The following is a 72089-nucleotide window of genomic DNA, read 5'->3' on the forward strand; positions in this document are numbered from 1 at the left end:
TTTCCAGTGCTTCCACATCCTTCCTATAGTGAGGCGACCAGAACTGGACACAAATACAGGATAACACGTTCCCCGTCACATTTGGCAAAAACTGTGGGTATTGGAAAATGTCTGAGCTGCCCGCAGTGGGAATAATGCTTCCATCTCTCCTCTCACAATGTCTGCAGAGACTCCCTTTAAGTAATTATCAATGCAACAAACTACCCCTAACAAGAGAAAATCTGCAGATGCTGGAAATCCGAGCAACACACACAAAATTCTGGACGAACTCAGCAGGCCAGGCAGCTTCTATGGAAAGAAGTACACGTTTTGGGCCGAAACCCTTCGGTCTATCCTTGTTTGTAGTGAGACTATTCCATGACAATTCTGAGTTGCACCATTAAACTTAAGTTTATTTTGTTCAGAGTAAAATAAGTACTGCATGAAAAGCAACATCATTAGATGTTTATCATATGACAAAGATGTGTCAGGTGCACTCATGTGAACAGTGCATCAAAGTTCAAAGTAAATTTATATGTCACTGTAAACTACCCGAAGATTCATTTTCTTGCAGGCAATCAATGTGCAAAAGAAGACAATATCCACGTAAATCAATCAATAATACTGAGAATATGAGTTGTAGTTTGGGATGGAAATACTGGTCCAATTTCATGATGGGTGCAATTTATTAGGAAATATCGCTGGCCGACTCTGCTTTAGATTAAAGCAATGTTTACCCAATCTGAGTTTAATGAGATGGATGTTAAAGAGTCCTGGCAAGAATGTGCTAATGAGATTTGATCCAAGATGCAAGTGATAGGCGCTCAGCTTTCTTCCAGCCAGGCTTTGCTCCGTGCAGCAATTTATCTCCGAAGCAATGCCATTCTTGTAGAGTGTGACCTTGCGCGGGGGGAAGATTCATGACACAGTCAAGCCCCTGTCAGTAGCAGGAAGCATTTTGAGCTGCAGACTGCAGGTGCAGGTGAGAGGAGGCACAAGGGACTGCAGATGCTGGAATTGTGGGCAACTCAGTGGGTCAGGTGGCATTTGTGAGGGCAAAGGGATGGCTGATGTTTTGGGTGGAAACCTGGAGAGTGAAGAGGGGAAACTTTCAGTATTTAGAAATGAGAGGGGTGGGTGATATTGAGGCTAGTTAGAAACATAAGAAATAATTAGGCAGATGGAGCTGGGTGGGGAAGGTGAGGGGTACAAATAGAGACAGAGGTTGGTGGGTGATAGGTGGAACTAGATTAGGGAGGGATGATACACAGATGCAACCATTGCGGGAGCCGAATTGGTATATGTAATAATTCCCTGAGTAGACAGGTGGGAGTGGGAATGGAATGCATGAGTCATGGGTTATTTGAAACAGGAAAATTCAATGCTCATTTCATAGGGCTGTAGAATGGTGACAGTTTTAAATCCAGGATTAAGGAATGCACTTTGCACTGGTGTGGAACACCTACCTCCAAGCTCCAGTGAATATGTTTTACTCCACCCAATGAAAGGTGGAGATTTGAATTCAAGTAATTAAACATCTCTGAGGTTATGGCACTATTATTACTCGAGCTAACCACAAAACAATTGGTTTTTCATTTTAATATGAAATGGCTGGCTCATGGAAGGAATCTACGGTCCAGCCATTATAGGATTCTACACCCACTATTGTGCTTGACTTGGCTGACTCCGTAGCTACGAGGAAAGATTGTGTAGGCTGAGGTTGTTTTCTTTGGAACAGGGAGGCTAACGTGAGATTTAATTAAAACTATCAGGGGCTGAACTACAGCAAACAGGAAGGACCCATTTCCTCAGATGGAGAAATGGAGGCATACTTTGAACATAATTGGTGGGTTAGAATGGAGGTGAGGATTTTGTTTTCCACAGAAATAGTCTGGAACTCATGTCTAAAAGGGTGGTAGAGGCAGAAACCTCATCATATTTAAAATCCACACAAATGTATACTTGAAGAGTTGTGCTCTGCAGGTCAATTGGCCATTCAATGGAAGGTAGCATCAATCTAGTTATCTCTTTTTCTACCTGCAAAGACATGATAGGCTGTAAAGTCTTCTCCTGGGTCATAGATTTTCTTTGATTAAATGAATCACACTTGGTAATAACTTGTAGCAATAACTGAAGCAATTGGTACACCTGGGTCCTTTGAAGCAAAAACACACATTTCTGGAATACCAGCATCTTATGAAGAAGAAATAAATCCTGTTGGCTTTTTCCATGCTAGTGAATGCTCTGTTGATTTTTTCATCTTACTTCTCAGTATTAGAAAACCCATAATATTTTGTATGGGATACTCTTTGTTAATATTTATAAAAACTTTCACCAGGTTACCACTATAACAGTTAAATTTAAAATTTACTTTCTCAGAAAGAATTTTTTAACAGTTGTTCAAGAGATAAATGTTCAGCTTGTTTGGAATTTATTTCACTGATTATTAAGGAAAATATGGTATTCTTTTCCAATAAAATTCTTAAAAACTTACCTCAGCACTGAAACCTTGTTTTGTGGTTCATTGTTATGTGCGGTTTGATAAATGCCTCTTGTTGGTTAGTTTGTGCCAAGATGTTTAATGCATCAATGGAATCAATGTATTTAACAGGTTAAAGCTTGTTAAAATTAAGATTAGTTTTACTTGTCACTTGTACTATGAAATGCAATGTTTGCATCAAATCTTATCAGGGAGAACTGTGCTGGGGCCAGCCCACAAGTATTGCCATGTTTACGGTGCTAACACGGCATGTGCACAACTGACTAACCCTAACCGTATGTTTTTGAAATGTGGGAGGGAACCAGAGCATCTGGAGGAAACCCAGGCAGACATGGGGAGAACTTACAAACTCTGTATAGGTTGCAGAGGGAATTGAGCTCCAGTCAACGACCACTGGCACTGTAACTGCGATGCTACTGTGATATCCTGAAAAGCTCTGAATTTTTTCATCAAATCTCTCAATATTTTAAAAGGTTTTTTTCCTATCTTTGGAGGGAAGAATTGGGTCACCCATCCTGATATAGGGAAAGAATGTTTTTCACTTCCCTTGCCGTTCCAATTGATGTATTTTAAAAATTGCAGTCGTCTTTTATAGGCATCTGTTAGTCTCATGAGACCATGGATTTGCGCCTTGGAAAGTTTCTAGGGCGCAGGCCTGGGCAAGGTTGTACGGAAGACCAGCAGTTGCCCATGCTGCAAGTCTCCCCTCTCCACGCCACCAATGTTGTCCAAGGGAAGGGCATTAGGACCCATACAGCTTGGCACTAGTGTCATTGCAGAGCAATGTGTGGTTAAGTGCCTTGCTCAAGGACACACACACTGCCTCAGCCAAGGCTCGAACTAGTGACCTTCAAATCACTAGACGAAAGCCTTGACCACTTGGCCACACGCCAACACAATTTTTTATAATGTCATCTTTATAATGTAGGAAACATAACAGGAAACCTGCACACGCCATTGAGATAATGACTAAAAAATCCATTTTTACAATGCTCTTTAACATTAGCCAGGAACCTAAGGATAAATCTCCTTCATGATAGCAACACAGGATTTGGTAGTAACAATTGAATGTCACCTGCAAACTTATTGACCAAAAAGAAAATGATGACACTAAAATGGGTAGTATAGTGGACAATGAAAAAGGTTATCAAAATTACAGGGTTATCTTAATCAGCTGAGTAAGTGGGTTGAGGAATGGCCTTGACATTTAATTCAGGTAAGTGTGAGGTGTTGCATTTTAGAAAGTCAAATCCAGGTAGGAGTTTCACAGTGAATGCAGGGCCCTGCTGGGTTGTTGTAGAATAGAGGGTCCTTGGAGTATAGGTATATGGTAGACAAGTTTGGGAAGGTGTCTTTAGGCACAATGGCCTCCATAAGTCATTGCTTTGAGTTTAAAAGTTGGGAGGTCATGGTGCAATTGTACAGGATGCTGGTGAGGCCGCTCTCGGAGGACTGTGTTCAGTTTTGGCTGCCATGATGTACGAAAGTCATTATTAAACTGAAAGAGTACAGAAGAGATTTACAAGGATGCTGATAGGACTTGAGAGACTGAATTATAGTGAGAGGTTGGGACATGCTAGGAATTTATCCCTTAGATTGCAGGAGACTGAAAGGTGTTAAAGGACATAGTCAGGGTGAATGCACTCAGTCTTTTTCCTAGAGTCTAGGAATCAAGAACTGGAGGGCACAGGTTTATGGTGAGAGGGGAAAAAGTTATGAGGAACTTGAGGGGCATTTTTTTCCACACAAATGATGGTACTTATGTGGAATTACCTGCCAGTGGAAGTGGTTGAGGTAGGTACAATAACAATTTTGAAAAGTCAGTTGGGCAGTTACATGATTGGGAAGTCTTATAAGATTGAGCTAAATGCTGGCAAAGGGATAGCTTGGATGAGACACCTCAGTCAGCAGATCTTGCTTCTGTGCTGTATAACAGTGACTCTAAGGATTCTTTTACACAGACCCAAGAAAAATGATGGGGCCTTTAGCGTAAGCACCTTATCCAAATGGCCACAGCTTAGATTTTGTACTCAAGTCTGTTCTATGGAATGGGATTTGAACCCACAAACTTCTGATTCAAAACCTACATAACCAAGGAGTAGTTGGTATCTTTTTTGGCTTAGCATCACTTTTAGTTAGCTTGTAGTTCTACAGAATACAAAGTGAATAAATAACTATAGCACGTTATTAAGTTCCTGGGATGTCTCAATGGATTTCCCAGCTCATGGGTATCCTGTGCATTGTGGGTGCTAATACTTAGTCAAACATTTAACTATGTTGCATAAACTGCATGTGATGATCAACTGGCTGGTGTTGGCTGAACTATTAAAGTGACTTAGCAAATGGAAAAATGAATTGCTTCCTTTCACTATAGTGACATCAGACCATCTTATGCCATCTAAATGACTTTGTTTAACCAACCCATCCAAAGATGCCAAGACAGATTCCCTCAGCTTGTTATCAATGCCAACAGAAAACACAAAAATGTGCATGACTGATGTTTTGATTTGGACATTAACTTGGTTCTTCAGAGATTTAAGGTGACTAAAGAGCATAAACCACACAGAGGGAATAGAATCTTGTATCAGCCAGAAGTTTCTTTTCATAGGGATGCAAAAGATAAAAAGTGGAGTTGAAAAGGCACTTAGATATTTGCCTGATAATGATTAACTACCAAATAGCATTCATCTCTTCAGTAAAAGGTTTAAACATTCATTTGCTGTTTAAGGAGTATTATCAAGGTATTGTATATTTAAGACAAAATATGCCTACATATTTTGGGATTGCAAAAAGGTTCCAGAATTTAAACAGGTCCATGATGAGGAAAAGTGTGGCTCCAATCCTACGATGGCAAACACACCAGTAATTTTCTAATATTCTTTTGAAGTATACACTCATGATTGGGAAGATCAGTCAAAGGGGTTTGCATTACAGTATTTATTTATTCAATGAGGTGAATAACTCAATTATTATTTATCTGAACTGAGTTAAATTAAGTGGCTTGCTAAGGGTTGTTGCATCAAGAAATTTACAACACAGAGGGAATCCACCCAGCTTTTAGTGTCCATACTGGCTAATTAACCTCTCTCTCCCAAATTTCAGTCCACAACCTACCTGTTATGTTTTAAGAAGCCATCCAGGTGGCGACACTTGCGAGCTGCCCCAGCAAGTTGTGTTGGTTTTTAACGTGAATGATACATTTCACTGTATGATCAATCTAAATGTGATGAATAAATGAATCTGAAGCTGAATAAATCTGAATTGGAAGATTTATTTATTGAGATACAGCACAGAATATGCCCTTCTGGCCCTCTGAACCACACCGCCCAGCCCCTCTCCGCCTCACCTACCCTGGATTATACCATAACCTAATCACTGGACAATTTACAACAACCAAGTAACCTACTATACTATATGCCTTTTTGGACTGTGGGTGGAAACTGTAGCGCCTGGAGGAAACCCACACATTCCACAAAGAGGATCTACAGGTGCCTTACAGATGATGTCAGAATTGAACTCCAGCCTCTAATGTCCTGAGCTTTAATAGTGTTGCGCCAACAGTTACATTGCCATGGCATGAGGATAAAAGATCATCAGATCACAGATGAGATGAAGTTTCTTCAGTCAGAAGGTAGTGAATCTTTGGAACTCTCCACCATCCTTCCAGAATTAAGTACCATTCCCTCAATTCTTGATTTTGATTTCTCTCCACTATCATCTTATTAAATTAAGTCTAGGCCACCTAGTGGGGTGTATGAGGCAAACAGGGAGGGGTCACACCTCAGGTGGAGAGGCTTGTCGCATCCATTTTGCAGCAGCTCACTCACCTTTGGTCACCACCGGACACTCAGCTCTGACCCCTGGCTCCAAGTGGCTGTTTGCATGTGATAGCGGCCACACCCTGGTGCACCGCTGTGACGAGAGGGCTAAAAGTGGTAAGGGAAGCCGGTGGCCTCAACCCCAGTGAGATAGGGACATGCCTGTCCTAAGATGCTAAGTCAGCTCTGGCAGACTGGGCAGATGAGATCAAATGCATTCTTTGCATCTGTATTTACTTGGGAGACGGATTCAGAGTCTATAGAAGTGAGGCAAAGAGGCATCAACTTTGTACAGATTACAGGGGAGGAGGTGTTTGCTACCATGAGGCAAATCAGGGTGGATATCTTCTCAGGGCCTGACAAGTGGTTCCTTTGGAACCTATGGGAGGTGTGCAGAAATTGCCAAGGCCCTAAAAGAGATAGTTAAAACATACTTAGCGACAGGAGAGGTAGTAGAGGATTGGAGGGTAGTTGCTGTTGTTCCACTGTTTAAAAAAGGGTCTAAACAGAAACCAGGAAATTATAGGCCAATGAGTCTGACATCAGTTGTGGGAAAGTTATTGGAAGGTATTCTAAGGCACCAGATACACAAATATTTGGAGAGACATGGTCTGATAACGGATAGTCAGCATGGCTTCATGTGTGGTAGGTCCTTTCTAATGAATCTTGTAGAGTTTTTTGAGGAAGTTACCAGGAAAGTGGAAAGGCAGTGAATGTTGTCTACATGGACTTTAGTAAGGCATTTGACAAAGTCCTGCATGGGAGGCAGGTCAAGAAGGTTCAGTCGGGATGAGGATGACTTTGTGAGTGAAGCCTGAGAGGGGGAGCAGAGGGTTGCCTCTCTGATTGGAGGCCTCTCACTAGTGGAGTGCCGTAGGGATCAGTGCTGGGTCCTTTGTTGTTTGTCATCTATATCAGTGATCTGGATGATATGGTTAACAAGGTGAGCAAATTTGCAGATGACATCAAGATTAGGGTTGTAGTGGACTATGTGGAAGGCTATTGTGGCTTGCAGAAGGGTCTGCAACAGCTGGAAAAATGGGATGAAAAATGGCAGATGGAATTTAATGCAGACAACTTCAGTGGGACCAACCTTACACAGAGAATGTTAGGGCACTGAGGAGTACGGTAGAACAAAGATATCTGGGAATACAGGTCTATAATTCATTGAAAGTGGCATCACAGGTAAAGAGGGTCGTAAAGAAAGCTTTTGACACATTGGCCTTCATAAATCAATATACTGAGTACAGAAGATGGAATGTTATGTTCAACTTGTATAAGACATTGGTGAGGCCTAATTTGGTGTATTGTGTGCAGTTTTAGTCACCAACCTACAGGAAAGATGTAAACAAGGTTGAGAGAGTACAGAGAAAATTTACAAGGATGTTGCTGGGATTGGAGGACCTGAGATATAAGGAAAGATTGAATAGGCTAGGACTGTCTTCTTTAGAATGTATAAGATTGAGAGAGAGGAGATCTGATAGAGATATATGAAGTTCTGAGATGTATCGTTATGGTAAATGCAAGCAGGCTTTTTCCACTGAGGTTGGGTGGGACTACAACTTGAGGTTATGGCTTAAGGGTGAAAAGTGAGAAGTTTAAGAAGAACACCAGGGGAAACTTTTTCACTCAGAGCATCGTGAGTGTGGAATGAGTTGACAGCACAAGTGGTGCATGCGAGCTCGATTTCAACGTTTAAGAGAGGTTTCGATAGGTACATGGATAGTAGGGATATGGAGGACTATGGTCCCAGTGCAGATTGATGGGAGTAGGCAGTTTAAAAGGTTTTGGCATGGACTAGATGGGCCAAAGGGCCTTTTACTGTGCTGTACTTCCCTATGACTTTACAGTGATGCAATGCTCCATGAAGAGCAAAGAGCATGAAAAGGCGCAGAAGCAGTCGTGGTCATTCATTGCAACCAAGGAAGTCAACAATTTGTGATACTTGTTCATACCACTGGACCCAGACTTCTGAGGTCGAGAGAGTGGAACGGCCCCATTTTAAAAACTGTCCCGCCCAAGCTTTCTGTCATCGGCAGACATGACGGACAACCACAAGTCCTCCAGTCAACTAGGCGTGATCAGCTAAGGACGGCAATTTCTTTCTTATGCACGTTGTTGCACCAGATGAATTAGACACCCTTTCAGTAAAGTACTTTCTCCACATAAGACCATGAAACAAAGAAGCAGATTTAAGTCATTTGGCCCATCAAGTCTCCTCACTATTCCGTCATGGCCCTCTCAACCTAATTTTCCTGCCTTTGCCCCGTAACCTTTCAAACCCTTACCAATCAAGAACCTATCAACCTCCACTTTAAATATAATGACTTGGCTTCCGCAGATGTATGTGGTAATGAATTACACAGATTTACCATCCTCTGGCTGAGGAAATTCCTCCTCATCTCTGTTTTAAAGGGATGACCCTCTATTCTGAGATGGTGCCCTCTGGTGCTGGACAATTAAATAAGTACTGCAAAATGAGAGGAAAAATATTGAGGTAGTGTTCATGTGTTCACTGTCCATTCAGAAATCTGATGGCAGAGGGGAACAAGCTGTTCCTGAAATGATGAGTGTGTCCCTTCAGGCTCCTATACCTCCTCCTTGATGGTAGCAATGAGAAGAGGGCATGTCCTGAGTGATGGGGTCCTTAACGATGGATGCTGGGGAGGCTAGAGTCCACGATAAGTATACTGAATAAGTATGTTGCATTAGTCTTCATTATGGAAGACACTAGCAGTATGGTGGAAGTTCCAGATGTCAAGGGTCATGAAGTGTGTGAAGTTACCATTACTAGAGAGAAGGTTCTTGGGAACCTGAAAGGTCTGCAGGTAGATAAGTCACCTGGACCAGATGGTGTACACACCAGGGTTCTGAAAGGGGTGGCTGAAGAGATTGTGGAGGCATTAGTAATAATCTTTCAAGAATCACTAGATCCTTGATAAAGCACTGGTGAGGCCTCACTTGGAGTGTTGTGAGCTGTTTTGGGTCCCTTATCTGAGAAAGGATGTGCTGAAACTGGAGAGGATTCGAAGGAGGTTTACGAACATGATTCCAGGACTAAGTGGCTTACCATATGAAGATCATTTGATGGCTCTGGGCCTGTATTCACAGGAAATCAGGAGAATGAAGGGTGAGAAAATGGAAGCCTATCAAATGGTGAAATGCCTTGATAGAGTGAATGTGGAGAGGATGTTTCCTATGGTGGGGGAGTCTAAGACCAGAGGATACAGCTTCAGAATTGATGGTGTCCTCTTGGAGTGGAGATGAGAAGGAATTTCTTTAGTCAGAGAGTAGTGAATCTGTGGAATCCATTGCTACAGGCTGCTGTGGAGGGCAAGTCTTTATGTATATTTAAGGCAAAGATTGATAGATTCTTGTTTGGTCAGGGCAGGAAGGGTAGGCAAGAGATTGGGGTTGAGAGGAAAACTGGATCAGCTATAATGAAATGACAGAGCAGATTCAATGGGCCAAACGGCCTAATTCTTCTGGTCCTATAGCTTATGGCCTTATGATGGAACTGTTGAGTTTACAACTTTCTGCAGTTTTTTCCCATCCATTCCAGCCAGTGGCCCCTCCGTACCAGACGGTGAAGTAATTGGTCAGAATTCTACAGTTCTACATCTGTAGAAATTGGCAAGGTCATTGGTGGCATACCAAGTCTCCCCAAACACCTAGTGAAATATAGCCGCTGTTGTGCTTCTTTTGCAATTGCATTAATATGATGGGGCCAGGATAGACCTTCAGAGATGTTGACAGTAAGGAATTTGAAACTGCTCACCCTTTCCACTTCTGATCCCTTGATGAGGATTGGTGTGTGTCCCCTTGACTTCCTCTTCCTGAAATCCACAATCAATCCCCTGGTCTTACTGACATCCAGTGTAGGGTTGTTGTTGTGACGCCACTCAACCAGCTGAGCCACCTCAGTCCTGTATGCCTCCTCATCACCATCTGAAATTCTGCCAACAATAGCAATGCCATTGCCAAACTTAGCTGAGTTTCAGCCGTGCCAGTGTTGAATGTCAGTGAGGAGATGTTATTTCCAATCTGCACCAACTGTGGTCTCCTTGTGAGGAAGTCAAGGATCCAGTTGCAGTGGAAGGAATAGAGCTCCAGGTTTGGGAGCTTGTTGATTAGGACTGAGGGTATGATTGTGTTGAACACTGAACTGTAGTCAATAAACAGCAGCCTAACATAGGTATTCCTATTGTCTAGGTGATCCGAGGATGAGTGGAGCCAGTGAGATTGTATCTGCTGTAGGCCTATTGTGGTGATAGGCAAAATGTAGTGGGTCCAGAACCCTGTTTAGGAAGGAGTGGATTCTAGCCATGACCAAACTCTCAAAGCACCTCTTCACAGTAGGTGTGAGTGCCACTGGGCGATGGTCATTGGGGCAGCTCATCCCGTTCTTCTTAGGCACTGGTATGCTTGTCACCCATTTGAAGCAGGTGGGATCCTCCAACTGTAGCAGTGAAAGATTGGTTGTCCTTGAACACTCGCCAGCTGGTTGGCACAGGTTTTCACTGCCCTACCAGGTACACAATCAGGGCCTGATGCGTTGCAAGGGTTCATCCTCTTGAAAGATGTTCTGACATCAGCTTTCAAAACCCAGAGATCACAGGGTCACCAGATGCTGCAGAGATTTGCACAGCTGTAGTTTTATTCTCTCTTTCAAACTGTGCATAAAAGGCGTTGAGCTCATCTGGGAGTGAAGCATCAATGCCATTCGTGTTAGGTTTCACTATGTAGGAAGTAATGGTGTCACGGTCCGGTCCATTGACTCCTCACTTCAGTTAATTTCCTTTTCCCCATGTTCCACTGGGCTCCTTGATTAGGGCACCTGATCCTCATCTGAACCAACAGCATAAAATTCGGGCTTACATCTACTCACTGCTGGTTTGTCACCGTAGCCAGTGCGGCTATGCACAATTAAGGCCATAATCGTGGACTCTAAGTTGCTTCGGTGCCTGTGGCTGCTTAGTGAATTCAGTCGTTTTTGTGTCCAGCTGAGTTGCTGGCCGCTTTGTCGCTACTCCAAGTCAAGATGCAAATTCTGTCATTTTCATGTCCGGCTGAGATTTGCTAGCTGATTGCCGCCACTCCAAGCCAAGGTACAAATGGACTGTCATTGTTTGGTTTTTGTCGTCTCGTTTCCAGCTGAGTAGGTCTGGCCATTTGCTGCTACTCTGAGTTGCGAATTCTGTCTCTTTGTGTCCAGCTAAGTGATTGCCGGCCATTTGCTGCTTCATGAGCTACTCTATGTCAAGGTTCATATTGTCAGTCGTTGATTGGCTTAGTCATCTTGTTTCCAGCTGAGTATATCTGGCTGTTTGCTGCTACTCCAAGTTGGGAATTCTGTCTCTTCATGTCCAGGATTGCTGGATGTTTTGCTGCTACTCCGAGCCAAGATATGAGTTGTCTGTCATTGTTTGGATTTGTCGTTTCGTGTCCAGCTGAGTTTTGCAGGCCGTTTGCCGCTGCTTTGAGCCAAGATACGGATTGTCTGTCTTTGGTTTTGTCGTTCCGTGTCCAAGTCAAGTCCAAGTCCAGGCTCCGGGGCCAAGTCTGAGTCCAAGTCCAAGTTCAGGTCCAGGCTTTGGGTCCAAGTCCAAGCTCCGTGTAAGTCCAGGTTCTGCGTCTGAGTCCAGGTTCCTCCAGTTTGTTGTAGAACGTTTACGTCCATCTAATCCCCGCTCTCCAGCCTTCCTGGCAACTATGAATAAAATACAATTCTGGTAATGTTACCTCCATGTCTGTGTCTTGCACTTGTGTCCGCCCCCAACACCCCATTGTAACAAATGGCCTGCAAACTCTGCCAGAGCTGATGTGTGTCCAATTCCACCTCTAACCTCTTAATATAGTGTTCCATAGGTCATACCTGGATTCCTTGTATAGTTCTGGATCACTGGTCTTGAACACCACACATCTAGCCCATCATCAGACTACGAAACACCTGACTTATCCACCGCTTTTAGTTTAGGTATGAATGGTACTTTCTCGAAGGCACATACTTATCCACACAGGTCTTAATGAAATCAATGACAACTGTGGTGTATTCATTCAAATTCAAAGGTGATCCCTAAATATCGTCCAATTCACTGACTCTAAGCAGTCCTGTAAGTGCTTCTCCACCTCCCTTCACCAAACCTTCTTGGTCCTCACTACTGGTGCTGGGGTCTTTAGTACTGGGAGTAGAAGCACAACCAGGTGATCAGACTTTCTAGTGTGCGAATGGGATGATAGGGAAGGCATCAGAGTCTGCACTGTTTCATGCCTGCTGATTATGGAGCTTTGCTCCTCCTGTGCCTGTCTGACATTGGCCTGAGATAGAATGTACACCGCTACCAGGCTGATGCTGGAAAACTCCCTCAGATGGACGTTTGACTGCTAGATGTTCCAGGCAGGTGAGCAGAACTGCCATGTCTGTGCACCATGATGAGTTAATCATAAAATATACTCAATCTCCTCTACCTTTAAAAGACTAGGCCATACAATATTCGATAGGTTTCAATGAGATTCCCCTACCCACACGCCCCATTCTTCTAAACCTCACTGAATACAGGTCCAGAGCCATCAAGTGCTCACATTAACCTGTAAGTTAACCTTTCGGGAATCCTGGACGAGGACTCCAAAGTTACTTTGCACCTCTAATGTCTGAATTTTTGCCCCATTTAGAAAATAGTCTATGCCTTTATTCCTTCTACCAAAGTGCATGACTATACATTTCCCTACCCTATTTTCCACTTGCCACTTCTTTGCCCATTGTCCTAATCTGTCAAAGTCCTTCTGCAGACTCCCCGCTTCCTCAACACTACCTGCTCCTCCACCTATCTTTGTATTGTCCACAAAGCCATCTGTACTCTCATCCAAATCATTGACATGTGATGAGAAAAGAAATGGTCCCAATACCAACCCCCTGTGGAAGCCCACTGGCCACCAATGCTCAACCAGAAAAGGCCCGCTTTATTCCCACTCTTTACCTCCTGCCAATCAGCTGATTTTCTATTCATGCTAGTATCTTTCCTGTAATACCATGGGCTCTTATATTGTACCGCAGCCTCATGAGAGGCACCCTGTCAAAGGCCTCTGAAAACCCAAGTAAACAACATTCATTGACTCTTTTCATCTCCAAAGGCCTAACCCCTTATTTTATTCACTTCTGAATGCAGAGCCCAGTGAATGTATCCTCTGTTTATCCATCCTGTTGCTTTGTACGTTTCAGTGAAGGAAACTACCAAAACAAAAGCAGCAGAGAAGCAGGTGAGGAGGAGAGTTGGAGAGTTAGAATTGTTGGAAGGACCTGTGTAAGAGGCTGAATGTGGTTGAGGAGCATGGTTTTAGATACCTGAACCATAATTTCTTATTTGTAGATACATTTCTTTTGTAGAAAGAAATAACCGCAAATGAGGTTGGTTAAATATCTTTCATTTAATGTCAGTCACACCTTCCAGAAGCTTGAGTGCTTCAGGTTTCTTGAGCAGTTGGCTTGCTAGCCTTCCTGTGTTATCTGGAGAATCAGTCAGCCCAGCATCTACTAGTTGCCTTATACACTTGGTATGCTGGCCCGCACATGCCATGTGTAAAGCTGCAAGAGAAAAAAAACTTACAATAATGTCATTTCTTATCTCAGGACAGCCAGTTACTTTGAAATGTAGTCACTATACACCATTGATTGTGTCTCAAGTGACTAGCGTCAAATCACTGCCAGACTTAATGTGTCCAGGGCAAAGAAGCGAGGTGAAAAAATGATTGTGGTCATTACACACCCAGCAAAATGCCTTTTTCCAAAAGCTCACTATAGGGCTATTAAAACAAAAACTTCACGCTATTTATGTTTCAGGCTAAGACTGTTCATCAGGACTGGAAAGGAAGGGGAAGAAGTCAGGATAAGAAGGTGGGGGGGGGGAGGTGGAGGGAAGGAAAAGGAATCCTGATGAAGTGCCTTGGCCTGAAGCGTTGTCTGTTTTATTCCTCTCCATTGATTCTGCCTGACTTAATGAGTTCTTTCAGCATTTTGTGAATATAAGTGTTGCTTTCTTTTCTGACTCTTTCCTATTTTTTAAATTCACATTTTATTTTTCTTTTATATTTCAACTTTTATGTTTTTAACTTGTTATCTTTCCTTGTGCTGACTTTTTAAAATGTGATTAACTGTGCAGTCACTTCTAGGAAAAGGAGAGACAGCATAGCTCTTCCCATTCCTCACATCTATCTTCGACCTGCTACTCAGCCAACTCCATCATGGGCACTGGCCTCCCCAGCACCGACAACGTCTTCAACAGGCGATGTCTCAAGAAGGTGGCATTCATCAAGTGGCGGGAGCTGCAACTCAGCCTGAAAGGATGGCGAAGCCAGAAACCTGGATTTATTAATTTGACGAGCAAACCTTTGGCTGTGGAATGAGAGGTGGAAAGTTGGAGAAACTTAAAGGGCCCTCTTTCTGACCAGCATGGACACGATGGACCACAGGCTTCTCATTTTATGCAAAGGAACTTGGTGAAATCTCTACTCCCTGCAAAAGGGGGCAGTGCAGTGATACAGATAAAGAGCAGCCTGGGCTCATTTGTGACCTCTGACACCTCTTGTGTGGAGTTTGCATGTTTCACTATGACTACGTGGGATTTCTCTGGGTGCTCTGATTTCTCCCGATCTGGTTGCCCACCAAATGAGATTGTAGATAACAATAAACATAAAATGGTCTCTAAAAACAATCGTAGTCTCAAAATTAAGCATTAAGCCCTGATTATGCGGGGTATAGACAATAAATTCGAGCAGGCTTTTTCCACTGAGGTTGGGTGGGACGACAACCAGAGGTCATGGCTTAAGGGTGAAAGGAACATGAGGGGAAATTTCTTCATTCAGAGGGTCATGAGAGTGTGGAATGAGCTGCTAGCACAACTGGTCCATGCGAGCTTGATTTCAACGCTTAAGAGAAGTTTGGCTAGGTACATGGATAATAGAGGACTATGGTCCTGGTGCAGGTCGATAGGAGCAGCCAGTCTAAATGGTTTTGGCACAGACTAGATGGGCTGAAGGGCCTGTTTCTGTGTTGTACTTTATAACTCTGTTTATCACTGACCAGATTCAAAATAAACCATAATCTTATTTTCAGTATCTACTGTTAAACTCCAGAGATCTGTTACTTTGAGGTAACAAATGCGAATATTGCAGACATTAGTGTGTTAAAGAGGCAGTTAAATGGAGGATGTTAGTGTGTGAACCTACTGGCAGGCCATTTTGTAGAAAGAAAATCTCACCAGAACGACCTTTGGAATCCTTTGCATGCACATCAGCTCCTAATGTGAGCAGTGTTTCTATGGTGCCTCCGTGCCCTTCCTTAAAAGACAAAAAAACAAGTTTGGTTTGCCAGCAAGTAAAGTGTTGCTTAATCTTCTGCTTGAGAGCTGTTCATGATAGATATTTACTTAACAAAGCATACGAATGAAGTTTCTAATTTTCAGTAAACAGCATATGCACACTGCTGTGAAATCTTGAGTAAAATTACACTGCTGCATTGTCAATACATTAAATAAACATTTCAAACAGCTGAACACAAATATCAGTTTCTAGTCCTCTTCACACTTACAGAGAAGCAGCAACCAGAGCTCTTGTTCCTACCCTTCGCCTCATTTCTGCTTTTTCAAAGGATGTGACAGAGACCTAAACTGCTACATACTGACTGGCATGTTGCCGTTTCTCTTAATTTCGTTGGCAGACTTCCTCCCCACCTCAGGATCTTGCTGAAAGTCTGTGCATCTAATTAACCTTGATGACGACCTCAGGAATCAATTGGGAGTGTGAGGCCTACAAGTCCTGCCCCAGCACAGGGTATTCCATTAAGGGATTACTCCAACTTTCAAATAATGTGAGAACAGCAACTCGAGTTTCAATGTGGACAGGACAAAAGAGATGATTGCGGAATTCATGAAGGACCAGGTCAATCACTCTCCATTGCACATTAGTGAAGAGCACAAAGTTACTTGCTGTGCACATAACATACAATCCAACCTGGACCCAGAACACTTCATTAGTCAAGGAGGCACAGCAGCATCTACACATTCTGAGAAGACTGAGGCACGCAAGGCTCCCTGTCCCCATTCTAATAACTTTCTACTGGAGCACAATTGAGAGTGTCCTGACTGGCATCATTGTGTGGTATGGAAGCTGCAAGGAAGATCCGCAAGATCCTACAGAGCGCAGTAAAAATCTGCCGAGAAGATCACCGGGGTCTCTCCCTCCTCCCCACCCCCCCACCTATTTGCAACATTTACTGGCAGCGTTACAGACGAAGGGCCTGAAGAATTGTTGAGGATCCCTACCACCCATCCCACTAACTCTTTGACCCTCCACAATCAGGAAGGAAGTACAGGAGCATCAGGACCAAGACCCCAGAATGGGTAACAACTTCTTCCCCCAGACTGTGAGACTAATGAATACCCCGACGCCACTGAGGACTTGTCACCAAGACAGCGAGCTGTTTACTGTTTACCTGTGCTGTGAACTAATGCATTTTGAATTATATTTTATTAACGTTTTGTGGTAATACTTTGTTTTATGTGCTGTGTGTGCTATATGTTTTGTGGGTGCACCGTGCTCCGGAGGAACGTTGTTTTGTTTGGTTGTATATGTACAGTCAGATGACAATAAACTTGAACTTAAAAATTTAATTAAAATCTTCAAGTGCAGAACCTTACTAAAAACTTCCTGAAAATGCAGGTTAGCCACAGAAAGGGGAATTGAACTGTTGCTTTGTCAGGCACACATAAGGTAATTCTTTATTCAACCATATAAAAGATGTTAGATGAATGAATAATTTCAGAACTTCACTGGTAGTTAGTTGGTTTATCAAATGCATCAACAGTGAGCATGGCCCAGATTTTCTAATTGTTATTCAGGATCCCCTCAGTGCTGAAGTAAATGCAGACTCTGCGAGTGTGAGGCTTTTTTTTAAATCTTCTGCCCAATGGGAGATCCCCCTTCCACCAAGCAGAAAGTACAAAAGCCTGAAAGCATGTACCAGCAGGCTTAAGGATAGTTTCCATCAGCGGTTATTTGATTGTTGAACCAGTCAGGTTTATTATCACTGACATATGCCATGAGGAACTTGTCGTTTTAATGCAGCATTACAGTGCAAGACATAAAAAAATCTCTATTGAGTTACAATAAAATAAATAAGAGTACAACAGAGTTCCCACTGCATGACAAGATGGACTCCTGACCTCATGATCTAACTCATCAATGTCTGCACCGTATTCTCTGCCTGAACTGCACTTTCTTTGTACCCCTGCAAAACAGTTTTTCACTGTACCTTACTACTTAAGGGTTTTCTCTTTGGAGAGAAGGAGGACAAGAGATGACTTGATGGAGATGTACAAAATAATGAGAGGCATGGATAGAGTGGACAGCCACAACCGTTTTCCCCCCGAGTAGAAATGGCTTACATAAGGAGGCATAATTTTAAGGCGTTGGGATTTTTTAGTTTCATAGGGGGCATGTCAAAAACATTTTTTTTTACACAGAGTTGTGGGTGCAGGGAACACACTTCTGGGGTGGTGGTAGTGGCAGATTAGAGATTAGAGATATTTAAAGGACTCTTAGAGAGACACATGGATGACAGAAAAAATGGAGGGCTATGTGGGAGGGAAGGGCTAGATTGATCTTAGAGTAGGTTAAAACAGCGGTCCCCAACCACCGGGCCGCGGACCAGTACCAGGCCGCGAGGAAACAATATGATTTGGCGATAGGAGTCAGCTGCACCTTTCCTCATTCCCTGTCACGGCCACTGTTGAGCTTGAACGCACGCGAGGTCATTACCTGCGCGTCATCCATGTCAGTGCGGGAAGAAGATCAACTCCTCGAGCTTGCAAATGACGGCAGGCTGAAATGTTTGACATAACATCTCTGCCGGCATTCTGGATCAAAGTCAAGGCTAAATATCCTGAGATAGCCACGAAAGCACGGAAAACGTTGCTTCCATATCCAACATATCTCTGCAATGAATGCAACGAAAACTAAACTGCGGAATAGACTGGACATAAGGAACCCCGTTCGAGTATCGCTGTCTCCCATCACCCCTCGATAGGACCGTCTTGTTGCAGGAAAACAAGCCCAGGGCTCCCACTGATTCAGCGATATTGGTGCGTTGCAATGATTTTATATGTTCATACGGGGAAAATATGTGCTGTGTGTTTAACATCCAAATGTTACTTAAAATGTTATGATGCTATTGACTTACTTATATAACCATTTAACAATTACAGCACGGAAACAGGTGATCTCTGCCCTTCTAGTCCGTGCTGAATGCTACTCTCACCTAGTCCCACCGATCTGCACTCAGCCTATAACCTTCCATTCCTTTCCTGTTCATATACCTATCCAATTTTTCTTTAAATGATAATATCGAACTTGCCTCCACCACTTCTACTGGAGTTCATTCAACACTTACTTCAAGCTCCCCTGTCCTCCCCTGATAATTGACTTATCACTATATTCAGGCGAGGAAAATATGCGCTGTGTGTTTAATATTAAATTCGTTAGATAAACCCTTTTAGAAATGAAATTGAGTGTATTAGCCACTTACCACCTATATTCCGGTCGTGATTAACACCCCACCCTCCCGAACAGATTCGCCAAAATCGATTTGTAGAAAAAAATCGGCACGTACATGCATGCGTACTGGTGCCCGCGCAAGGTTTCATGGTCATTGTAGTCTTTCTCGGGGTAAACCCAACGTATTTGACTGCTACTCTTGTCCGTTGGCAACCCTCCCCCCCATCCCCCGGGTCGGCCGGTCTGCAAGAATATTGTCAATATTAAACCGGTCCACAATGCAAAAAAGGTTGGGGACCCCTAGGTTAAAAGGTCGGCACAACATTATATGGGAAAAGACCTACAGTATACTGTGCTGTAATGTTCTTCGTTCTGTGACCATAATAAATTAATTTTCTATCAATTTATGTGCAGCCTAACGATCCGGCAAAAGGCCTTACCTCCTAACAAAACCAGATTTTTGGACTTCACAAATGGGAGAACTTCTGTTAAAAAGTGTTGCGAAGGATCCCCTGGCAACAAGCATTGGGCTTCATCATGGCAAGCCAGATGTCAGTACAACTCAATAATGAAAACAGATTTAGGCCTGACAATCATAATGAATAAACTGATCAACTGGATAGCTACAGTGTTGTACAATGCTAAAGCATCCTGCAATCAGTTATATGAACTGACTAACTACAGAATGGCTGCCATAGGAGGAAATTTCACTAATGCAGCCGTATGAAAGAGCTGAACAATGTCATTCCAGTTTAAGCTGGCGTTACTTACTGGTTTAAACAACAACTTACTGGTAGTCAATGAAACAAAGAAAGCAACTAAATAGTTATTTGCACTTTTTGTGTTAAACGATTGCTGCAAACGGTGGTCAGGGGTTTCTCTGTTGGAGATGAACTGTATCACTTGTGTGATCTGGCGTTTTTGTGGCATGGCTGGAGCCTCGCTGGGGCAGGACAGCTGCGGCACGTCAAGCTGGACAAATTCAATGCGGGGGAGCCGAGGCGAGGCAAGGAAAGATCCGGAGTTTGATCGACTTAAGAGCCGAGCTGAATTGAAAAGGTCAGCTACTGGCCGTGTTGAGGTGACAGAGCTCAAGTCTGAGAGCGAGGAATGACCCGAGGTTTGGATGATTTAAGCGCTGGGCCAGATTGAGATAGTTGGGGAGTCATGGTCGCAAGCGAGAGACTGGCTGGTTCGGCTCACAGCTCTGTTGAGTTTGCTCGAGTCTGTGTTGGACTGAGGCTGTGCCTGCAACCAGTGGATGTCGAGATTGCCTGCAGTGACGCCTGGATTTGTGAACTTCAGTTCTGAATGCTGTTTGCTTGCACAATTTGTTTTTCTCTCTCTCTCTCTCTCTCTGCACACCGGGTGTTTGTTTCTAATATGTTCTACTGGGGTTCTTAGTTTTGTAGCTGCCTGTGAGAAGACAAATCTCAAGCTTCTATAAGGTATACATACTTTGATAATAAAATGTACTTTGAACTTTAAGGCCTTAACATCATAAGACATAGCAATAAAATTAGGCCATTCAGCCCACTGAGTCTGCTCCACCACATCATCATGGCTGGTTTATTACCCATCTTAACCCCATTCTCCTGCCTTCCCTCTATAACCTTAGACACCCTTACTAATTAAGAACTCTCAATCTCTGCTTTAAATACACCCATTGACTTGGCCTCCACAGCCGTCTGAGGCAATGTTCCAGAGTCACTACCCTCTAGCTAAAGAAATTCCTCCTGTTATAAAGGGAGCCCTTCTATTTTGAGGCTGTGACCTCTGGTCTCCCACTATTGGAATCATCCTCTCCACATCCACTCTGTCTAGGCCTTTCAAAATTGCTGGGTCTTCTTTTGGGGAAAAAAATACCCCGTTCTTATTGGGGAAAAGATGCTGATATATCTATTTCCCTTCTGTTTTCTGAGTTAAGTGACTTTGTTTATTCCCACAACTGAAACTTTTTCTCTCCATGTCCACTATCCAATTCTTTCAATATTCAGTAAGTAAACAGATTCATCCTAAGTTATAAACACAAGAGATTCTGCAGATGCTGGAAACCCGGAGTAGTATACGCAAAATGCAGAACTCAGCAGACCAGGTAGCATTCATGGAGGGGAATAAAGAGTCAACGTTTCGGGTCGAGACCCTTCATCACAAAGAGAACTTGCACCATATTAGTTGTAACTGCACAAAAGCAAAGCAGGAAACCCCATTTGAGTCAAATTGAATGCTGTAGTCCTTGTTTATTACCTAATAGTTTCGCAAAAATTTAACCAAAATGACAATTTGGGGAGGGAATGTATTTCTGAGTATTATAGAGGATCATCCAGTTTAAGTTTAACTTTCTGTGCGTTGCTGCTCTGTAAACCAGTAAGTCAATACAGCAGTTTTCCTGCAACTGACCTTGGCTGCGTAATGCAGGGCTGTTAGGTTCAGATCTGTGGCTCTCTCGTTTATGTTCACACCAAGCTCCGTGACCAGGAACTGAATGGCTTTGTCCTGTGCTGTTACTGCAGCTCGATGCAGCGACTGGGCTCCTAATGCGTCCTTGGCTGAGATATTGGCCTGAAATACGTAGACAATGGGTTTGTGGATCACCACAATAATAATGGTACAGAAATGTCAGTCTTTCTTGTCCATCAGAGTAGACTACACCAGAGCGTGCTCAGAATGTTGGCCAATGTGACAGAACAGGTTGGCAATGCTAGTTCTCCCGCTAACCTTGCCCTTTTGCTGGCTTAGTCACCCCTCCTCGTTCTGTCCCTGGTCTAGTTTCCCTAGTGGTTCACACACCTCATCCTCCTGTTCTGCAGTCCTTGGAAGTTCCAGAGTGTCAGGGGTCAGAGGTGTGTGAAGTTGCCATCACTAGGGAGAAGGTTCTTAGGAAACTGAAAGATTTGAAGGTAGATAAGTCACCTGGACCAGATGGTGTACAGCCCAGGGTTCTGAAAGAGGTGTGGAGGTTGGAGGTTGGAGTTTTGGAGTTGACGGTTGGTGAATAGTTATATTTGAAAGTTAAAGACAAATTGTGTTGTGGAGAAAGCCTCTGTATATTTATAAATACTTTTTAACTATATAACTTTTGGGCAGCTTTTGCATTTTTTTCACCTGGCACTAAGTAAAACCCCTTGCACTAACATGCTGTTGGGGCTTACCTTCTATTTTTTTTTAACTGGTGACCCTTGTCAGGCATGCTTACCCACACCTGATGGGAGGTATGATGGGCATATACAGCAGCTAAGGAAAACAGGCAAAGATACACCTTAGTGGCCACTTTACTAGGTACACTTGCTTATTAATGCAAATAGCTAATTAGCCAACCATGTAACAGCAACTTAATGCATAAAAGCATGCAGACATGATCAAATAGTTCAGTTGTTGTTAAGACCAAACATTGGAATGGGAAATAAATTACTTTGACTGTGGAATGATTGTTGGTGCCAGACGGGGTGGTTTGAGTATCTCAGAAACAGGTGATCTCCTGGTGTTTCCACGCACAACAGTCTCTAGGGTTTACAGAGAATGGTGCGATAAACAAAAACATCCTGTGAGCGTTGAGGGAGTTCAGGGGAGACTGGTTCAAGCTGATAGGAAGGCACCAGTAACTCAAATAACCACACGTTATAACAACGATGTGCATAAAAGCATCTCTGCGTGCACAACAGCCCATTTTATTAAGTCCGGTCTTGAAGTGGATGGGCTACAGCAGCAGACCACAAGTTCCACTCCTGTATGTAATAAAGTGGCTGGAGTGTATATTTAAGGGTAAGCTGGATTACTTCCTTACTTACTAAGACAGACAAGGAGAATGTTCAGCTCATTGCATAATCTATTCAAACAAAATGCACCCTGTAGCATTCAATCTGGATTCAGATACCAAACCATCAGGAAAGTCAATGCCTAATGTTTGTGAGCCCGAGTCCATAGAGGCTGGAGGCCAGAGGCTGAAGAAGACAGCCTGTCCTGGGGTTAGCTGACTGTGTAGGTGCCTGGGTGGAAGGGTGGAAGTGGTGTTGCTTGTGTTCTCTGTTCTCCTGCCGAGGGTAGTGGACATGCATACTATGTTAGTGCAGGAATGTGTGGTGACACTTGTGGGCTGCCCCTAGCACATCCTCAAGTGTGTTGGTTGTCAACGTAAAAGATACATTTCACTGTATGTTTCGACGATCAGATGATAAATAAACTTGAATCTTGAGTATTGAATTTCCAAATAGTTAACCAGCAAATTAAAAGAGTTCTGCTGTATATGTTTACAATCAATCTACAGGCAATCTTCATGCCATGACAACTCAGGGACTGCGGCTATATTATTAATTTTTGTGACTGTATGTTTTACAGCTTTGTATAAAGCGTTTGTGATCTTGTATAAAATGTTGGTGAGCACTAATTTGGAGTACTGTGTGCAGTTTTGGTCACCTACCTACAGGAAAGATGTAAGTAAGTTTGAAAGACTACAGATAAAACTTACAAGGATGTTGTCAGGTCTGGAGGCCCTGAGGTGTAAGGAAAGATTGAATAGGTTAGGATTGTATTCTTTAGAACGCAGAAGATTGAGAGGAGATTTGATAGAGGTATACAAGATTATGAGAGGTATAGATAGGTTAAGTGCAAGCAGGCTTTTTCCACTGAGTGGATGGGACTATAACCAGAGGTCACGGCTCAAGGGCGAAAGGCGAGGTTTAAGGGGAACATGAGGGAAAACTTCTTCACAGAGGGTCGTGAGAGTGTGGAATAAGCTGCCAGCACAAGTAGTCCACGTGAGCTCGATTTCAATGTTTAAGAGGAGTTTGGATAGGTACATAGTAGTAGGAATATGGAGGGCTATGGTCCCGGTGCAGGTTGATGGGAGTAGGCAGTTTAAATGGTTTTGGCAAGGACTTGATGGGCTGAAGGGCCTGCTTCTGTGCTGTACCTCTTTATGCCTTTTCTGTGCTTTTGTAATTGTACGTGCTATGTGTGCCTTGTGCTATGTGTGACTGCTGGTACTGTTTTTCACCCTGATCCCAGAGGACTACTGTTTCATTTTGCTGTACTCATGGGTAGGGTTGATAACAATGAAACTTGTACTTAAATTTGAACTTGAACTTCCTTGCTTCTATACTTAATGCTTAAGAGAGCATCTGCATATCTTTTTAATCAGTCTGTCAACCAGTTCTGCCACATTTACCACAAACAGGAGTACAAGCTTATACATGGCAGAGTCCTCCACACCTCTCAGTACCCTCCCTATGCCTGTGCAGAAAACTGAGGGGTCAACAGAAGTTCAAAGTAAATGTATTATCAATATATATGTCACCATTGACTACCCTGAGTTTTATTTTCTTGCAGGTATTCACAGCAGAACAAAGAAATACAGAGGAATCAATGAAAAACTACACACAAAGACTGAAAGTCCTTGAAGTTGTTATGATTATACAGTAATATGATGAAGTAAAGAGAGCTGCTACCATCAGGAAGGAGGTACAAGAGCTAGTAGGTCCCCTACTGCCAGGTTCAGGAACAGTTATTACTCTTCAACCATCAGGCTCCTGAACCAATGTGGATACCTTCATTCACTACAACTCTGAATTGATACCTGAACAAAACCAGTTCCAAGGACTCAACAACTCACATTCTGTTTTCTTTCACTCTAAGATCAATCTAACCCTTCCCTCTGACAAAGCCCTCCATCTTTTTTTTCAGTCATCCATGTGCCTATCCAAAGCTTCCTAAATGCCCCTAATGTATCTGCTTCTACCACCACCCCTGGCAGGGTGTTCCACACACTCACCACTCAGAGTAAGTAAAAAACTTAATACTTTCCTCCAATCACCTTAAAATTATTTCTCCTCATATTAGCCATTTCCATCTGGGAAAACAGTCCAGAAGAGGACTTGAGGCAACTAAGTCCATCTAGACCATCATGAACATATCTATGCAGATCCCAGTTCACTCCCGACATTTCTATCATTGGTAGTTAGCGTACCGGCAAGCTGGGTTAAGAGTCTGCCACGACAATGCCAGAGAACCTGAGTTAGATTCCACCACTATCTGTGAGGGTTAGGGTTAGGGTTCGTGCATTCTTCTGTGGTCATGTGGGTTTCCTCTGGGTGCTTTGGTTCCTTCCTATGTTCCAGAGACATACAGGTTCATTAGGCAGCGCAGGCTCATTGGTCCGGAAGATCCTGTTACCGTGCTGTATCTCTAAATAAAATAAAAAGTCCTTAGCTATCTGATTGATCTATGCCCTGAAGGCACCTCTTATCAAGACACCTCTTCAAGACACCTTCATCAAGACACCTCTTATCCTATAACTATCTTCAGCTCCATTCCACAGGGCAGAGTGATGTCCTGTACTGATTTTTGAGATACAAGCTTTACAACACATCCAAGCCCTGTAACCCAATAGGCTCTACATACCAGTTAGCTGTATTCAGGTCTCAACTCACCCTGTGTTTCTTTAGCAACAGCTTTGCAATCCCAATGTGGCCGTTCTGCACAGCGTCCATGAATGGTGTAACACCACAGCTGTCTTTGGCGTCTGATCCGTAACCACACCTACAAACAATTGAGAACAGCACTTCAAAGCAGCAGTAAGTGGGACACCACGAGCTCCAGGTTTCTCACTAAGAAAACATCACCATATATTGTTGCCTTTTCATCATGTTCAGATCAATATTGGAAACCCCTACCCAACTTTAAGTGGACATCACTACTACAGGAATTGTAGTCGTTCAGACATGCTGTGCATGGCAGTCCAAATGAAATATTGTCTGTCCATATCCTTCCACAGATGTGGAATTCCTCACCCATTTTGTTTTTGTTTTTTCTCCAGATTCCAGCATCTACAGCCTCTTATGTCCTGTGCATACATTTTCTTTGATTCTATTGTTATTTAGACTCACCGCAGGTCTGACAACCAGGGAGAGGTGATAAATGGACTTAATCTTTGGGTAAAGCGGAGGTTGATAGGATCTTGATTAGTCAGGGTGTCAAAGGTTATGGAGAGAAGGCAGGAAAACGGGGCTGAGTGGGATAATGAATCAGCCATGATGGAATATCGGATCAGATTCAATGGGCCAAATGGTCTAATTCTGCTCCTATGTCTTGTGGTTATATTTCTTCTGGTTTGAAGGTGAGCTTACCTTTCCAGAAGAATGTCCACAACCTCAGAGCACCCATGCATAGCTGTATAACAGAAACAAAAAGCAGACTGGATCAATTCACATTGTTCTTGCAATACTGTCCACAAACAAACATATCTCAAAGGGGCACTGTGCCTGCAGAAAGACTACTTAACAGGTTTTTTAAACAGGATTTGTCAAGTATACAATATAACCTGTGTTTAAATGATTTGCTGTTTGTGGCTGGAATTAGCCCCTGCCTGGACAAGGACCTGGATCTCCTGTAGTTCACCTACGGTAGTAACAAGTCCACAGGGCACATGCAATCTTAATGGCTCCCCATTCATTTTGGAGTGCCTAGACAACTGCAAGACACAGTCAGGTTACTCTTTATTGATAACAGATTGGCATTCAATGCGTTCGTTCTCTCGGTACACATAACCAAGCTTCAAAACTGTAATTGGGTCCTTGACTTCCTTACTGGAAAAGCAGTCAGCGTGGATTGGTAATAACACCTCTTCCTTGCTGACTGTCAACATAGGCGCACTCAAGGATGCACTGCATAGCCACTGCTCTGCTCTCTCTACGCTCAGCAAGGTGTGGCTAAGGACAGATCAGATGCATTCTACAGATTTACTGATGACACCACCTTTGTTTGTAGAATATTACATGGCCATGAGGAGGACTACAGGAATGAGATAGCTCGGCTGGCTGTCAAAGGCTCTTACAAATTTTTGGAGAGCGGAGAGCATCCTGACAGGTTGCATCATTGCCTGGTCTGGAGGCTCCAATGTCCAGAGTCACAAGAGGCTGCAGAATGTTGTAGACCCTGCAGGCACAGTCCTCCTCATAATTGAGAACATTTTCAGGAGATGGTGCCTAAAGAAGGCAGCATCCATCACTAACCACCCCACAATCCAGAACATGCCCATTGTTACCATAAGGAAAAAGGTACAGGACCCTGAAGACCCACGAACAATAATTTAGGAGCAGCTTTTTCCCCTCTGTCATAAGATTTCTGAATTGTCCACGGACACTACCAATTCCCTTTGCTGCACTAGTTATTTATTTTGAAAGTTTAATGTAATTTTATATCTTTGCACTGTACTGCTGCTGCAAAACAACAAATTTCACATCACATACAAAATGCTGGAGGAACTCAGCAGGTCAGGCAGCATCCTTGGAAAGGAATAAACAGTCCACATTTTGGCCCTCGGCCCTTGATGAGATCCTGAAGCACTGACAGTTTACTCCTTTCCTGAAACGTCGACTGTACCTCTTCCCAGAGATGCTGCCTGGCCTGCTGCGTTCACCAGCAACTTTGATGTGTGTTGCTGCCTGACCTGCTGAGTTCCTCCAGCACTTTGTACATGTTACTCTGGATTTCTAGCAGCTTCAGAACTTCTTGTGCTTAAAAATTTCACATCATATTTCAGTTACAATAAATCTGACTCTGACATCATTGCATAAGGACCGCGCAGTATATTGTGGCCCACTTGGTAGTCGCTGGATCCCAATCTCATTCAATGTTTGCGTCCTGATCATGAACGTATGTTGAATGCTGTACTGAAGGGGTTCAGTTCTGTCAGAGGTATTATCATCAGGATGAATTACTAAACTAAAGCCTTGTCTGCTCTCATATTAACAGGCAGCAATATTTTTCCCTGAATCAGTACCACCCGTACGTGCTTATCTTTTACACTGCTTTTTACAACATCATAAGCCTTTCCTACATTTCAGCAAATCATAAGCAGAAGAGATTCTGCAGATGCTGGGAATCCAGAGAAACGCACACAACATACTGGAGGAACACAGCAGGTGAGGCAGCATTTATGGAGAGGAATAAAGAGCTGACCTTTTGGGCCAAAATCCTCATAGTCCTAATGAAGAGTCTTCTTACCTTCTGAGTAGGGCAACCAAAAAGCAGGAGTATGGGAAAAGCAACGTGTAGTCAGGGGTTCATCACTGATCTTCCTTCTTTGTAAAATAATTTGTGATCTTTTTGCCTCAGGATATGCTTTCTAGAGTTCCTTTTGGGCGCAAAGATCAAGAATGTATTTTTTTTCAATTCTAATGGAATCTGTCACACTCAAAATTACTTCATGCAATAATGTGACGTTGCTGTTAGTAAGGAGCAGGGCTTGTGGTGTGAGAGTAAAACTTTGGCAGAGATTATTGAATCACTGCCTCCTTCAGCTTGGCCTTCTCTCTGTTCACTTTTAAAAAGAAAGACAGGAGTCCATTAACCAGCACTTGTTTTACCTCATCTCATCCTCGATGTCTCGGCTTCTATCATGGCAATCTGTCAATAAAATTAAACTCTGATAACGGTAGTGTATTTCACTTCTCTCATCTCCCCTCTCCTATTGGGCAGAAGACACGGAAGCCTGGAAGTATATAGCACCAGGCTCGAGGATACCTTCTATCAACAGGGTAGCAGTAGCATAGCAGTTCGTGCAATAATTTACAGTGCCAGCAAAAAGTGATCAGGGCTCGATTCCCACCACACTCTGTAAGGGGTGTGTCCGTGTGGGTTTCCTTCAAGTGCTCCAGTTTCCTCCCACACTCCAAAGACAGATGGGTTTGTAGGTAGTGGGCATGTTATGTTGGTGCCAGAAGCAAGGTGATGCCCTTAAAAACACGCTTAACCGTGTTTGTTGTTAACGTGAATTACACACTTCATAGTACGTCTCGATTTTACGCTGTGCATGTGACAAATAAAACCAATCCTTCTATCCCACAAAGTAATGGAGGAGAGGAACAAAGAGTCGACATTTCATACTGAGACCCTTATACCGACTCTTTATTCCTCTCCATGTGTTCCTCTGGATTTACAGCATCTGCAGAATCTCTTGTGTTTAATCTTTCCATCCCACTATTTCCAGACTACTCCTGACCATGATTTGATTTGCCTCATCTCATCCCTGTGGTCTCCGCCTTTATCATGGTAATGCAACCATTTTAAAAGAAACGATAATAATTGTAATATGCAATCTTGTTGAGAGAAAAAAAGCAAAGAGCAACCATTTCATCTGGTGGGGGAGTTCAGAAAAAGACAAAACTTTAAGATTAGGAGGTTCAGTGGTAACATCAGGAACTGCTTTCTCCATACAAAGTTCAGTGGATACCTGCAACACTCTTTAAAACACTGGCGAGATGAGAAGTTCAAATCTTACTGATAGATACTTGGTCAGCTAAAGTACCAATCTATGGAACCAGACAGGTACATTAAATTAGGTTTAAGGGATTGGAAGAATAGGCTGAGATGAGCTGAATGTCCTACTTCTGTATTAAATTAGGGCCAGGGTAATTAGGACCTTCAGCCCCTCAAGTCTATTCAGCCAGTCTCTGACCTTACATTAAGTGAGTGGGAAGACTGGTTAAATGGACTAGTATGGTTGGGCAAAAAGATCAGCATGGTATGGTGGTGGAGGCAAATACATTAGAGGCTTTTAAGAGATGTTTGATTAGGCATATGGATGTAAGGAAGATGGAGGGATATGGACATGATGCAGGTAGGAGAGATTAATGTTTGGGTATTTTTGATTTGCTTTTTAGCTGAGTCAGCACAACATTGTGGGCTGACTGGCCTGTCCCTGTGCTGTACAGTTCTATGAATTCTATGCCAAATGCCTTCTTCAACACCCTCTCTACCTTATCGACATGAACCTGGCCAGTCAAAGGACCTGCTTCTGTGCGAAGATCTACATTAATATGATACAATCTCATAAAACTCCCCCGAAGACCCCAGTTCACATCACCTGCAGTGTGTAGGGGAGTCCTCTTCACCTTGCTCTCCACATCCCAGATGCCTGGGCTGACTTTGAGAAGATACTGGATAATTTCCGGATTGCCCTCACGGCAGGCGATCTGGAAACAATTCCAACCATCCTTGTTTTTCAAGGTCACGTTTGCTCCAGAATCAATCAGATCCTTAATCACCTCCAGGTTCCTTCTTGTGCAAGCCATCATCAGTGGTGTCCTACAGAGTGGAAAGATAAATGACCTCCTTGGGCATTTGAGAGACTTCTCTCTTTTCAACTAACACAGATCAGTGGGTAAATGTAGCACTTGATACAAGTTCAAGTTTGTGTTTACTGTTATTCAACCATATACATGCATAATGCCAAACAAAACTAAGTCCCTCCAGACCAAGATGCAAAACACAGGACACATATGTAACCCTCTCACTGGGGTTGTAACTAACTTGGCTTGCTAGCTAACCCTGGCTAACAGCCACATGACTCAGCATCGCATGGGTAACGGTGAGAAGGCCACCTTCAACAAGCAGAACACATCTAGCGTCGGTATGATTTGGGTTCATTCAAACAAGAAAGTTGGAACGTTCCAGTGAGGGAACGAGAATCATGGTGAGTGCTGTGCAAATACTGCTCAATGCAGTTATCATTCACCAGGAAATAACAGATCGTACTCCGGAATTAAAATCACAGTGTAAGTATATTTACCAATGTTCCAATTTTAAGTTAACAGGAAAAGAAACAAGGCCCATTATAGTTACACCAGTCTAAATGTGCACATAAACATTGGAGCTCGTCCTGTATTGGTTAGGTGTATTGCTTTACTCACAGTGCTAAATTCCCATCACCAGCCACAGGTCAAACTTCCCTCAAAGAACGAACTGGCTGTTATTTGTCTGCACAAATCACTCATTGCAATAGGGTTTTCCATTCAGCTGGGATTCTCCAAGTGTCTTCCCTTGTGCTCTTTTCCTCACCTCCCAGCAAAGGACCCCAAACCAGACTACTGTCCTTCAGAACCTGACCTTGCCCAGCTCTCTCGAATCTTCCACAGCATCCCACTGGGCAGAATGTTACAGCACAGTACCAAAACAAACCTGATTGGCTGACACAACATTCCCAATTTGGGCAAATGGCTTCTTATCTTTAGTCAAAGCCAAAACACTGGTTTATAAAGCTTAACTAACAGGACATACCGTGGTTGCAGAAAAACTGCTAAAATAAAAAATACCTCACAGCATAGCTGTAGAAATTCAATAAAACACGTTCTTAACTAGCGCATTACATATATTTGAAGCACAACACATGAAGTAGTATTTCCAGAAATAAATTAACAAATAAAATATATCCCTAAAGATTGACATTTAGCATTAGATGCATTTACAACACAAGTGAGAAAGTAAACAATATAATGCTACTGGGCTTCACCCAGTAAGTGATGAGATCTGGGTGACGGCATGGAGTTCAGTAGTCTCACGGCTTGGGAGAAGACAATGTCTCCCCTCCTAATAGTCCTTGTGCTAATGCTAAGGACCTCCTACCTGATCAATTCATGGCAGTCTGCTGTTTGAACAGCGGCCATTCGGCGATTGAGATTGGTTGGCAAGAACAAGTAAAAAGGATGGAGCAAGTGGAGTGGCCATTGTTAAGAGTGGAGTTTTGAAGCTTCAGCTCTTTGAGGCTTCAGCGAGGGGAGGCTTGAGTGAAAGAACGTGAAAAAGCTGCAGGTAGATTATTCTTCCCAGTTTATTTATTGTCTCCTTCTTTATATTTGCACCGTGAGAACTGTAGGGATGACAGGCAGAATAGTCGATGCTTGCGGGATGTGGGAAGGCAGGGAGGCAGTTAGGAAGGGGAAAGGGAAAAGAGTACTTCTGTGGCCACCCTCCTCAACAACAAGATTCTGTTGGGGGATGACGTAGCAGAAGAAAGCAACAGTGGTCAGGTCTCTGGGACTGAGACTCAGAAGGGAAGGGGTTGAAGAGGCGAGCTGTGGTGATGGGAGATTTATTAGTTAGAAGGACAGAAAGGAGGTTCTGTGGATCCCAGGTGCCAGAGTCTGGGATATCTCAGATTGAGTCCTCAGCATTCGTAAGTGGAAGAGTGAACAGCTAGAGGTCATGGTTCATGAAGGTACTATTCACATAGGTAGGAAGAGTGACGAGGTTCTGCAAAGTGAGTTCATGGAGTTAAATGTGAAGTTAAAGGACAGAACCTCTAGGGCTGTGATCTCAGAATTGCTACCTGTGCCATGTGCTAGTGAGGCCAGAAATAGGACAATTATACAGTTCAACATGTGGCAAAGGAGTTGGTGTAGGAGGAAGGACATGAGATTTTTGGATCATTGGAACATGGGATCTGTACAGAAGAGATGGTTTGCACCTGAACTGGAAGGAGACTGATATAATAGTGGGAAGGGGGAATTTAAACTAGAGTCACAGGGGGATGGGAATTAGAGTGCCAGAACAGATAGTGGAGAGGTTGTGGAGACGGATGTTGTTAAGGTTACAGACAAAGTCAGGAATCAAAACACTGATGTGCAATGAATGTTCTGAGCTGCGTATATTTCAATCCAAGAAGTATTGTAGGAAAGGCAAGGATCAAAACATGGAACTATGATATTGCAGCCATGAATGAGACTTGGTTGTAGGAGGGGCAGGATTGGCAGCTCAGTATTCTAGAGTTCTGTTGTTTTGGAGGCGACATAGCAGGAGGGATTAAAGGGGAAGGGGTGGAGTTAATTGTCAGGGGAAACATCACAGCAGTGCTCAGTCAGGACAGACTGGAGAACTCATCTAGTGTGGTGTTATGGGTAGAACTGAGGAATAAGAAAGATTTAACCACGTTAATTGGGCTATATTACAGACTATCCAACAATCCGCGGGATTTAGAGGAACAAGTTTGTAAAGAGATCGCAGACTGTTGCAAGGAGCACAAGATTGTTTCAGTAGGTGATTTTAACCATCCACGTATTGACTGGGACTCCCATACTGTAGATTGGATAGAGTTTGTCAAATGTGTTCAGGAAAGTTTCCTTAATCAGTATGTAGAAGTCCCAAAGAGAGAAGGTGCAATACTTGATCTGCTATTAGGGAATGTGACAGGGCAGGTGATAGGGGAACTCTTTCCATCTAGTGATCATAATGCCATTAGTTTCAAAGTAAATATGGAAAAAGATAGGTATGGTCCATGGATTGACATTCTAAATTGGAGAAAGGCCAATTTTGATGTTTTCAGCAAGGATCTGGCAAGTGTGGACTGGATAGGCTGTTTCCTGGCAAATGTGTATTTGGTAAGTTGTCAGCCTTCAAAAGTAAAGTTTTTAGAGTACAAAGCTTGTATGAGGCTGTCAGAATAAAATGCAACGACAACAGGTTGAGGAAACCTTGAATTTCAATAGATATTGAGGCCTTGGTTAAGAAAAAAAAAAGAGGTGCATAGCAAGTAGGAACAAAATGGTGCTTAGGGAGTATAAGAAATGGAAGAAAATAGCTAAGAGAGAAGTCAGAAGGGCTATAAAAAGGACAAGGTTGTCCTAGCAAACAAGGTGGAGGAAAATCCTAAGGGATTCTAGAAATATGTTTGAAGTAAAAGGATTGCAAGGGACAAAGCTGTCACTCTGGAAGATCACAATGGTAATCTATATGTGGAACTAAAAGAGATTGAGGAGATCTTAAATGATATTTTTGCTTAGGAGATGGACACAGAGTCTACAGCAGTAAGGCAAAGGAACAGCAAGGTCATGGATCCTATACAGTTTACAGAGGAGGAGGTGGGAGGTGTTCATTCTCCTGAGGCAAATTAGGGTGGGTAAATCCCCAGGGCCTGACAAGGTGTTCCCTTGGACGCTGTGTGAGGCAACAGCAGAAATTACAGGGGCCCTAGTAGAGATATTTAAACCATCCTTAGCGATGGGGGAGGTACTGGAGTGTTGGAGGATAGTTAATGTTGTTCTGCTGTTTAAGAAAGGTTCTAAAAATAAACCAGGAAATTATAGGCTGGTGAGCCTGACGTCAGTAGTAGGAAAGTTATTGGAAAGCATTTTAAGGGACCAGATAGATATGTATCAGAATAGACACGGACTGATTAAGGATAGTCAGCATGGCTTCATGCATTGTAGGTCGTGTCTAACCAATTTTAAGAGTTTTTCAGGGAAGTTACCAGGAAAGCTGATGAAGGCAAGGCAGTAGATGTTGTCTACATGGACATCAACAAGGTATTTGACAAGGTCCTGCATCGAAGGTTGGTCAAAAAGATCCAGTCGCTATGCATTCAAGATGAGGTAGCAAACTGGATTAGACACTGGCTTTGTGGGATAAGCCAGAGAGTGGTAGTAGATGGTTGCCTCTCTGACTGGAGGCCTGTGACTTGTGGAGTGCCGCAGGGATTGGTGCTGTGCCCACTGATGTTTGTCATCTATATCAATGACCTGGATAACAATGTGGTTAGCTTGATCAGCAAATTTGCAGATGACACCAATACTGTGGGTGTGGTGGACAACAAGGAAGCCTATCAGAGCTTGCAGTAGAATTTGGAAAAATGGACTGAAAAATAGCAGATGGAATTTAATGCAGACAAATGTGAGTTGTTGCACTTTGATAGGTCTGACTAGGGTAGGTCTTACACAGTGTACAGTAGGGCACTGAGCAGTGTGGTAGGACAAGGATCTGGGAATGCGGTTCCACAAGTCATTGAAATTGGGAGCACATGCAGATGGGGTTGTAAAGAAAGTTTTGGCACATTAGCCTTCATAAATCAAAGTGGTAAATACAGGATATGGGATGTTATGTTAACATCGTAAAAAACATTGGCGAGGCCCAATTTCAAGTGTTGTGTACAGTTTTGGTTACCTACAGTAAAGATATAAATAAGGTTTAAAGAATACAGGGAAAATCTACAAGGATATTGCCAGGACCGGAGGACCCGAGTAATGAGGAAAGATTGAATAGGTTAGGACTGTATTCTTTGGAACATAGAAGAGTGAGGGGATATTTGATAGCCATAAACAAAATTATGAGGAGGCTTTTTCCACTGTGGTTAGGTGGGACTACAACTAGAGGTCATGGGTTAAGGGTGAAAGGTGAAAGGTTTAAGGGGAACATGAGGGGAAACCTTTTTACTCAGAGGGTCGTGAGAGCGTGGAACAAGCTGCCAGCACAAGTGGCGCTCTCAAACTCAATTTGAATGTTCAAGAGGGTAGAGTGTCAAAGACATTGTGGGATGGAAGGAAGGGCTCCTTGACAGTGCTAAGGGCCCTGCGTACACGATGCTCCTGATAAAATATCCTGGATGGATGGATGGAAGAAAGACCAGGATGACCCTCTCAGCAGTCCTCGCAATCTCTTGTAGGGAATTGTGGTCAGATGCCTTGCAATTCCTATATTCAATGGTTCTCCTATAAAAATGGTTAGAATGGGCTGGGAGGGGGTTGGTCTTTGCTCGCCTGAATCTCCTCAGGAAGTGGAGAAGCTGCTGTGCTTCCTTGACTAAAGAGATGGTGCTGGTGTGAATACAACGACATCTTTGATCATGTAGCCTTGTGTACTGTAGCTCCATTCTAATGCGCTTCGCAGACTTTACTCTCCAACTTTTTGTAAATACTGAAGACAAAGGAACATATAGATGCAGGAATCTAGAAAAAAACAGAATTTTGTGGAACTCAGTGAGTCAAGCATCTTCTTTGGAGGCAAACGGGTAAGTTGGCATTTTGGAGTAGAGACCCTGCATCAGGACCTACTGAAATTTTGATCCAAAATATTACCGTGCATCTTTTGTCTCCACAGATGCTGCTTGACCATTCTCACAGCATCACAGTTTTCTTTTGCAAGAACTTTTGCATGTGGCAGATGGAGTTCAACCCAGATTAAGTGTGAGGTGGTTCATTTTGGTAGGTCAAATATGATGGCAGAATATACTGTTAATGGTAATGGCAGAGTGGAGGATCAGAGGTATCTTGGGGTCCGGGTCCATAGGGCACTCAATGTTGCTATGCAGGTTGGCTCTGTGGTTAAGAAAGCATAAGGTGCATTGGCCTTCATCAACCTGCGTTTAAGAGCCGACAGGTGATGTTGCAGCTATATAGGACCCTGGTCAGACCCCACTTGGAGTACTGTGCTCAATTCTGGTCGCCTCACTACAGGAAAGATGTGGAAACCATAGAAAGGGTGCAGAGGAGATTTACAAGGATGTCGCCTAGATTGGGGAGCATGCCTTATGAGAATTGGTTGAGTGAACTCGGCCTTTTCTCTTTGGAGCGACGGAGGATGAGAGGTGACCTGATAGAGGTGTGTAATATAATAACAGGCATTAATTGTGTGGATAGTCAGAGGCTTTTTCCCAGGGCTGAAATGGCTAGCACAAGAGGGCATAGTTGTAAGGTGCATGAAGTAGGTACAGAGGAGATGTCGGGTAAGTTTTTACGCAGAGTGATGAGTGCATGGAACGGGCTGCCGGAGGTGGTGGTGGAGGCGAAAATGATAGGGTCTTTTAAGAAACTTCTGGATAGGTACATGGAGCTTAGAAAAATAAAGGGCCATGGGTAAGCCTAGGTAGTTTTAAGGTAAGGGCATGTTCGGCACAGTTTTGTGTGCCGAAGGGCCTGTATTGTGTTGTAAGTTTTCTATGTTTCTAACTATTGATGCTTCATTGTTCTTAGGGTAGGTCTACACCACGGAGGCACAGTCACGGCACGGAAACAGGCCTTATTTGGATCCTAATGCTTTTGTGATCCAAAGGTTCTTCAGAAGAATGAAGCATGTTTCTTTCAGCCGTTTTATTAGATGTTACAAGAACAAAAAAAAATGAGCAAAGAGAGAGCTGAGAGAACATACAAAAGACAAAAGGAGACTGCAGCTGTGGTCATCTCACACTGAAACTAGAGATACAAAAAATTCCAGTGATAACAATTAATCTATGAAATAGCCAGATTCAAGTGGTATGACACCTGCTCCTGAAAACAAAGATGATGAATACAGAAGCAACTGTATCGTAATTACTGGAAAATTCACTGAACAATTGCATGTATATAGGTGGCTATATAAAAATACAAGAAAGCCTTGTAAGGTTTAACAGCATGAAACTAACAATTCTACAGCTCATTCCGAGCAGCCAACTGAGCCCACACGGACTATCAAACATCCATTTGCACTAATCTTACATGAGTCTCATCTTTTATTCTCCCCACATTCCCCTCAACTCTCCCCAAATTCTACCATCCAGCTAAGGGCTGCTGGTGGAATATGCAGAGGCCAATTATCCTACCAACCTGCTTGCCTTTGAGATGTGTGAAGAAACCGGGGCGTCCGGGTAGAATCCCAGAGGTCACAGGGGGAAAACACACGAATTCTGCACGGTTGTCAAATCGAACCAAAGTCAGAATTGAACCTAGCAGCGGCTCCACTTGTTTAACTAATGTCCCTGACCATATGTTCCGAAGAAGTATTCCAAAAAAGCATTCTGTCAGCTGGGTGTCTCCAGCTCTCCCTTGCCATTTTCTAGTAGCTGTTGTGTGTACTGCCCTTGAGCACAGCACCACCTAGTGGTCTCTGATTCTACAAACACAAAACAAAACCTACCAGGATACAAAATGAATTACTGTACTCAGAAAAAGACTGATAGATGTACATTTATCATTGAACCTTTCCCACAAACCCAAGGCAGCCTTAAAATATAAGGAATATTTTTGGAATGGAACGACTGATGATAAAAATCTTGGTGACTAATGATAAAAATCTTGGTGACTGATATGCCCCAAAATAGTGAGAAAATATTTTTATATATATCTTTTTCAGGATGTGTGGCAAGATTAGCATTTATTGTCCTCAAACTGAAGTAGCAGGTGAGATTCAATCCTATTGCTGGATCTGGACATGCAGTACTATGCACATATACATGGCTAGGGTGCCTAAGACTTTTGCACAACGCTGTAGTAATTCTATGTACAGGTGTCCCCTGCTTTTCCAACGTTCGCTTTACGAAACCTCGCTGTTACGAAAGACCTACATTAGTACCCTGTTTTCGCTTTCAGAAAGTGTTTTCACCGTTACAAAAAAAAATCAGCACGCGCCCCAAGCAGCCGCTCTCCCTGGATTCAGAACTGCATTCTTGCCAGCATTGCTTAAACACGAGCCTGTGAGCAGCCGTTTGCAAGATGAGTTCTATGGTATCGGAAAAGCCTAAAAGAGCTCGTAAGGGTGTTACACTTAGCGTAAAGCTAGACATAATTAAGCGTTTAGATCGTGGTGAACGAAGTAAGGACAAAGTGAGTTTGGCTTGTGGATGAAGATGATGTTGAAGAGGTTTTGGCATCCCATCACCAAGAACTGATAGATGAAGAGCTGATGCAATTGGAAGAGGAAAGGATAACAATCGAAACCGAATGCAGTAGCGAACGGACCGAAAGTGAAGTCGTCCAGGAATTGAACGTGAAGCAACTACGTGAGATTTTAGCTGCAATGATAAAGTACGACTTTAATTTTGAAAGGGTACGTAGGCTTAGGGCATATTTGCAGGATGGTTTGAGTGCTTACAAAGAACTGTGTGATAGAAAAATGCGCGAGGCTCAGCAGTCAAGCAAGCCTTCCACTTGAGCCACAGCAGACGACGAACCTCAACCTTCGACATCGAGGCGGGCAGAGATAGAAGATGAGCTGCCTGCTCTAATGGAAACAGACAATGACGAGATGACACCCCAGTGTCCCACCTCCCCAACCCCCAGGCCACGGACAGATAACAACTCATGAAGAATGCGGCGGTAGCCAGGAAGCACACAGCACATCTTTAAGAAAAAATCCGAAATAAACATGCTAATTAATTAGGTGCCGCCCAACACATAACTACAGCCTGTTTGTTTCGGCTTTTTTCGTAAAGATGTGCTGTGTGCCTCCCGGCTACCGCTGCACCCCTGCATGCTTCGTGGATCGGGATCGGGTCGCTGCCCGGAGGGTGGGGGTCACTGCACCACCCCAACCTGCGACGACTCAGCCTAACACACCATCATCAGTGTGCTTGGCACTGTCCCGATTCCGGTAAGTGATACTACACTGTACATACATTATTTCTACTTTATATAGGCTGTGTATTTTTACTGTTATTTGGTATGATTTGGCAGCTTCATAGCTTAAAGGTTACTGGAGAGCACTTGCGCCGTGTTTTTGCCAACAGTGCTTGCGTGAGATTTTCTGCCGACGGCGCTTGCTGAGATTTTCGCTATGGAGAACAGTTCAGTAATGATTGTGGAAAAGTATTTCTACTTTATATAGGCTGTGTATTTATCATATCATTCCTGCTTTTACTATATGTTACTGTTGTTTTAGGTTTTATGTGTTATTTGGCATGATTTGGTAGGTTATTTTTGGGTCTGCAAATGCTCACAAAATTTTCCCATATAAATAAATGGTAACTGCTTCTTCGCTTTACGACATTTCGGCTTACGAACCGTTTCATAGGAACGCTCTACCTTTGGATGGTGGGGGAAACCTGTATTGCATTGTACTGCCACCACACAAAAAAAACAAATTTCATGACATATGTGAGTGATGATAAACCTGATTCTGATATGGGTCTCTATTGTGGACTGAGAGTGGGAAGGGGGCAGGGGGAGGGGAATCATGGTTGGGAAAAGGGGAAGGGAGAGGGGAGGGAGTGGAAAGCACCAGAGAGACATTCTGTAATGATCAATAGACCAACTGTTTGGAATCAAGTGGCCTTGCCTGGTGTCTCAGGGCTGGGTGTGTCTGCACTGGCACTCCGTCTCTGCCACCTGTCCACACCCCTCCCGTGGTGCTTCACCCTCGCTATTCCCAACACTCTTTGCTCCCACCAGATTTACAAGCTTCCTCTCCACTCCACGTTGACAAATCCAGTATCGTACAAAAGTCTTAGGCACCCCAGACACATACGTGCCCAAGGGCTTTGCACAGTACTGTACATGTACAGGCCAATTAAAGAAGGCAGATTCTTTTTGTTAATCGAATGGATTTTTAAAACAACATGATTAATTATTATTGATATTGCATATTTTTAATTGCAGCTATATTTATTTACATAAACTTAATATTCTCAGCTACTATCAAGAGGTGTAAAAAGAAGAGTGTTACATCCACATTGGGAGGGAAAACAGCTGATGAAACAGGAAAACCGTGAGGCAGAGCATATGAGGCTAAGAAAAGGCACAACAAAACAGGTGCAGGAGTAGGCCACTTGGCCCTTCGAGCCTGCCCCACCATTCAATCCGTTATTACCACTCAACTGCTGAACCACAGGGGATAACTTCACTCAATTTCACTTGCCCCCATTACTGAACTGTTCCCACAACCTATGGGCTCACTTTCGAGGACTCTTCATCTCACGTTCTCATTATTTATCGCTTATTTATTTATTATTTGGCGTCAGTGTGGGTAAATTGATGGAAAGTATTCTTAGAGATGGTATATATAATTATCTGGATAGACAGGGTCTGATTAGGAACAGTCAATATGGATTTGTGCGTGGAAGGTCATGTTTGACAAATCTTACTGAATTTTTTGGAGGTTACTAGGAAAGTTGATGAGGGTAAAGCAGTGGATGTTGTCTATATGGACTTCAGTAAGGCCTTTGACAAGGTCCCACACGGAAGGTTAGTTAGGAAGGTTCAATCGTTAGGTACTAATATTGAAGTAGTAAAATGGATTCAGCAGTGGCTGGATGGCAGACGCCAGAGAGTAGTGGTGGATAACGGTTTGTCAGATTGGAGGCCGGTGATTAGTGGTGTGCCTCAGGGATCTGTACTGGGTCCAATGTTATTTGTCATATACATTAATGATCTGGATGATGGGGTGGGAAACTGGATGAGTAAGTATGCAGATGATACTAAGATAGGTGGAGTTGTGGATAATGAAGTAGGTTTTCAAAGCTTGCAGAGAGATTTAGGCCAGTTAGAAGAGTGGGTTGAAAGATGGCAGATGGAGTTTAATGCTGATAAATGTGAGGTGCTACATTTTGGTAGGACTAATCAAAATAGGACACACATGGTAAATGGTAGGGCATTGAAGAATGCAGTAGAACAGAGAGATCTAGGAATAATGGTCCATAGTTCCCTGAAGGTGGAATCTCATGTGGATAGGGTGGTGAAGAAAGCTTTTGGCATGCTGGCCTTTATAAATCAGAGCATTGATTATAGGAGTTGGGATGTAATGCTGAAATTGTACAAGGCATTGGTGAGGCCAAATTTGGAGTATCGTGTACAGTTTTGGTCACCGAATTATAGGAAAGATATCAACAAAATAGAGAGAGTACAGAGAAAGTTTACTAGAATGTTACCTGGGTTTCATTACCTAAGTTACAGAGAAAGGTTGAACAAGTTGGGTCTTTATTCTTTGGAATGTAGAAGGTTGAGGGGGGATTTGATAGGGGTGTTTAAAATTATGAGGGGGATAGATAGAGTTGACGTGGATAGGCTTTTTCCATTGAGAGTGGGGGAGATTCAAACAAGAGAACATGAGTTGAGAGTTAAAGGGCAAAAGTTTAGGGGTAACATGAGGGGGAACTTCTTTACTCAAGAGAGTAGTAGCTGTGTGGAACGAGCTTCCAGCAGAAGTGGTTGAGGCAGGTTCAATGTTGTCGTTTAAAGTTAAATTGGACGGCTATATGGACAGAAAAGGAATGGAGGGTTATGGGCTGAGTGCAGGTCAGTGGGACGAGGTGAGAGTAAGAGTTCGGCACGGACTAGAAGGGCCGAGATGGCCTGTTTCTGTGCTGTAATTGTTATATGGTCATATTATTACTATTATTATTTTGTTTTTTTTTTGTCTTTGCTCAGTTTATTGTCTTTTGTCCAATATTCTCTGCCATACGTCCAGATGGTGCGGACTTTCATTGATTCTATTATGGTAATTCAATTTATTGAGTGTGCCCGAAAGAACATGAATCTCAGGGTTGTATATGGTGACATTTCTGTATCTAGATAATAAATTTACTTCGAAGTTTGATCTGCTCCGGGCCTCATCTTCACTCCTTTGTCACTTCCACAAAGTCCTCAATTTCCTGACCTTTCAAATATTTACCTATAGCCATCTTAGACACAACTCCCTGTTACTATTGACAGTGAGGACATGGATGTGGTGAGAACCTATAAGTACCTGGGAGTGTACCTGCATGACAGACTTGAGTGGAACACCAAAACAGAGGCTGTGTACAGGAAGGGCCAGAGTTGCCTCTATTTCCTGAGGAGACTGAGGTCCTTTGGAGTATGCAGGCCTCTCCTTCACATGTTCTACCAGTCTGTTGTCACCAGTACAATCTTCTATGCGGTGGTGTGCTGGGTCAATGGCATCAACATGGGTGATGCCAACAGGCTTAATAAACTGATTAGAAAAGCTAGCTGTTACAGGAGTCAAACTGGACACACTGGAGGCTGTGGTAGGCCAAAGGACCCTACGGAAAATCATGGCAATTCTGGATGGTGTTTCTCCCCCTCTGCATGCCACCTTGGCTGAACAGAGGAGTGCTTTCAGCAACAGACTAAGACAACTGCGCTACTCCAAAGAGCACCATATGAAGTCACTCTTACCTTTGGCCACTAGTCTCTGTAATGAGTCAACCAACGGCCAGGGAAGTGACAACCCCCCACCCCTCCTGTCAGACTGTTTGAGGTATCTTATTTTTTATTCTTTCTACTTCCTTCCTAATATTTATATCTGTGCACTTGTAATGCTGCTGTGACACTGTGATTTCCTTGGAATCAGTAAAGTATCTATCTAATGACTGAGTCTCTTCCACCCTCAAAAGCATGAATCCCAAAAATTCACTGCCCCCTGAGATGAAACTCTCACATACTTCAGTTTTGAATGACCAAATCTTTTATCGTGCTAGTGAAAACATTTCAACATCGATCTAGATATAGTGTCTCATTTGGAAACACTGCCTGTCCACGTCCCTGCACAGATGCTGCCTGACCCACCGAGTTCCACCAGCATTTTGTCTATGGCTCCATATTCCAACATTGCTGCTGCCTTTTGTGTCTCAGCATATGTTCTGTTCTCCAAGGATCTTACGTTTGTAGAAGGTCGCCCCTCGTTCTTCTCGACTCTAAGCAGTACTGACCCAACCACTTGGTAGGCCAGAATGAACATCTATTAATGGAGTGGTTGACTTCAGAGCTTTGGTGTAATGTCGCAGCTCTGATTAGACAACATCTGGAGTACCCTGTTCAGTTCTGGTCACCTCGTTACAGGGAGGATATGGAAGCTTTAGAGAGATTTACCTGGATGCTGCCTGGACTAAACGGGCTGAGCAAGCCAAGGCTTTTCTCTTTGGAGTGAAGGTGGTGACTTGATAAGAGGTGTACAAGATGATAAGAGGCATTGATTGAGTGGAAGGCCAGAGACTTTTCCCAAGGTGGAAATGGCTAATCCGAGGGGGCATAATTTTAAGGTGATTGAAGAAAAGTACAGTGGGGTACTCAGAGGTAAGTTCTTTACACAGAGGTGTGTGGTACATTCTGTCAGGGGTGTTGGTAGAGACAGGTAAACTAGGGGCATTTAAGAAACTCTTAGATAAGCCCATGGATATTAGAAAAAATGGAGGACTACGTGGGAGGGAAGAGTTAGATTGATTTTAGGTTAAAAGGCTGGCGCAACATCATGCACTGGAGACCTGCACTGTGCTGTAGTGTTCTATATTCTCTAGGTCCCCTATAAGCAAAGGGCGGTGGGGGGGGGGATTATTAATTGAACAGTGCTGCGCTTACCAATCAGCCTTCTTCAAAGAGTCAATCTTGGCACCTCTTAGAATCAGGTACCTCAGACACTCTCTGTGACCCATGGAAGCTGCTTCATGCAAGGCTCGCTTATAATCGCCGTTGACGAGTTCCACGTCAGCTCCAAGCTCCTCTATCAGGTACTTCAGAACGTCCAGGTGCCCGTGCCTGGCCGCATAATGAACCGCCGTGTCACCGGAGCGCCCAAAGTGTCCCCAAACTATGGCAGTCCTGACACTCTCACACCTGGACACCTCTTCCTCAAGGAGCCCCCGGTTCCCTTCCTGGGTCAGTCTGAGGAGGCGCTTAATGTTGTCCTGCTGGGCCATCCCGCTGAACGGTTTCAATATATATCCAGATTAGCAGGCTGTGAGAAACAGTAATTAACGTCTCTTTTCTCTTGCAACGGCAGTAAACCGAATCACTCGTTACTGCAACACAGACGAACCGCTGGCAGAGCTCAGCCAGCCAGGCAGCACCTGTGAAGGAAAGGGGAACAGTCGGCGTTTAGGGCCGAGACCCTTCCTCAGATCTCCAGCATCTGCAGAACCCCTCGGGTTATCACTTACGGATTCTCAGGCTGACGGGCGTGCATTGGAGCTGGGACCTCCCACTGGTGCTTATAATCAACCTGGAGGGCATTTCTCGTCCCTCAGCACTCAACACCGGCAGCTCCGCTCCGCTCCTGTCCAACACACACGCTCTGTAGTCACGGCCCTCCGGGCTCCCGCTGACCGACCACAAGCTTGTCCCGGGTTACTCATCACGTCACACAGAAAGTGATCAGAACACACTTCGCCCTCCCGAGATTTCAAATACTGGGGAAAACACACACGACGTTCTCCTATTTAAAAGTCAGCTGAATAGAGGAAAAAGTCGAACAGCCATTTTAAGACATAAACACTAGAGATTCTGTAGATGCTGGAAATCCAGAGTAACACACTCACTCACTCAATACTGGAGTAACCTGGTTACAACTGGTTTACACACTCACACACTCTGTCAATACTGGAGTAACCTAGCGAATCAGGCAGCATCTGTGAAAAGGCATAAAGCCCTTCGACTCCGAAACATCAATTCTTTATTGCCTTCCACAGGGTAGATGCCATCTGACCTGCTGGGTTCCTCCAGCATTTGTCTCCACTATTTTGAGTCACAAGAATCAACATTTGCAGACGATCCCCTCGGAATGAGTTAATGTTTGCAAGGGATTCCCTCGGAGTGTGGGCCAATGTTATATGTGATTCTCCGGTAGTGTGACTTGGCATGCCATTAGGAGTATTGTACATCAATACTTGCAGGGACAGACAAATTGCAGTTTACAGCGAAGTATCGCATTTACGAAACCCTTGAAAAGCCTACAGTTGTCCCAGATTGAGACTGAGCAAGATCCCGCCTCTTCCCACTGCCTGATTGGTAAAGCACGGTCAATGGGCCTTCTGAATGGCGACCAGTGCTGTCAATCAGAGTCTTGTTTCCGTGAATAGATTAGTGAGCTGCTCGAGGCGGAGTTTAGTGAGAGTCTGTTAAATATCACCGGCCGTGGGAAATTGGTAATGTTCATGGACATATAGGTTGAAGAATTCCTTGTTCAGAATTAATATGCTGATACGGGCACTTGTCAATAAAGGGGCAGCATTTTTTTTTAATACAGTTCCTATGAGGTGCGAAGGAAGCATAATTGCTATATTGAGATCTTCGGGACAGTTTAATTAGGATATCACGCCATCGTAATGTATATAAGTGGGTTTGTCTCCACATTCCACCTCAGTAGACGGCGGCAATGCACCTCATGTTGATCCGACAATTGCCATTAAACTACAAGAAGAAAGTGATGATGTTTCACGTTTCAAAAGAATTGGGGTGGGCTGGGTGGAATTTAAAACCATTGCTGGCTGTACTGAAGGGAAGAAAGCAAAAGGAAGGCAGAGACAGATGATGATGGAGACAGCAGCCAGAGAACTGGAAATGAATACCAATGATTTGATCCACTTGACCCGAAACAGGAGTCAACTCTCAATCTGGGCATGGCGCCTGATGATGATGACCGGCTGTACAATGTAAGCGCGTTTATTGTCGGGGTGATTGGCCAATCACAAACAGAAGAAAATCTGCAGAAGCTGGAAATCCACGTAACACACACACACACACACACACACACACACACACACACACACACACACACACACACACACACACACACACACAACCCCCCCCCCCCGCAGGAAATCAGCAGGCAGGCAGCAACTATAGAAACGAGTAAACAGTCGACATTTCAGGCCCAGACCCTTCAGCAGTCCATTGATTAAAAGCAGTCCTGTAAGCACTCCAGTGCTCCCTTGTCCATAACTTCTTGGTCCTTGCTACTGCTGCTGCAGACTTCAGTCTCTGCCTATACTTAGGGAGTAGAAGTACAGCCAGGTGATCAGACTGGGTGTGGGATAGCACAGTTAGCACTCTTGATGGTGGATGGTGGTGTAACAGTGGTCCAGTGTGTAGGTTCATCAGGAACTACAAGTAATGATTATCTAGAGATTTTTTTTCAAGCAGGCCTGGTTACCCCCCCCCCCACAATGATGGGGAAGGCATCAGTTTGTGCTGTTTCACACCAGTTGAGCACATCGCTCAGTTCATCTAGAAACCGGTTGACGTGTTGACATTGGCCTGTGGTGGGTTGTAGAATGATCAGTGATACCTCCGGCGGCAGGTAAAATGGATAGCACTTGATGGCCCGATGTTCCAGGTCTGGCGAACAGGACTGGGACGGCACTGCCATATATGCACAAGATGAGCAGTTGGTCATGAAGCATACTCCACCTCCCCCACCCTTGAAAGACTCGGCAGTCCTATCTTGGTGGTGTATCATCAGCCCATCAATCTGAATTGCTGGATCGGGAAATGGAAGGGGTTGACCAAGATTCGGTAAAACAAAAGACGCAAGTTCCTCTGATACAACACCCTAGCTCTGAGATCATCAATTTTACTTACCGAAATTGTGTCAGTAGCAGTGAGGCGTGGAGTTTGAGGGAAGGAATAGGAGGCGAGGTGCTTGAGGGCTGGGGTCGCAGGCGTGGGTTGATGTAGGTGTTGAGGTAATTGATGAAGGCAGAGCTGTGGATGTTGGCTACAGGGATTCTAGTAAAGCATTTAAAAAGCACCCTAATAGGATGCTCACTCAGAAGATTAAGGTGGATGGGATCCGCAGTGAATTGGCCATTTGGATTCAGAACTGGCTTGCTCATAGAAGACGGATGGTAGCAGATGAAGGGACTTATTCTTGCTGGAGGTCTGTGATTAGTGGTGTTCTGTAGGGATCTGTACTTGGATCTCTGCTGTTTGTGATTGTTACATACCTCGTGGGTGTCTTGTGACCGTCTTATGACCATGATGTAATCGAGTATCTTGTGAGCATGATGTAATGGTTCTGTGATGGTGGAGTGATGTAATTTTCCCGCCAGTGTGAGGTCACCTGATGACAAGTTCTCAACGGGTATATAATGGGAAGCCCCTGTTGTTACGCAGTTGATTTGTTGTTTAATTCGTCAGTTACTCTGTTATACTGCGTATTTGTCTCATGATGCAATTTCATTTTAAAGTGGAGTTTTACTTTCCATTATAAGGTAAAATCGTTGTGCTGGGAGTTTCGCCAATCGCTGCCAGTTTTGTTTGGGGTATCTTTGATTTACCTTTACAGTCTAGTATTGGAGAGTGAAGACCTTACTAAAGTATGGGAACCTGGAGGATTGAGTAAAGTTGGTGTCGTTGGGCGTTTTAATACAGGATCGACCTTATTGAATCTTCGTTCAGAAATAGAGGCCTGCATCTGAGATAACCCCTGTAAGATCAGGAAGGTTTGTGCAGTGTTCATTCACCAGGGAAAACGTCAGTTCCTCTAAGTCGCTTTATTTTCTTCGTCGTTAATCCTTTGGACAGAATCAGCAGTAACGTCACGTCTTCGAAGAAATCCATTTCCAGAGAAGTCTCTCCTTATTGACTGTGTAAATCACTTGGACTTTTGAATTTACCATTTTAAGACTGTGTTTGAATTTACCACTTTAAGAACTGTTCCAGAGTAGCCGTATAGCAGTTAACTTACGATCAAGTTAGCCGTTTGAATACTTTTCGCTATTGTTGTCAGAGTTTAATAAATGTTTATGTTTGATTATAAAACCTGACTCAATTCTATATTCATTGTTGCTGGTCACGTGACAAAATTGGGGGCTCGTCTGGATTGTTCCGATTTTGAGTTTAAGTGTTTGTTTAATTTTCAATCTGATTTGGAAAAGGGAAATACCAGATTCTTTTGTTTGATTGGTCTGTGGGTGGTATTCGACAGCAATGAATATTGATGAGTTTATGGCATTGCCAGAACCGGAGTTATTAGGGAAGGCGAAAAAGGGTAATGTACCCGAGATTGCTAGAAGGTTGGACTTTAAAGGAATTACGAAGGCTACAACAAAGCCAGTAATTCAGGGAAAAGTCGCGGCACACTATAAAGAGTCAGGTGATTTTGATGAAGAAGTGTTAGATATGTTTCCAATGAGTAATCTAGTGATGCAGTTACATATCGAACAAATAAAGTTAAAGCAATTAGAAGCTGATTTGGAACGAAGTCGGTTAGAAGCTAGAGAAGCAGATAAACAGAAGGAATTTACAGATAGAGAAGCAGATAAAAAGAGGGAGTTTGAGCTAGCGATGGAGAAATTAAAGTCCGAGAATCAGTCCTCTGGTTCTAGGAAACAGTTTGTTGCTAGTTGGGAAGTTATAGTGGCTCCTCCATTTAATGAAACAGAAGTGGATAAATATTTCCAATATTTTGAAATTGTTGCTCTGATTTCAGAGTGGCGGAAAGAGAAATGGCCAGTGATGTTACGAAGTGTAATTAAAGGTAAGGCACAACAAGTTTATACAGCCTTTAACTACTGAGCAAGCACTTGATTATGATATTGTGAAGTAGCAGATACTGAAAGCGTATGAGCTGGTTCCAGAAGCTTATAGAGGAAGATTCAGAAACTTGAAGAAATCCGTGGAAAAAACTTATGTGGAATTTGCCTATGATAAATCTGTGTGTTTTGAGTGATAGGTTTCCTCTAAAAATGTGGATGGAGAGAATAATAAATTAAAAGAGTTGATTTTAATGGAGGAATTTAAAAGGAGCATCCCTGTTGAAGTAAGGACATACTTAAATGAGAGGGACACTGCTACATTGCCGGAGTCTGCTAAATTAGCAGATGAGTCTGCTTTAATCCATAAGAGTAGATTTCCTCTGGGTAGAACTTTTAAAAGGAAAAATAGCACAGAGAGTCAAGGTAAACCAGAAATTAAATCAGAAGTTAGTGAGAAAGGTAAGGATGAAGGGAAACATGTGAGGGAAAGACATTTTGGTCCTATTTGTAATTATTGTAAGAAACCTGGTCACGTAATAGCTAACTGTTTCAGATTGATGAAGAAGGAGAAGGAGTCAGTCCCAGATGCTTGTGTGCAACATATTGTAAATATGTAAACCTGTAAATCCACAGGGTTTGATAAATACCAATGAAGCTTTGTCAGAGTCTGACCAAGTTAAGAGGGGATATGATCATTTTATAACCGAAGGATTTGTACCCTTGAAAGAGGGATCCACTCCGGTGCGAATAAAAATCCTTAGGGATACTGGAGCTTCTCAGTCACTTACGTTAGACAGTGTTCTAAAGTTTAGTGATGAATCTGACATTGGTGAGGTAAACTATATACAAGGTGTCGGGAGTGCCCTTATGCCTGTACATTTGTATAAAGTAAATTTAAGGTCAGGGTTAGCTACAGGACCTGTTAAAGTAGTACTACAACCCAGTTTACCTGTGATTGATGTTTCTCTATTGTTAGGAAATGACTTAGCAGATGGACAAGTTTTTCCTGAAGTCCATTTGACAATAAAGCCCATCTCTGAGGAACCAAAGATGGATTCTAACACGTATTCCTCCTGTGTTGTAACCCGAGCTATGGCTAAAAAGATTGATGTGCAGGATGTTACCCATAACTGTTCAACTCAGAATTCAAATTTTGAGGATGTGTCAGAAACTTTCTTACCTTCATTGTTTGATCAAGATTCTTGTAGTAAGTCTGACTATGAAGATTTGTCTGTCTCTGAAGGGGATAATAGCAGAGCAGAGTAGAGACCCTGAGATTATCAAATTAAAGGAACAAGCTCTTCCAGATAGTGAAATTGAGAACGTGCCAGTAGGATATTATTTTGAGAAGGGAGTATTAATGAGGAAGTGGAGATCACCTACAATTCCTGCACGTGAAGAATGGGAAGTTAATCACCAGGTGGTAGTTCCTAAAGTTTTTTGGAATGAGATTTTAACTATGGCTCATAGTATGCTTTTGGGTGCCATCAAGGTGTGAAGGAAACTGTGAACAAGGTTTTTAAACATTTTTACTGGCCTAGTTTAAGAAAAGATGTGGCGACATTTTTCCGAACTTGTCATACTTGCCAAATTGTGGGTAAACCTAATCAAGTTACTCCAGTGGCTCCACTGCAACCTATTCCCACAGTTGGTGAAACGTTTTCCAAAATTATTGTAGATTGTGTAGGCCCATTGCCAGAGACCAAAACTGGCCATCGACATTTGCTGGCCATCATGTGCACAGCATCTAGGTTTCCAGAGGCAATACCACTTAGGAATATGACGGCTAAAACTGTAATAAAGGCTCTTATAAAATTCTTTACTTACTTTGGGTTTCCTAAGGAAATACAATCTGATCAATGTAGTAATTTTATGTCTGGATTGTTCCAGCATATAGTTTGTAAACCGGGAGCAAAACGGATTACCTCATCTGCATACCATCCACAATTGCAAGGAGCCTTGGAAAGGTTCCATTCTGCCCTCAAAACTATGATTAGGATGTATTGTGTGGAAAATGAAAATGATTGGGATGAGGGCGTACATTTACTTCTATTTGCAGTACAGGAGTCAGTGCAGGAATCCCTAGGTTTTAGTCCTTTTGAACTTGTGTTTGGGCATAGAGTTAGAGGACCTTTGGCCTTGTTAAATGAACAGTGGATTAATAAATAGGTACATACTAATTTGATGAATTATGTTTTAAAATTTAAGGAAAGATTGCATAAAGCTTGTAGCTTAGCTGGGGAAAATTTAAAATCGGCTTGGGAGAAAATGAAAACTTGGTATGATAAGGAGCTAGAATGAGGTCATTTAAGCCTGGAGGTAAGGTGTTGGTTCTTTTCCCAGTGCAAATGAACCCTTTACAAGCTGAATTTCATGATCCTTATGAGGTTATATCTAAAGTTAATGATGTGGATTATGTGATAAAAACACCAGACCTAAGAAGGCTAACACAGCTTTGTCATATAAATACGAGAAAACCATAATATGAGAAACAGTCCACTACTATGACTGTTGTGGTCAATAATAATGAGTCTGATCCCACTGCGAACTTAATGGATGATTCATCTGAAACTCATTTTAACCCCAGCATTATTTCTGCCAGGTTACCAAACTCAACAATTCTGGAAAATATTGATGAGAAATTAGCTCATTTACAGCCAGAGCAGAGGCAGCAGATGAAGCAGTTAATTTTTAAATATAGCGATTTATTTCCAGATGTTCCTAAAAGAACCACAGTAGCTTCACATGTGTAGATGTTGGAGATGCAAATCCCATAAAACAACATCCATATCGGATGAACGTGGAAAAATGTGAACTCGTTGAACAAGGAATTAAGTATATGTTAGAGATTAATATTATTAGACCTTCTAATTCGAATTGGAGTTCATCATGTGTTATGGTGCCTAAGGCAAACGGTAGTATTCAGTTTTGTACTAGCTACAGGAAGGTAAATGCTGTGACAAAAACTGATACATATCGAATCCCTAGAGTGGATGATTGTGTGGATAAAGTGGGAAAAGCAATGTTCCTTACAAAGATTGATTTGTTAAAAGGTTATTGGTGTGTTCCATTGGCTGATAGAGGTAGAGAGATTTCTGCATTTGTAAACCCATCTGGGTTATATGAATATAATGTTCTTCCCTTTGGGATGAAGAATGCACCAGGTGCTTTCCAGCAGATGATTAATTCTGTGATTCATGGGTTAAAAGGTACAGATGCCTATATTGATGATTTAGTTATAGGAAATGATACTTGGGAAGCACATATTACTGCGGTGGAGAAACTATTTGAAAGGCTAACTATTAACTATTAACTTAGCTAAAAGTGAATTTGGTCATGCCACTGTGACCTACCTTGGTTATATTGTGGGTCAAGGTAGGTTAGCTCCTGTTCAGGCAAAAGTTCGGGCAATTTTAGAGGTACCCACTCCAACTGGTAAAAAGACTCTGAGAAGATTCTTGGGAATGATAGGATATTACTGTAAATTTTGTAAGAATTTTGCTGACGTTGCCCTTCCATTAACTAATCTCTTGAAGAAAAGTGAAAAGTTTGTTTGGACAGAGCCTTGTCAGGAGGCATTTGATAAATTGAAAACTATGCTACGTCATCAACCTGTGCTCAGGTCACCTGACTTTGAAAAACCATTTTCATTAGCTGTAGATGCTAGTGATGAGGCTGCAGGAGCAGTGTTACTTCAAAGGGATGAGTGTGATGAGGTTGATCGTCCAGTAGCTTACTTTTCTAAGAAATTTAATTTGCGTCAAAGAAATTATTCAACCATAGAAAAGGAATTATTATCTCTTGTTTTGGCTTTACAACATTTTGATGTGTATGTTGGTACAACTCAGAAACCACTCATAGTTTACACTGATCATAATCCGTTAGTGTTTTTGACGAAGATGAAAAACAAAAATAGAAGGTACTGAATTGGAGTTTGATGTTACAGGAGTATAATATGTTGATAACTCATATTAAAGGTAAAGATAATGTGATTGCTGACTGTCTATCTAGATGTTGAATGAGCAATGTATTTTTTTTATGGAGTGGTATTTTAACATTTGTAACACTCCTACTGTATATTAGTTTGCAAGGTCCTGTATGATAATACTGTGTATAATATGTATGTTGTAGATTTTATACATTTGTATTTTTTTTGTGTAAATAGTTAGTTGTTAAAATTTTGCTCATAAAAGACCAAAATTTTCCCTTTCTGGAGGGAAGTGTTACATACCTCGTAGATATCTTGTGACTGTCTTATGACCATGATGTAATTGAGTATCTTGTGAGCATGATGTAATGGTCTTGTGATGGTGGGGGTGATGTAATTTTCCCGCCGGTGTGAGATCCCATGATGTCATGTTCTCAACAGGTATATAATGGGGAAACCCCCATTGTTACGCAGTTGATTCATTGTTTAATTTGTCAGTTACTCCGTTGTGTTGTGTATTGGTCTCAGTTTTGTTTTGAAGTGGAGTTTTACTTTCTATTATGAAGTAAAATCGTTGTGCCGGCAGTTTCGCCAATCGCTGCCAGTTTTGTTTGGGGTATCTTTGATTTACCTTTACAGTTTAGTATTGCAGAGTGAAGACCTTACTAAAGTACGGGAACCTGAAGGATTGAGTAAAGTTGGTGTCATTTGGCGGTTTCATAAAGGATCGACCTGATTGAATCTTCGTTCAGAAATAGAGGCCTGCATCTGAGATAACCCCTGTAAGATCAGGAAGGTTTGTGCAGTGTTCATTCACCAGGGAAAAGGTCAGTTCCTTTAAGCCACTTTACTTCTTTCGTTGTGAATCCTTTGGACAGAATCAGCAGTAACGTCACGTCTTCGAAGAAATCCATTTCCAGAGAAGTCTCTCCTTATTGACTGTGTAAATCACTTGGACTTTTGAATTCGCAAACAACAGGAATTCTGCAGATGCTGGAAATTCAAGCAACACACATAAAAGTTGCTGGTGAACGCAGCAGGCCAGGCAGCATCTCTAGGAAGAGGTGCAGTCGACGTTTCAGGCCGAGACCCTCGGAAGGGTCTCGGCCTGAAACGTCGACTGGACTTTTGAATTTACCACTGTGACTGTGTTCAAATTTACCACTTTAAGACTGTGTTCGAATTAACCACTTTAAGAACTGTTCCAGAGTTGTTGTATTGCAGTTAACTTCCGGTTAAGTTAGTCATTTGAATACTTTTCGCTATTGTTGAGCAGAGTTTAATAAATGTTTATGTTTGTTTATAAAACCTGACTCAATTCTATATTCATTGTTGCTGGTCACGTGACAGTGATGTATAGTATACATATAAACAGCCTGATTGTCATTGTAGATGGGTCTGTTGGTAAGTTTGTAGATGATATGAAGATTGCTGGTGTAGAAGACTGGCAAAGAACTTAGTGGGATATAGATCAGTTTCAGATATGGACAGAGAAATGGTAGATGGAGTTTAACCCAGCCAGATTTGAAGTGTTGCTCCTTAGTAGGTCAAAAGTAAAGAGGCAGCACAATGTTAAGGTCAAGAACCTAACAATGCTGATGAGCAGAGGGATCGTGGGGTCAAAGTTCATCGTTCCCTGATAGGGTTGATAGGGTGATTGAGAAGGCATGTGGCATGCTTGCCTTTACTAGTAAAAGCATTGAGTTGAAATTCAGGAAGTTACGTTGCAGCCTTAAAAAGTGCAAGTTAGGCTGCATCTGGAGTATTGCATCCAGTTTTGGTTACAGAAAGGATGCCAAGGCTTTGCAGAACAGGTTTACCAGGAGCAATGAATAGGCATGAATGTGCATGTACTATAATAAGAGGTTGCAGAAACTTGGAAAACTGGGTTGTTTTCTCTGGAGCAGCGAAGGCAGAGGGGAGATCTGTTAGAAGTTTATAAGATTGAGAGGCATAGATAGAGTAGACAGACAGTAACTTTTTCCCAGTGTTGAAATGGTTATACCAGAGGGGTCATGCCTTTCGGTGGGGGGGGGGTGTTATGTCAAAGGAGATGTGAGGGGCACGTTTTTCATACAGAGTGCTGGGTGCTTGGCATGTGCCGCCTGGGGTGGTGGTAGAGGCAGATACATTAGAGACTTCTAAGGGATGTTTAGAGATCTGTCGGTGAGTGTGTGTGTGGGGGGTGGGTGAGGCTGGGTGGATAGGTGGAAGGGGATAACCAGGATAAGGGGTAGAGTAAGTGATCAATTCCATCTGTACCACTCATTCCAGACTGAACATCAGCATGAAAACCAGATACTCCTTTCACCCTCATCATGTCATTGTAATCCAGCCAATGATCAAAGCTTTTACTAGTAAATTCACCTTAAATTGATTTGGTCCATTTCTGACACCTGCCTCCCCTTTCTCGATCTCTCTGTCTTCATCTCTGGAGACAAATTGTCAACCAACATATTTTCTAAACCTGCCGATTCCAACGATTATCTTGACTATACCTCTTCCCGCCCTGTATCCTGAAAAAATGTTATTTCTTTTCTCAGTTTCTTCACCTCTACCGCATCTGTCCCCAGGTTGTTGTTCCCCTTTCCAGGGCATCAGAGATGTCTTCCTTCTTCAAGGAACGAGGTTTCCCTGCCTCCTCTATTGATGCTGCCCTCACTCGCATCTCCTCCATTTCCCAAACATCCGCGCTCACCTCATCTTCTCATTGCCTCAACAGTGATAGAGTTCTTCATGTTCTTATCTACCACCGCATGAGCCTCCTCGTCCAATACATCATCCTCTGTAATTTCTGCCATCTCCAAAGGGGTCTTACCACTAAATATATCTTTACCTTCCTCCCGTACAATGCTTCCTGCAGGGATTGCTCCTTCGGTGATTCCTTTGTCCTTTCATGCCTCTTCACTATTCTCCCTCCCGGCACTTATCCCTGCAAGTGGCCTCAGTTCAGGGCTCCAAACTGTTCTTCCAGGTGAGGCAGCATGTTACCTGCAAACCTGCTGGGGTCGTCTGTCGTGCCCAGTGCTCCTGATGTGGCCTCTTCCGCATTGGTGAGACCTGTCATAAATAGTGGGACTGCTTCATCGAGCACTTCCACTCTGTTGTGTTCGTTACTGAGGGAGAGCGCAGTGGCCATATCAGCACGGCAGTATACAGGCTGTTCAACAATAGATCGACCCCAGCAGTCTGAGATCATGCATGCTCTTCTTTTTTTCATGCTGTGTTGTCTCAAAATTTCTCAATTTGTCTTGAGTCTGGTAAGTGAGGTTGGAGAAGACGAGGAAGAATGGTTAGGCTTGTTCTCAGTCTTTGGCCCATTGACAGCTCTGATTGACTGTAGCCAATCGCAAGAGGTGTGGAGCGATAAGCTCACGGTGCTTTGGGTCTTGTGCCTTCAGTAGGAGATTCTTAACAGGTTGCACTGTTCTTTCTGCTTTTCCATTTGCCTGTGGTACTGTGGACTGCTTGTCTGGCTTTTGAACTCATAGTCCCTAGCAAAGGCTTTGGATTCTGAGCAGCTGAATTGTGGACTGTTGTCTTTCACAAGTGTCTCTGCTATTCCTTGCTGAGTGAATACAGCTTTCAGGTGCTGTATGACTGCTGGGGATGTAGAGGACAGCTTGGACACCTCACCATTCCTGAATAGCAGTCCACTGCGAGAAGATAGTTGTCTCCTTTCAGCTCTAAAATGCCGGTGCCTGCAATTTGCAGTGGAAAGTCTGGGAATTCTGAACAATCTTGAATCCTTGAAATTTAATGTAATCTGGAGGTTAAGATTTTACACACAGAGAGTGGTGGTTACCTAGCACAAACTGTAAGGGCAGCTGGTGGAGGCAGATATAATTGTATTCAAATTGCATTTGGACAGGTAATTGGTTTAGTCAAAGAGGGATATGTGCCTCATGCAGACCAAAAGCATTCATGGAGATAGGCATCAGAGTTGTCATTTAATTTTTATTTTTTTTAATTTAGAGATACAGTGTGGAACAGGCCTTTCCGGCTGTGCCACCCAGCAACCCATCGACTTAACCCGAGCCTAATCACAGGACAGTTCATAGTTACCAATTAACCTACTAACTGATACATCTTTGGACTGTGGGAGGAAACCAGAGTACCTGGAGGAAACTCACGCGCACACCCGAACAATGTACAGACTTCTTTACGGGCAACGCTGGAATGAACTCTGAACTCTGACACCCTGAGCTGTGATAGCATTGTGCTAACTGCTTCACTACTGTGGCACGGATGAGGTGAGTTAAAAATACACGTTACTGTGCTATATGATTCTATCATTCTGGCACTGTGCCTGCAGATTGCACATGTAATATAGTCTGAATCTGGAGTCACCCAGAATCGAAGATGCTGGAATATGGAGCAAAGAGAAAACCAACTGCTGGAGGAGCTCGGAAGGTGAAGCAGCGTCTGTAGTCGGGAAAAGAATAGTCAATATTTTGGCTTGAGATCCTGAATTAGGACTGAATCTGCCTTTGTGTGTCCTATAGTCCTATCTGGTCTTCTCCCACCCAAACCCATTGCACTTTTGTAATTGCTGAACATAAAAGTATTTTAAAAATGAACACTGTTCATGAAAAAATCTCAGGTAACAGAGCAGGGGCTGACACTTATTTATTTCCAATGTTTATTAGCAAGGATAGGGTAACAGCCTTTATATACCACAGTTTGCATCCAGTGTCCCTAGAAACACTCTGTGTACAACCACACAATCAGCACACTGTGATCTTTACATAGAATGTGATTTACAAGCATTATTTATACCGGGATTACGTGGTATAATTTTCTCTGTTTATACATCCTCCATATCGATTTTACTTTGTAGAGAATCTAGAAGCAACAAAAAGTAACAAGAACAAACCATAAAACATGCGACATCTACCAACGTAACAGAAATTTAGCAACACTTGTCGGAAATCAAGGACAAATGTGATTTATTTTCAGAAAGGAAGCAATGGGCTTGGTGTACAAGTACTGAAAGGTTGACAGCACATCTGCAATTCAGCCATCACCGAGTACTTCACCCCACACCTGGAACAGTTACACAGAACAGCTTTTTTGTGGATTGTTCAATTTTTTTGGTCTTTTTTTTTAAAAAAGGTTTTTCTAAACAACGAACATTTCACATTCACATGCTGAATGTCAGACAAATAAAACTGTTCAAAATCTGCTGTAGAAAAGAAGTTATATTTACATGGTACAAAGGGAACACTTTATCTGCACCAGACAAACATTTTATTCATACTTAGACAACTAAGACACTCACCCATCAGGGAAAGTTCAAAGATATAGTGTTCACTGAAACAGACATCAAATAGCATTAATACAACTATATGGAATGAAAGAAACAGTGCCTTTTCTGCTGGTCTACATAGGCTCTATTTCAAGGTATTTAATTACAGTCCCTACAGTTTTCTTACTGACATCACTAATAATTCTTTCAAGATAGATTCTTGTCTTTAATGTAATAAAATTGAAAACTATTTTCAAAAATCAAAAAACCAAGAGGATAGTAAACACACATTCCAGTTTCTTGTATTAGACCAGCATCCTTAAGTAAAGGTGAACAAAGTTATATTTAAATCAATCTCTATCTTTCTCCAACTTGCATTAAAACTTGGAATGTAACCATGCTGTTAATCTTATATTTTCATTGTTTGGTTTCTCATTTTGAAATAAAGGAATCCTTTGAAAGGTACTTTAGGAAGTATAATCTCATTACACATGTTTTACACCTAGAAATAAAGACAGCTGCCATTCACAATGGGTGTCATTACTGTGATTAGCCATTTATGACATAACACATGCTATGAAATTGCTGTCAATTTTCTCAATTTTTATTTTTATAAATGATTGAAAACTCTCAGCAAGCAAAATAAATCCCAGGGAATATATTATGGAGTCAGGTGTAAAAAGTACCGGTAATAAAATGTTACCCATGACACAATGGCATTTTCATGATCTCTTACAGATATAACAAAGGCTGCTGAGGAATGTTAAAGCCAGGCAGTGACAAGTTGGAGAATATTATCTGCTTTTTACTGCTGCAGTTTTTAGTTTTACTTTGACATAAAGCCCGTGTAAGCAAGCAAAAGGAATGACCACTTTTGAGGAAAATTTGGTGCTGTACAATATTTGCCAGTAACTGGTTAATTGATGATCCACTTTTTTTTACAGTGAGCCTTATGTGTAATATCAGCACAACCTCAATGTAAATGCTGCATGTAACTGTATTAGAGTGCAATGTAAGAAAACATTTACAATGTGCTTTTACTCATATTTAGTTGCAAACTCCCTTCATTTTTTGTTTAATTGTTGCATCCAAAATTTGTAGAGTCCATGTTGCATAGAGGGCCTCCAATCACACTTAGTAAATCTCATTTTAATATATAGATAGATATATATTTATATCTATATGCATTTATATGTAGAACAGACTATACAGACTTTGGAAGCATATTTTAAACTTCTTAATGCACAATTAGCCTTCAAGATTCACTCTTTACTCTCCACCCCTACATACTCAATATATTTACATAACTGAAAATATGTATATGAAATGAAGCAATAATGGAATTCAATTAAACATTAAACATTTTTAAAATCTGTACAACTAGTTGAATTGTGCCAAGTCCACAACCAGTAAGGAACCAACAGCAAATCAGGGTTAAAAATAATCGAGCAGAAGAATATTGTGAAAACGGTGTTGCTAACTGTTTACGATTAAAGACCTTTCAGCATCTTCCAGGCCAGATTTGGCCTTGTTGTGGCAGGCCTACACTCTGTATGAATGTCTCAGAAATATAATGCCAGGCACTTAATCACTCTTCTCAAAACACCCCATGCTTTTATAAGTTTAGCAAAGTTAGCAGATTTACCATTAAAATGTTGAAATAAAGGCTTAAAATCTTAATGAAAAAAAGTTAGGAGAATTTCACAAACTACCTAGAAAATATCAAAATTAAGAATGTTGTGTGATTACCTCAAAGTTCCCATTAAGCAATTATGCTGAAAACTTCAGTTAAAACCATCCAGTCTTCTTTTTAATTATATACTAGTTCCTATTTAATTTTTTTTTGCTTGTGATTCATATCTACAGTCCTTCACCTGAGTATGTCAGAGAATTACAGTAATCCACTAAAAGACCAGTGTTCAGCACTTCAAGACCACATTCAACCCCAACAGAAAGAGGCTTTGAAATTTCAGGATATGTCCTATGTATAAACTCTGAATCATACAGCCATTACCTTGCTCCGTCAACAACCATATCATTGAAAGGTAACAAAAACCTGAATACTTCAATTTCAGAGATAATTTTTGGAACAATAGAAATTTTATTACGCTATCAAAAATACTGCAAGTTTGAGACTGGATATCAGGACAACAGTGATATTGTCAGTGTAAAAGGGAGTTTTTGCACTGTAGGTGGCATGGTTATACTAATTTTCTGTGCCTGTTGATGCTAATCTTCACAATCCTCCCCTTTGTACATAGATCTGTTCCAGTACTTCCCTTGCCTGGAATGGATTCTATACAATATATCAATACCTGCTCACTCTGTGCATTGGTTCTTTCAGCATTTTCTTGTCTGTATATTTTTGCATTTTAAAGGTGTTATGTATTTTGTAACTGGGTCTCTTACTTGTAAGTGCTGTCACTTTGAACCATCTAAGACCGGACTAAACTTGACTTTGGGGAGTCATGATGGTCACAGCATAAAGAAACTGGGACACAATCTCTTTGCCCTTTTAGGACTTCCAAAGTGCACAACAGTTCAGGTCAAAGGGCTGTACTTCAGCGATCCATTTGGTGAGCAGGTCAGTTTTGCACGTTAACCCCAGATGTCGTTCCTCGTTGACTCTCGGTTGAGCTGACGAGCAGCTTGTGCCAGTTAACAACTCTCTTCCTCAGATCCACTTTGTCAAGCCAGATATATGCCTCACCAATCAGCGTCTTCCTCATGAACTTTCCACCATTAGAGACAAGTAAAATCTAAAATAGGGAAAGCAAATGTAAAACCCTATCATAATGAAGGAGACCAAGCACAGTGTAAAAGCAGAATAAGGTAAGAAAAATCAGCAGAGAGCCATGTAACCCCTCAAATATGCTTCAGTATTTGATAAGACTATTGGTGATCTGATCATTAGCCCTGACCTCACCTTGTTTCACAATCTGGGAGTCTTTTCTGGTTGGCTGCCAGTGACCAGTGGTGTTCCTCAGGGGTCTATGTTGGGATCGATTCTTTTTACATTATATGTCAATGATTTGAATGATGGAATTGATGGCTTTGTTGCAAAGTTTGCAGATGGTCATAGTCATAGTCATACTTTATTGATCCCAGGGGAAATTGGTTTTCATTACAGTTGCACCATAAATAATTAAATAGTAATATGTAAATTATGCCAGGAAATAAGTCCAGGACCAGCCTATTGGCTCAGATGATACCAGGATAGGTGGTGGAGTGGGTAGTTTTGAGGAAGTAGAGAGGCTACAATAGGACTAAGACAGGTGAGGAGAATGGGCAAAGAAGTAGCAGATGGAAAACAGTAACCACGAGGAATTCTGCAGATGCTGGAAATTCAACCAACACACATCAAAGTTGCTGGTGAACGCAGCAGGCCAGGCAGCATCTCTAGGAAGAGGTACAGTCGACGTTTTGGGCCGAGACCCTTCATCAGGACTAACTGAAGGAAGAGCTAGTAAGAGATTCTCCTATCATTTCGGATCTCCCCCTCCCCCTCCCACTTTCAAATCGCAGCCTGGCCTGCTGCGTTCACCAGCAACTTTGATGTGTGTTGTTAGATGGAAAACAGTGTTGGGATGTGTATGGTCATGCTCTTTGGTAGAAAGAATTACTATTTTGAGTAAATGGAGAGAAAATACAAAAATCTGTGGCGCAAAAGGATTTTGGAGTCCTTGTGCTAGATTCCCTAAAATTCAATTTGCAGGTTGAGTCTGTCGTGAGGAAGACAAATGCAATGCTAGCATTCATTTCAAGAATATAAAAGCAAGGATGTAATGTTGAGACTTTATAAAGCACCGTGAGCCCTCACTTGGAGTATTGTGAGCAAGTTTGGTCCCCTTTATCATAGAAAGGATGTGCTGAAACTGGAGAGGCTTCAAAGGAGGTTCATGAAAATGATTCCAGGATTAAATGGCTTGTCAAATAAAGAGTGTTTGTTGGCTCTGGGCCTGTACTCACTGGAATTCAGAAGAATGAGAGGGGTGACCTAATTGAAAAGCTATCAAATAGTGAAAGGCCTTGATAGAATGGATGTGGAGAGGATGTTTCCTATGGTAGAATAGTCTAAAACTAGAGGAGACAGCCTCAAAAATAGAGGGGCATCCTTTTAAGAATGGAGATGAGGAGGAATTTCTTTAGCCAGGGAGTGGTAAATCTGTGGAATTTCAGGCAAGTGTGAAATGTTTCACTTTCATTGTCATCAATATATGCTGTCATATGACATGGGCAATCATGACCCCAGCCATTATCAATACTCTTCAGAGATTGTCAGTGGTCACATAAACAGGACTTGTGATATGCACCAGCTGCTCATATGACCATCCACCACCTGTGACCCTGATAGCGGGAGGGAGGGGGTGCTAAGCAGGTGCTACATCTTGCCCAGGGGTGACTTGCAGGCTATCAGAGGGAAGGAGCATCTCATACCTCCTTTGGTAGAGACATATCTCCAACCCACGGTCAAATGAGGAGGGGTGTATACAGTAAATATCAGAATGTAAACAGTATTTACATACAGAGGGATCTACCATAGCTCCCTGAAAGTGGTAACACCTATGGAGGTAAAGAAGGCGTATGGGAAGATTGCCTTCTTGGTTAGAACATAGAATATAAAAGTCAGGAAGCTGTTTTGCAAATGCATAAATTTTTGATTAGGGTGCATTTGGATTACTGTGCACAGTTCTGGTTGCCACATTACAGGGAGGCTGTAAAGGATTTGGAGAGAGCGAAGAAGAGGTCCACCTGGATGTTGCCTGGATTGGAGGGTATTAAATGTAAGCAGAGAGTGGACAAACTCGGATTGTTTTTTTTTCTGAAGCATCAGAGGCAGTTGGGAGACCTGAGAGAAGTTTATAAAGTTATGAGCGGCATAGACAGGGTAGATAGTCAAAGCCTTTTCCCCCAGCAAGAGGAATAGCATTTGGAAGAGAGGTGCAAAGCAAGTTTTATTTTTACACATTATGTGGTGGGTGCCCAGAATGTGCTGTAATGAGAGGTTCTGGAGTAATTGTGTTATGCAGCATGAAAATAGGTATTTTAGCCCAACTGATCCATAAGATTTAGGAACAGAATTAGGCTATTCAACACATTGAGTCTGATCAATCATTCAACCATAGCTAATATTTTTTTCAAACCCATTCTTTTGCCTTCGCCCCATAATTTGAACACTTTGCCTCCAAAACGACAAATAGCTAATTCTATTTGCTTGCACTTGGCCCATATCCCTCTGAACCTTTCCTTTACATGAACTTGTCCAAATATCTTTTAATGTTGTAATTATACCTACCTGCTTCTCCTCATTTGTCAGCTTGTTCGATATATCACCCAAACTTGCTTTTCAAGTCTCCTCTAATCCTTCCCCTCTCCCCTCAACCCCTTGCCTGTAACTTTAGACTCGCCTGTCCTGGGAGAAAGAGTGGGACCAATCACATGATTTAAACCATCTGAAAAATTTAGCTCTATAATTCACATCCTCCCCCAATAACTTGTAAATTATGGAGAAGGAGAAGATGGCAGCGCGACGGCAGCGCCCGCGGCCTCTCTGGTGAATGATATCTGTAATCTGTCAAGTAGGGGACCGTGCACAATTCTGATTTGATGGAGATGGACGTGAGAGTACGGAGGAACATCTGGAAAACTTCTGAAATGCCCACTTCGCTGCCGCTGCTACTGTGTGGTCCAGAATCTCTGGAGGAGAAGGCCCAGAGTCCTCGGCTTTGCTTGTTGCTCGGCGGCCGGGGCAAGGTCGAAGGCGCTTAGCAGAGGATGGTGCTCGGGAGGCTGTATCGGAGAGGCTGGTTGGAGGCTCGAAGTTTTCAGGCGGACGGACTCAGTGTCGGCTGTGATCGGCTGCTTCCAAGGCATCAGCAAATTGATGGTGCCTGGAGGTTTATGGCAGGGAGTTTTTCCCTTTTGCCACCGCTACCGGGGACTCGGGAGTCGATCGACTCGGGAACTTTGAGATTTTTTTTACCGTGCCCATGGTTTGTTCTTCATCAAATTATGGTATTGCTTTGCACTGCTGTAACTATATGTTATAATTATGTGGTTCTGTCAGTGTTAGTCTTTGGTTTGTCCTGTTTTCTGTGATATCACTCCGGAGAAACATTGTATCATTTCTTAATGCATGTATGCATTTCTAAATGACAATAAAAGAGGACTGAGTGTTCTCATAATCTAACTTTTAAACAGTTAGGATCTCATCCCTGATGCCTATGCTGATTCACAGGTGGCAAACCTGAAACTGCTAGCCTTCCCCTCATTGCTCCCTGTTTGTTAGCCAATGTTACCCCCATTGCCATGAGTTCATATCTTATGTGAGGGACCTTGCTGAGTGCCTCTGGAAATGCAACTACAATAAATCTACAAGTTCCAGTCTATCCACCGTGGCCTGGAATGAGTGTGACGATTGAGTGAAAGAATAAAGATCCTGTTTAATATCACCGGCACATGTCATGAAAAGACCAACATCATTTACCAGTCCATGGACTGCCATGGTTGCCTGGATGTTACATCCTCTTACCCTGCCTCCTGTAAAAATGTTTTTCCTTTTTCTTAGATCCTTCATCTCCATCAGATTTGCTCTGATGTTGAGGCCTTTCACTCTGGTGAATCATTCCATCCAAAGAGAAAAGTCCAAGGTCACTCAATACAGTTGCATACAAAAGTTTGGGCACCCCTGGTCAAAATTTCTGTTACTGTGAATAGCTAAGCGAGTAAAAGATGACATGATTTCCAAACAGCATAAAGTTAAAGATGACACATTTCTTTAATATTTTAAGTAAGATTACTTTTTTATTTTCATATTTTACAGTTTCTAAATAACAAAAAACAAAAAGGGCCCAAAGCAAAAGCTTGGGCACCCTGCATAGTCAGTACTTAGTAACACCCCCTTTCGCAAGTATCACAGTTTGTAAGCGCTTTCTGTAGCCAGCTAAGGGTCTTTCAATTCTTGTTTGGGAGATTTTCACCCATTCTTCCTTGCAAAAGGCTTCTAGTTCTGTGAGATTCTTGGGCCATCTTGCACGCACTGCTCTCTTGAGGTCTATCCACAGGTTCTCGATGATGTTTGGGTCAGGGGACTGTGAGGGCCATGGCAAAACCTTCAGCTTGCGCCTCTTGAGGTAGTCCATTGTGGATTTTGAGGTGTGTTTAGGATCATTGTCCTGTTGTAGAAGCTCTTTTCATCTTCAGCTCTTTTACAGACGGTGTGATGTATGCTTCCAGAATTTGCTAGTATTAAATTGAATTCATTCTTCCGTCTAGCAGTGAAATGTTCCCTGTGCCACTGGCTGCAACACAAGCCCAAAGCATGATCGATCCACCCCTGTGTTTAACAGTTGGAGAGGCGTTCTTTTCATGAAATTCTGCACCCTTTTTTTCTCCAAACCTACCTTTGCTCATTGTGGCCAAAAAGTTCTATTCTAACTTCATCAGTCCACAGGACTTGTTTCCAAAATGCATCAGGCTTGTTTAGATGTTCCTTTGCAAACTTCTGATGCTGAATTTTGTGGTTAGGACGCAGGAAAGGTTTTCTTCTGATGACTCTTCCATGAAGGCCATATTTGTGCAGGTGTCGCTGCACAGTAGAACAGTGCACCACCACTCCAGAGTCTGCTAAATCTTCCTGAAGGTCTTTTGCAGTCAAACGGGGGTTTTGATTTGCCTTTCTAGCAATCTTACGAGCAGTTCTCTTGGTCTTCCAGTCCTCAACTTGACCTCCACTGTTCCTGTTAACTGCCTTTTCTTAATTACATTACAAACTGAGGAAACGGCTTCCTGAAAACACTTTGCTATCTTCTTAGAGCCTTCTCCTGCTTTGTGGGCGTCATTTATTTTAATTTTCAGAGTGCTAGGCAGCTGCTTAGAGGAGCCCACGGCTGCTGATGGTTGGGGCAAGGTTTGAGGAGTCAGGATATTTATAAAGCTTTGAAATTTGCATCACCTGGCCTTTCCTAATGATGAAAGTGAACAAGCCATAGCCCTAACAAACTAATTAAGGTCTGAGACCTTGGTAGAAGTTATCTGAGAGCTCAAATCTCTTCGGGTGCCCAAACTTTTGCATGGTGCTCCTTTCCTTTTTTTCCACTCTAAAATTGTACAAAACAAAAAGAATACACTAATCTTGCCTAAAATGTTGAAAAGAATGTTTCATCTTTAACTTTATGACTTTTGGAGATCAGTTCATCTTCTACTCACTTAACTATTCACAGTAACAGAAATTTTGACCAGGGGTGCCCAAACTTTTGCATGCCACTGTACATCTTAATTAGACATGCTCTCTAATCTAGTCAGTAACTCTTGTACTCAGTGCCCTGACTAGTGAAGGCAAGTATAGCAAATGCTATCTTCACTACCTTGTCTGCCCATGTGCCCTCTTTCATGGAACTATGCACTTAAACTCCAGGTATCTCCACTCTATAGCACTCTCCAGAGCCCTGCCATTTGTTGTGCATGTTCTGTCCTGGTTTAACTTCAAAAAATGCAATCCTTTGCTCTTAAATTCCATCTGCCAGATTTTACTCCACGATGTTGCTCCAACCCTTTAACCTATTCCAAGATCAATCTAACTCAGAGGTCCCTAACCTTTTTTTAAATGCCATGGAGCCTTACCATTAACTGAGGGGTCCTCTTCCCCTGGTTGGGAACCCCTGATCTAACCCTTCCCTTCCACATAGCCCTTCATTTTTCTTTCATCCATGTGCATATTTAAGAGTCTCTTAAATGTCCATAATGTATGAACACCTAGCACTCTCTGTGTAAAAGAACTACCTCTGACATTCCACCTGTACTTTCTTCCAAACAACTTGAAGTTATGCCCCTTCACATTAGCCATTTAAGTCCTGAGAAAAGGTCCCTAGCTCTCCACTCTATCTGTGCCTCTTATTATCTTGTACACTTCTATGAAGTCACCTCTCTTCATTCTCTCCAAAGGGAAAAGTCCAAGGTCACTCAATGTATCCTGATTAGACATGCTCTCTAATCCAGTCAGCATCTTGGTAAAACTCCTCTGCACCCACTCTAAAGCTCTCATATCCTTTCTATAGTGAGGTGATCAGAACTGAACACAGTACTCCAAGTAACACACATCAAAGTTGCTGGTAAACGCAGCAGGCCAGGCAGCATCTATTGGAAGAGTTTCAGTCGACATTTCAGGCTGAGATCCTTCGTCAGGACTAACTGAAGGAAGAGTTAGTGGTCTAACCAGTGATTTATCTTCTCTTCTTCATGTGCCTTGCGCGTTACATGCTTGGGCGATCATGGCTTTCTACATCGAACGATCCAATGCAGCAGCAATGATATCTCACACACTTAGATCTGTTAGTTCTTTCACAGTGTCCATATATTTTCTTCTTTGCCTTCCTCTTCCACGTTTCCCAGGCATACGGCCTTGTAATGATTGAGATTTATAGAGCTGCAAAATTACCTCGTGGCTCTTGAACTCAATCCTATGACCAATGAAGGCTGGCACACATACACCTTCATAACCATCCTATCAACTTGCACAGCAACTTTGAGAGATCTATGGCTGTGAACCCCAAGATCTCTCTGTTCCTCCACACGGTTAAGAATCCTACCATTTCCCCCTGTACTCTGCCTTCAAAGTGAACTACTTCACACTTTTCTGGATTGAACTCCGTCTGCCATTTCTCAGCCCAGTTCTGCATCGTTCCAATTATCCTCTGTAACCCACAGCAATCTACTACTTTATCCACAGCACCACCAACCTTTGTGTCTTCTGCGAACTTACTAAACCACCGTTTCACTTCCTCATAGGTGGATAAGTTAACTTGTCCAAATCAGAAGCATTCTCAGTTATTGAGGGGAGCAAAGGAGGAGATTGCAGAGGCACCCCAAATATCTGGTGCTGCCCAAGGACTGGATATCTGAAAATGTTCATGTTCAAAAAATGATGAAAGGCTAATCAGTGGTAGGGAAAGTTCTAGGGATATTAAAAGGAAATAAAATTAGAAGGAATTTCAATGTATGAACTGAGTAGAGCAAATTAATATGAATATATTGATTGAAGAAAAACTTTGCCCTATTAGTTCAGCAGTGTTTTTTCAATAAAGAAATAGAGAGAGTTGATTAGAGAAATACAATCAATATATGTATGGATTTCCAAAATACATTTGATGGAGAGCTAATGACCGGAGTGTTGAAGTTTTACAAGATTTCAGAGAGGCTGAATTTAGAGTATTGTGTGCAATTCTGAACACCTACCTACAGGAAAATATATCATTAAGCTTGAAAGAATGCAGAAAAAAGTTGTAAGGATGTTGTTGGGGTTTTAGGACCTGAGTTACAGGGAAAGGTTAAATAGGTTAGGATTTCATAAACACAAGAGATTCTACTGATGCTAGAAATTCAGCACAGGAAAATGAGGGGAGATGTTATGGAGGTATACAAAATTATGAGGAGTATACTTAGGAGGAATGCATATAGGTGTTTTCCCCCCATGATGGGTGAGACTAGAACTAGAACTCATAGGTATAAGATGAAAGATGAAATATTCAAGGGAAATCTGAATCATGATTCGCATTTTTCATTATCTCCTCATTCTTTGTGTTATATTTGTTTCCCTTTGACTTAGATCATTAGGAACCCATTGTTTCTCATGGAAAAATGTACTATGAACTTTAAAAATAATTGTCAAGCAGAAGAGAATTAGCTGGTTAAATCCATTAATGTACAAAACACTCAAACTCTGTGTTGGTGCATAACATTACCTGAAGTGAGTGTCCAGCTGGGCTAAGACTAAAACGAAACGTTTCATTGAATGAAGGCTCCCGGTCATGCCTGCAGACACGAGTTTTCTTCTTAAATACTCGCTTTTGCGTTGAAATGTTTATGACATATAATTTCACGTACAGGTCTGCGAAAAGATACAGAACAAGGGTTGAGGATTCCTTTCCAATACTAATGATATCGCGCTGACGTCAGACCTGCACTGAATGAACACTTGCACTGCTCATCAGGTACAATGAAATCAAGTCATTAGATAGAGGAGACACAGGACCAGAAGGTGTAGAATCTTGTGGGTAGAATTAAGAATCTATGAGGGGACAAAGACTCTGATGGCAGTTATATACAAGATTCTGAACAGTAGCCAGGATGTGGGGTACAAATTACAACGTGAAATAGAAAAGGCATGTAAAAAGGGCAAAGTTATGAGAGTCATAGGGTATTTTAAAGTACAGGTAGGTTGGGAACATTAGGTTGGTGCTGGATCCTAAGAAAAGGAATTCACAGAATGCCTTTTTAAGAGCAGCTTGTAGTTGAGTCCACTCGCAAAAAAGCAATTCTGGATTGGTTGTTGTGGAATGGACCAGATTTGATAAAGGAGCTTAAGGCAAAGGAACCCTTAGGAGACAGTGATCATAATATGATAGAATTCACCCTGCAGTTTGAGAAGGAGAAGTTAAAATTAGATGGAGTAAAGGCAATTACAGAAGCATGAGAGAGGAGCTGGCCAAAGCTGATTGGTAGAGGATACTAGCAGGAATGATACCAGAACAGCAATGGCTGAAGTTTCTGGGACCAGTTCTGAAGGTGTGGAATAGATACATTCCGAAGAAGAATACATATTCTAAAGGGATTATGAGAAAACAGTGGCTGACAAAGTAAGTGAAAGACAGCATAAAAGCAAAAGTGAAAGCATGCAATAGAACAAAATCAGTGGGAGGTTAGAGGATTGGGAAGCTGTTAAAAGCCAACAGAAGGCAACTAAACAAGGAATAAGAGGAGAAAAGATGAAATATGAAAACAAGTTAGCCAATAATATAAAAGAGTTTAGCAAAATTTTTTTAGATATATAAAAATTAAAGGAGGCAAGAGAGGATATTGGACCACTTGAGAGGTAATAATGGGGACAAAGAGATAGCAGGTGAACTCTTTAAATATTTTGCCTCAGTCTCCACCATAGAAAACTCCAGCAGTATGCCAGAAATTCAAGAGTGTCAGTGGGCAGAACTGACTGCAGTTCCTATTACTAAGGAGAAGGTGCTTAGGATGCTGAAAGGTCTGAAAATAGATAAGTCACGTGGACCAGATGGACTACAGCCCAGCATCTGGAAGAGATAGCTGAAGAAATTGTGGAGGCATTAGTAATGATCTTTCAAGAAAATCTAGATTCTGTAATGGTTCCAAAGGATTGGTAAATTGCAAAAGTCCCTCCACTCATTGAGAATGGAGAGATACAGAAGAGAGGAAATCATAGAAGATAGATGGAGGGCCAGGTAGTGTTGAGAAAGTGGGTAGTCTGTAGAAGGACTTGAATCAGGTGAAGGGGCAAAGAAGTGGCAGATAGATACAGTGTCGGGAAGTATATGGTCGTGCATTTTGGTAGAAGAAATGAAAGGGTTGACTATTTTCTAAATGGAGAGAAAATACAAAAATCACAGGTAATGGGACTTGAGTCTTTGTGCTGCATTCCCTAAAGATTAATTTGCAGTTTGAGTCTGTGGGGAGGAAGGGAAATGTGATGTTAGCATTCATTTCAAGAGGACTAGAATATAAAAGCAAGGACGTAACGTTGAGATTTTATCTGGTGAGGCGTCACTTGGACTATTATGAGCAGTTTTGGGCCCCTTATCTTAGGAAGGATGTAATGAAGCTGGAGAGGATTCAAAGGAGGTTCACGAAAATGATTTCAGGATTAAATAACTTATCATATGAAGAGCGTTTGATGGCTCTGGGCCTTTATTTACTGGAATTCAGAAGTATGAGTGGTGAATGTGCTGGCATTGGAGAGTATCTAGAAGAGGTTTTTGAAAATGATTCTGCGAATGAGAGGGCTAACATATGAAGAATATTTCATGACTCTAGGCCTGTAGTTATTGGAGTTCTGTACTCACTGGAGTTTAGAAGAATGAGGGGAGATCTCATTGAAACTTATCGAATATTGAAAGGCCAAGATAGAGTGGATGTGGAAAGAATGTTTCCTAGAGTGGGGGGAGTTTAGGACCAGAGGATGCAGCCTCATAATATAAGGATGTCCTGTTAGAACAGAGATAAGATGGAACTTCTTTAGCCAGAGGGAAGTGAATCTGTGGAATTCATTTCTACAGATGGCTGTGAAGGCCAAATAATTGGGTATATGTAAAGCAGATGTTAATATGTTCAAGTCTAATAAGCGTGTCAAAGGTTACAAGGAGAAGCTAGGAGAAAGTGGTTGAGGGGGAATATAAATCAGCCGTGATGGAATAGCAGAGTGAACTTGATGGGCTGAGTGGCCTAATTCCACTCCAATGTCTTATGGTTTTATAGTCTCATCAGCCCATTTTTCAGCTGGTCCACATCCCGCTGCAAGCTTTGATAGTTTCCTTTGCTGTCTACTACACCCCAATCTTGATGTCAACTGCAAATTTGCTGATCCAGTTTACCACATTATTATCCAGATCATTGATGCAGATGGTCAAATAAAAATGGACCCAGCACCGATTCCTGCAGTACACCACTAGTTACAGGCCACCATTCAGAGAGGCAACCATCTACTGCCACTCTCCAGCTTTTTCCAAGAAGCCAATGTCTAATCTAATTTACTATCTCATCTTGAGTGCCAAGTGATTGAACCATCTTGATCAACCTTTGTTAGAGGCCTTGCTAAAGTCTGTGTAGACACCATCTATTGCTGTTCCTTCAAAAATTTTCCTGGTAAACTACTCAAAAAACTCTACAAGATTGGTTTGACATGACCTCCCACACAAAAAGCCATGTTGACTACCTATCAGCAATGGAAGCATAGTGGTTAGCAGAATCAGGGGCAGCACGGTTACGTAGTGGATAGCACAGCGCTTTACAGTGCCAGGCACCTGGGTTCAATTCCTGCCGCTGCCTGTAAGAAGTTTGTAGGTTCTCCCCGAGACTGCGTGGGTTTCCTCCCACAGTCCAAAAACGTGCTGGTTGGTAGATTAATTGGTCATTGTAAATTATTCTGTGATTAGGTTAGGATTAAATTGGGGGATTGCAGGGCAGCGTGGCTCAAAGGGCCTGGAGGGCCTACTCCACACTGAATCTCAAATAAAAATAATTAGGGACTCTCTATCCAAATACTTATAAATCTGGTTCCTTAGAATACCTTTCAAATAATTTACCTACCACCATTGATATCATGCTAATCGGTCTATAATTTTCTGGCTTAGAGCCTTTCTAGAACAACAAGACAACATTACCAACCTATTGTCCAGTCCCCCGGCACCTGTGGGTAAGTATGTTTTAAGTACCTCTGCCAGGGCCACAACATTTTCTGAGGCAAACTCTGATAAGGTCCCAGGGACACCCTGTCAGGCTTTGGGGATTTATCCATGCTAATTTACCTCAAGGCAGAAAGCACCTCTTCTCCTCTAACCTGTATATGGTGCATGACCTCACTGATGTTTTGTCTCAGTTCTGCAGATTCTCTGGCCATCTCCCAATTAAATACAGATGCAAAAAATCAATTTGAGATCTTCTCTCATCTATTTCAGATCTATACATAGAAGAAACCCCCAACCCCCGAACTTCAAGAGAACCAATTTTGTCCTTTGCTATCTCTTTGCTCCTAATATATCTGTAGAAGCCCTTGGGATTCTCCTTCTCCT

At 42.4% G+C, this 72089-nt stretch overlaps 2 protein-coding genes across 3 annotated transcripts in view; both read right to left on the minus strand.

Annotated features, from left to right (window-relative positions):
• Nucleotides 1-13687: 13687 nt before the first annotated feature.
• On the minus strand, nucleotides 13688-44161 carry ankrd16 (ankyrin repeat domain 16). Of its 2 annotated transcripts, none has more exons than XM_072241370.1 (7): nucleotides 43428-44161; nucleotides 29705-29925; nucleotides 25965-26007; nucleotides 25269-25377; nucleotides 21244-21405; nucleotides 15552-15630; nucleotides 13688-13879 (listed from the first exon to the last, which is right to left on the minus strand). In XM_072241370.1, the coding sequence occupies exons 1-7, from the start codon at nucleotides 43763-43765 to the stop codon at nucleotides 13719-13721; spliced, it is 1113 nt and encodes a 370-aa protein (XP_072097471.1). In that variant the 5' UTR covers nucleotides 43766-44161; the 3' UTR covers nucleotides 13688-13718. The 2 variants fall into 2 exon arrangements, with proteins under 2 accessions (XP_072097471.1, XP_072097472.1); XM_072241371.1 differs by having other exon boundaries at nucleotides 13743-13879; nucleotides 15520-15630.
• Nucleotides 44162-59684: 15523 nt separating this feature from the next.
• pcloa (piccolo presynaptic cytomatrix protein a) overlaps nucleotides 59685-72089 on the minus strand; it is a 383977-nt gene continuing 371572 nt past the window's right edge. Inside the window, exons 27-28 of the mRNA XM_072241857.1 lie at nucleotides 68238-68383; nucleotides 59685-60257 (exon numbers count right to left, since the gene is read on the minus strand). Coding sequence (XP_072097958.1) covers nucleotides 60084-60257; nucleotides 68238-68383 — 320 coding nt within the window. The 3' untranslated portion in view covers nucleotides 59685-60083. The remainder of the gene's footprint in view (nucleotides 60258-68237; nucleotides 68384-72089) is intronic.

Source organism: Mobula birostris, chromosome 23 (genome assembly GCF_030028105.1).
Source record: "Mobula birostris isolate sMobBir1 chromosome 23, sMobBir1.hap1, whole genome shotgun sequence".
NCBI lineage: Eukaryota > Metazoa > Chordata > Chondrichthyes > Myliobatiformes > Myliobatidae > Mobula > Mobula birostris.

Excerpts from the sequence above, each read along its gene's own strand:
- ankrd16 (XM_072241370.1), bottom strand. The coding sequence starts at position 43,765 with ATGGCCCAGCAGGACAACATTAAGCGCCTCCTCAGACTGACCCAGGAA. Across the intron at positions 26,008-29,704 it reads GACTCCCCTACACACTGCAG|CTATGCATGGGTGCTCTGAG; the intron begins GTGATGTGAACT and ends TCTGTTATACAG. Across the intron at positions 25,378-25,964 it reads GTGGACATTCTTCTGGAAAG|GTGTGGTTACGGATCAGACG; the intron begins GTAAGCTCACCT and ends AATTGTTTGTAG.